Source organism: Leptidea sinapis, chromosome 31, assembly GCF_905404315.1.
Source record: "Leptidea sinapis chromosome 31, ilLepSina1.1, whole genome shotgun sequence".
NCBI classification, from domain to species: Eukaryota; Metazoa; Arthropoda; class Insecta; order Lepidoptera; family Pieridae; genus Leptidea; species Leptidea sinapis.
Window position 1 is genome coordinate 4,832,330 of NC_066295.1, and position 72,089 is coordinate 4,904,418.

At 36.7% G+C, this 72,089-nt stretch overlaps 2 protein-coding genes across 5 annotated transcripts; one reads left to right on the forward strand and one right to left on the reverse strand.

Moving 5' to 3' along the window:
- Positions 1-30,832: 30,832 nt before the first annotated feature.
- On the reverse strand, positions 30,833-42,345 carry LOC126973996 (carboxypeptidase B-like). The gene is made up of 7 exons (XM_050821348.1): positions 42,255-42,345; positions 36,354-36,566; positions 35,714-35,807; positions 35,168-35,269; positions 33,122-33,334; positions 31,865-32,290; positions 30,833-31,032 (listed from the first exon to the last, which is right to left on the reverse strand). Exons 1-7 carry the CDS (start codon positions 42,332-42,334, stop codon positions 30,868-30,870), a joined length of 1,293 nt encoding a protein of 430 aa, XP_050677305.1. The 5' UTR covers positions 42,335-42,345; the 3' UTR covers positions 30,833-30,867.
- A 926-nt stretch (positions 42,346-43,271) lies between these two features.
- LOC126973995 (spermine oxidase-like) lies at positions 43,272-55,839 on the forward strand. Of its 4 annotated transcripts, none has more exons than XM_050821344.1 (8): positions 43,272-43,288; positions 46,567-46,746; positions 47,364-47,579; positions 49,078-49,294; positions 51,547-51,725; positions 53,127-53,397; positions 54,127-54,230; positions 55,136-55,839. In XM_050821344.1, exons 2-8 carry the CDS (start codon positions 46,577-46,579, stop codon positions 55,371-55,373), a joined length of 1,395 nt encoding a protein of 464 aa, XP_050677301.1. In that variant the 5' UTR covers positions 43,272-43,288; positions 46,567-46,576; the 3' UTR covers positions 55,374-55,839. The 4 variants fall into 4 exon arrangements, with proteins under 4 accessions (XP_050677301.1, XP_050677302.1, XP_050677303.1 ...); XM_050821345.1 differs by having other exon boundaries at positions 43,275-43,404; XM_050821346.1 differs by having other exon boundaries at positions 43,288-43,428.
- Positions 55,840-72,089: the final 16,250 nt, after the last annotated feature.

The window sequence follows — 72,089 nt, forward strand, 5'->3', positions numbered from 1 at the left end:
TAGGCTCCTTGGTCTGTAATTTCGGGGTGCCAGCAGGTGCTGAACACGCTCCAGAGGTCTGTGTAGTCCCGGTGGATTTCTCCGCCGGGGAATTGGTTTGTTTTTGGGTTTTTTTGGATCTTGGGTTGTCCATACTTAACCGGGTAAAAACTTCGTTCCCCTTGCTCCCCACCCTCCACCGAGCCCGCAACTGGGGATGGTTAACTTAACCATCAGGGCTGCAAGGGGAATATAGGTCCAGCTGGTTGGCCTCTTGCGCGACATCGGGAGATGAGCGGCTGATGATTCTTATCCCGTCAGCATGGCTGAGCACCTCCCCTTGCGGGGACCAGCCGAACCTCGCCTGTGGCCCCGCCAAGGCGGGGACACTTGACCATTACCCTCGTGGCGGCTACTCACGGGGCTACCGTTTAGCTTGAAATCAGGACCGAAGGAAGCGTATTACGTTACAGGGGTAACTAAACCCCGACCCCTGTCCCGCTCAACCTCCCAGGACTCCGTCATCCCCGCGTACGGCGATCAACTGCGCAGGCCAAAGACGCAGGTGGATGCAGTAAAATCTTCCGGTTGGCACCCACTAACCGCCGGAAGAGTAGAGCAGATATTAGCCACTGGCCAGCAAAGGACTGCCATTACTCAGCGATTAGTGAAAATCGAGCGCAATAACTAATCTGTCACAGGCGCAATGTTTCTAGGGTGCACCGGGGAGGTAGGTGCCATTCTATTCAGAACGCCTAGGAAAGGTTTCATCGTGGATCGACACCACCGCCCACACGTGGAGGTTTCTGCTAAGCACTCCAATTAATCATATAACTGGAGAACGGCTGGACCGATTTTCATTATTTTTAATTTGTCGGATTTGTCTCCGTCCCGTAATAGCAAAAAAATAAAAACATTGAAATATAGGCGAAATTATAATACTTTCTAATAATGATAATCTATGGATCTAATAAACCGAATTTAAAATTTCTGTACTGTTATTATCACTTAATAGTAATTCTTCACAATATTAAGATTGTATAATGTTCAGAATGTAACATGAATATTATATTATATTCTTTTGGTTAATTTAGATTCATTTGTGTGCTTTGTGAGCATTAATTTTGTAATTTTTAGTTATCATGCGTAGGTATGCTATAACATGGTTCGTCATGCTCACTGAATCGTCGCTCACAGAATCACTGAAAAGTCGTGTCCCGGGTCCCCCAAATATGTGCGAAGGGAATGATAGCTGGTCCATGCGTCAATTTGTGAACGAGTGCAGCTTGTGGTGCCAGATCGACCAGATATGAATGACCAAATCAAAATCACTTTATCATGTAGGTCACGGAAATGAGACCTATGAATGTCAAAAAAATATTTTTCTTATTGAATCTACCGCTACTTCATAAAGGGTTGAGCTAATAAGAAGAAGTAACAAGAAACTCATTGCCACATCTTGTTTTAAAAGATTAAAACAAGATTTATAATTACATCGATTTACGAATCATTTCATTTACAATATAATGTGTAAAATGATTCAACAAACATACTCAAACGTCAAATAGTCAATGCCTTACACGAGAAAGTAAAAAAAGTAAATGTAAATTATTACAAAAGTTATTGAGTACAGTGGTTGCATCATCCACACACACCATAAATAAATAAAGGTGTTCTCTGAGCATTTTATAAGCGATTATAAATAAAAAAATATATAAAATAACTTTTAAGAATCTGAAACCGAGTCTCCGGCAACAGGATCATCCTGCCACCACGAGCAGCGCCCGTCCACGAGCATGACACATGAGCCAGCCATCGCCTCCCTCAACCATATTTTAGGGAAGGGGATGACCCGTCCCATGTCGCCGCCACAAGCAGTGACAATTAAGCGAGCATGACGAAATCTGTTACGAGAACTCAAACAAACAACAATAAAAGAATCCTAATCTACATATCATGCAATACTCACCAAATCCCTCTACTTACAATTTGACAATTCTGCTTAAACTTGTAATTAATATTATATTTTTACTAACAGTAATCAAAAGCTCAATTCTCTAGGGTAATCAAATCAAAATCACTTTATTCATGCAGGTCAAGGAAATGACTTTTCTTTTTATATCCACCGCCTTTGAGGGTTGAGCTTTAATAAGAAGAAGTAGCAAGAAACTCATTGTGACAAACACTCACTCACAAATCATTTCAGTAACAATATATGTAAAGTGATGCAACAATAATACTCAAAAAAATGTAAATTAATACGTAAAAATAGTCACTACAGACTACAGTCACGGCCGACTATTACCATATGAACAATAATAGTAGGCCATGGTACAGTAGATGCATCAATCCATACACACCGTAAATAAATAAAGGTATTTAGAGACCATTTTATTAGCAATTCTAAAAAATATAATTTTAAATTTTAAAACATACAAGCTACAAGATCATCCTGCCACCGCAAGTAGCGCCCGTTCACGAGCATGACGCATGGACCAGCCATCGCCTCCCTCGACCATATTTTAGGGAAGGGGACGACCCGTCCCACGTTGCCGCCACAAGCAGTGACATTTCAGCGAGTAAGATGAAAACTGTCCCAAGAACTCAACCAAATAACAAAAAACAAGAATGTTCATCTACAATATATTCAACAACACTCACTAAACACCTCTACCTACAATTTGACCATTTTACCTATAGTATAATTATTCATAATTATAAATACTATTATATTTAATTAAGGGTAATTAAAGCTCAAGCTCAGTGGGAGGACGATTTTAAAAGAATAGCAGGACCGGACTGGATGAGAGTAGCCAGAGACCGAATAAGGTGGAAGTCTTTAGAGGAGGCCTTTGTCGAGAGACAAATTACTAGTTAAGATAATTTAAGTTTTATTTATATGAAAAAAAAATTAAGTCACTAGTAATAATAAAGGCTATTTTATTTTATTTATTTAATTAAAGCTCAAATCTTTTATAGCAATTCATACCCAAGCTTTCTTATCATCTAAATAATCCTTTAAATTGTACCTGTTAATGAATCATTGTATTTGTTGGATACAATTACTAATTATGACAGTAACACGACCACCATGTTCACGAAGCCATCCTCCAATATACAATAATTTGTATTTATACATTTAATTATTTATTTCTTTTCAGTATTACAGCCATTGTAAAATACTCTAGTTGATTATGTTCTTCTCACAATTTTTACAGAAATATTTATAGTGATGATTTAGAACCGCTCAGTTTAAGCCTATTTGAATAAAGTTTCTTTGACTTTGACTGTTACCAAGAGAAAGCCACATTTTTGTGAGTGTAAGTATTAACCCGAAGATGAAGACTTTTTCGTTATAATCTGATTTAAAAAGTAAGTCGGAGAAAATTCGGTTGAACACTGACAATACTTTATATGGCAAAACAACGTTTGCCGGGTCAGCTAGTAATATTATAATAAGATCATCGAGTAGTATAATTTCTTACCCAGAAATTGTTACTATCTAAATCTGATGGTATCAAGGGATTCCTAGGGATAAAGATTGTGTCCCCTTGGTTGACGCCAGTAGAAATCGTGGCATCGATCACGTGTTTATGCAAGGTCTTGACCGGAAGTCTGGATTCATTGCAAAGTTTTGGAGGCCTTAGATTGCGCTTTAATTTAATTGGAGCGCCAACTTTGAGGATGTGAGGTGGTATTCCTGGTGGCTAAAGAGTGTGAAGAAACTCTACAAGATAATGCACAGCATCATCGACTCGATTTTATTTGAAATAACTAAAACATTATTAATACTGTTGCCTGAGTCGTTTCTTGGAGAAAGAATAGTTCTTTCTCTCAGCCATATAGCGCAATTTACTCCAGATTGAACAATATTAGCGTACATTCTGTCCGTTAAACTAGTCAGATCTCTCACAAAATTATCATGACTAAGATTACTGGGAATGTGTATTTTACATCCTTCCTCTAAAATCTTTCCATCACCAATGTCTAGCAACAAATTGGAGAACACCTCCGCCTTTGACTCATGTTGAAGATAGACACCCATATTTACTTTAAAGGATAACATATTAACTTAAGGCCATAGAATTGATGACTTAAGGCAAGCCTTCACTTCATCTGCACGTGTCCCTCGTGAGACAACAGGCAACGTCTGTCTGAAGTCACCAGCCAATAGTACCGTGACTCCGCCCATAAGTCGGTTACAATTCCTTATATCTTAGAGAGTCCTATTTAAAGCTTCAATGCCTTTATTATGTATATATTATAGTACATTCATTCCATACAATAATTTTGGCTTCTCGGTGCATTTGTGCCGTTTTCAGGTTCAAATGTAATTTGAATGCAGAATGAGCTGCCTTGCCTCCATCAAGCAATACCTCTTCTAAATTACTAAGTATATTTTTTTTATTTAATAATTTTATCATCGAAAGGCGTAGGCGTCAAAGGTATTTTAATTATATAGGTAGGTACCTATATATTATAGGATATCTACCTATATCCTACCTACGGTACCTATGTATAGGTATACAAAAATTATTTTACCATTAAAAGGGGATTTCCCAAAATTACTTACACAGATTTTTAATATATAAAGCTTATAACCTTAATGTCGATTTTCACGTCTCCAACTTAACGTCTTAACTAAACACAAGACATTCATACAACCCCCCCCCCTTTCTCACCTTAAGGGAGGAGTTTCTCAAAGCCGTTTCTTAGCTGATACCTATGTAATAGAAAGAACTTACCTTCCAAATTCCAAGTTTATAGGCTTTGTAGTTTCTAAGATTTCGTGATGAGTCAATTATCGGTGGAAATCTCTTATTGACTTGTTACCAGCCTTAAATACCATGACCTCGCTTTTCTTTCAATTGTATACGAGACCGTGTATACCCTATAAGACTCACAGACTTTAAGTTTTCTGAGCGCACTCACCGGGGGAGCTAGCAGCACCGTGTCATCCGCGTAGCTGATGTTATTGACGCATACCTTACCAACGTCACAAACAAGAAATATATATAACATAATATTTCACGTAGATTTTAATTTTATTATTGCTAGTTCATCAATTAATCTCAAAGCTATATTTTTGTCCAGTTGATTACGATATTTTTATTTATCACTACAGAGATACACATTTATACATATTTTCCATATTGTTTTATTTTAAATACAAATTTGTAATTTATATAGTTATTTTAGATTTAACTTTAGAAGAGCTTAAAGCATAGATTTCTGAAAACCGCAAATGAAATATGACCTGCGTTGAGCGTGAAGAGGATTAAGGGAAGTTTTAAATTAAAAAAGAGATTAGTTCCTGCTTGACATATTTCCTCAAATATTAAATATTTATTTTTTACGCTTAAGAAAATATATTATTGGATGTCAGACCTGAGTCATGTTGCTGACGAGAGACTTGTGAACGAGGTACCCGACACCACCCTGGGACAGTTGGTCGACCTCCCGGAAGTAGAGCAAAGCTTCAGTGGGGTCCACATATTGCCCAACTAGCAGATAGACTCAGCGCTGCGGTATATGCCGTTAGAAAGAGTAGAGAGTACACGAATGTTGCGACCGCTAGATTAGTGTACTTCATTTATTTTCACAGCATCATGACGTACGGTATTTTACTGTGGGGTCATGCTGCTGACATTGTTTGCTCTGAAAAGAGACCTATTCGTGCTATATATCAGCCTGGTTATAAACCGTCTCTCAAAGAAAACGAAAGAAATAAATATTATGACGGTTCATTGTCAGCACATTCATGGAAATTTAATACACATTCACAAAAATCGTCACCTTTTGCTCTTAATAGTGATTTTCATTATTATAACACTAGAAATAAGGGATTGCTCGTATAATTGTAGAGTATAAAATGCATTGTAAAAATAAATGCCTTTTAGAGCATGTGTCCGGAATTTAGGATTATCGAGTCCTCACCCGGTCTTCGGACCTCAGAAAACCCCACGACATCCCATCGTATAAAAAGGCATAAAAGGCATTTATTTTCTCAAAATTGATTCCTTTAGAATTCTTTTTGATGTCATTTCTAATATATTAAATACTGCTACCGCTTCGGAAACAAATGGCGCTGTGAGAGAGGAGAAGCGGCGCAAGGAACTCTCTCAGCATTCTTTTTTCATTCAGCGATCTTTATATGAAATATACATTATTGTACTGTCATTGCTATTGCTATGAAATAATCATAATGTAGTCCCAGGCTGTCCGATCAGTCAGATATTCAGCTTTGGAGTAGTAGGATTTACGACAGAGCCATTTTTTAATATAACATTTAAATTTATTTATAGATAATGCCTGAAGTGGCGGGGACCTTATTATAAAAGTGTATATGATACGGGCAACGTGGTTAACTGGGCATTATTAATAAGGACCGGTTATTATTAATAATGCCAAAGAGCGATGGGCGAAGTGATTCATTTATCACTTTGACCGGCCATTATTAAAAATGCCCGACAGCCCGTGGTCCATGTAATAAGTCAGTGTTTGAGATAGCTTGAATTTATTACTTGGACCGGGCAATGTGATAAAATGTTGGCGCGTTCGAGTAAGTATACGAGATGTAGATCAGGCCAAGTTGGATAGTCGTAATATACTTGCTGTTATTATATCTGTCGAGAAAGAAAATCTTTACAAAGTTGGAACTAAACACGGTATATTAAACCAACTGTAGGGGAGAGTGGGGGAATTGAGAACGGCGGGTAATTAGATAAGAAATAGTTCCCTAGGTACAAGATCATCCCAGATTTGTTTAACGGACGTATCCAGCGCCCTTCAGTGCGTATGCAATAGTGAGACTGAATGCCAGCACGCGCGCTCTCTCTGTGAGTCGAACAATATTTTAAGCGTTTCTTTTATAATATATTCGATTAGTTATATTCGATTTAACTCTTCCATTTATTAAAACAAAAGCACCATATACTGTTGCTACCATGCAAGTAATATCTGTTTTGAAACCTTACGCGATTTGAACTTCACAAAAAATACAATTCAAGATTGCGTTTATTTACATTTATACATCCTACTTCGGACAATTGGGAATGGCGTAAGGTGGGTAATTGGGAACGATCCTATTTACCCCTAGCGATCTAAATTACTTACCCCTAGTGTTTTGTGTTTTTTGTAAATGTTTCAACAACTTCTATGCGACGTAGTAAGAGACATTCTTAGGTTTTAATCAGCATACCAATAAAAAATAAAATCGAGGGAAAAAAGAAAAGACAAAGTGAGAGAAAATCTAATCAATATCGTTTTGTTTGGTCCCGTAACTGTTGTATTTTTTTACGGAAAAAGATTTCTAGTGATGTTATATTGGTGAAATCGAAGAAATTCCTAGCCTGTATTTTCCACGGGGCATAAAAAGAATAGGGGAGTCCCAGGCCCATGGGTGTCGTAAGAGGAGACTAAGGGCTTTTTATAAGTGGGAGAGTCACGCTGCCGTCTTTTGACGTCAGCACAATCGGGCCAGACTCGTCCGGGTTAATTACCACACTCGCACAGAATACCGGCGTGAAGTAGCGGCCTGGTGCCGCTATGTTTCGTATAGGTTAGTGTCGAGGACCGGAGGCCATTTTTGCAGCCTACCCTTGGAGCAGGGTTTGTTTCCCTTCAGATGATCCTAGTGCCTGCGCCGTTACAGTAGCCGATGTGATACTACAGGGCATGGATATTTTTATACCAAGCTCTGTAGTACCGATCGGTGGCAGATCACATCCCTGGTCCGATGAGTCAGTTAAGAGGAAATACAACCGTGCTTTCAGATTTTTTAAGCGGCAAATCGCCCGTGCAAATTCAAAACACGTCGTCAAAATCGGCGAGCAGCTTTCCAGTTACCCGACCGGAATATTCAAGTTCTGGTCGTTGTCGAAAGCTGCTCTTGGTAACTTCAACCAGCCGTCCATGCCGCCGTTGCACATGAGGAATGACACCCTGGCCCATACGGCAAGGGGAGCTCTGTTTTCGTTGGACATCAGGAAGTCGAGCGGGCCGGATGGCATTTCCCTTACGTGTGCCCCTGAGTTGACAGCGGTGCTAACTCGTTTATTCCGGCACTCTTATTCCAAAGGCGTAGTCCCTGACTCATGCAAGTCAGCCCTTGTCCATCCGATCCAAAAAAAAGGAGATAGTTCGGCTCCGGCAAACTACAGGCCTATTGCTATTACCTCCCTGGTCTCCATAATCATGGAGAGCATAATTAGCCGTCAGCTCTTGGTATACCTAGAGGGTCACCAGTTGATCAACGACCGACAATACGGCTTTCGCCATGATCGGTCGGCAGGTCTGGTATACCTAACACATAGATGGGCTGGGGCTATTGAAAGCAAGGGGGAAGGCCTGGCAGTTAGCCTGGATATAGCGAAGTCCTTTAATCGTGTATGGCACAAGGCGCTCCTCTCTAAACTTCCATCATTTGGGCTTCCCGAGAGCTTGTGCAAGTGGACCTCCAGCTTCCTCACTGGGCGCAGCATACAGGTCTTTGTCGACGGACATTGCTCGAACCCGAAGCCCGTGAATGCTGGAGTGCCAGAAGGCTGTGTGCTATCTCCTACGCTGTTTCTTCTGCATATCAATGATATGTGTCCAACATACCTCCATCATTCATTGCTATGCGGACGACAGCACTGGTGATGCCGTGCTGTCGTCCATGTCGGCCATGCAGGTCTGTCTCTGGAAATCGTCGACCAGTGCAAGGAGAAACTTGTGTCGTCTATCGAGTCCTCTCTTGAGAAGGTCGCGGAATGGGGTAAATTGAACCTTGTCCAATTTTACCCCCAGAAGACTCAAGTTTGCGCGTTTACCACTAAAAAACCCCATTTGTCGTATCACCGCTCTTCGACAACACTTCCCTAAAAGCCTCGCCTAGTATCGGAATACTGGGTCTCGAAATCTCGAGCGATTGCCAATTCCGTGGCCATCTGGAGGGCAAAGCCAAATTGGCTTCAAAGAAACTGGGCGTCATTAATAGAGCACGGCAATTCTTCAAGCCAGCCCACATTCTAGCGCTCTATAAAGCGCAGGGCCGGCCACACATGGAGTATTGCTGTCATCTCTGGTCTGGCGCAACTTAGTATCAGCTCGATCCATTTGACCGCGTGCAATGCAGAGCAGCTCGACGTGTCGGGGACCCAGTATTCTGTGAACGGCTGGATCACTTGGCGTTGCGTAGAGACGTCGCTTCATTGTGTGTCTTCTACCTATAGTGTTCCGAAAAGCTGTTTAACCTAACTCCTGCCGCCGAATTCCACCTTCGCACGACACGCCACAAGTTAGGATATCATCCTCACTATCTGGATGTGTGGCGGTCCTCCACAGTGCGGTTTACAAGGAGCTTTCTTCCACGCACTACAAAGCTGTGGAATGAACTTTCTTGTGCGGTGTTTCCGGGAAGATACAACACCTTCAGCGCGTACACCTTCCTTAAAGGCCGGCAACGCTCCTGTGATTCCTCTGGTGTTGCAAGAGAGTGTAGGCGGCGGTGATCACTTAACAACAGGTGACCCGTACGCTAGTATGTCCTCCTTTTCCATAAAAAAAAACACATTAACCTAAAGACATTATTATACACAAGATTATTTATAATCTATATCCCTGTGTCCATAATAATAACTCTATTATTTTTCATGGTAAAACATTTAAAACTATTCTATAAAAATGTAAGAGGAGTGCGTACAAAAACGAATGATATTTATCTTGCAATTCTTAACTCTGACTTTGACATCATAATATTTACTGAAACCTGGCACTACAATGGCGTTTCAAATCATAAGTTCATTGACGACAGGTATAATGTATTTCGTCGCGATCGTCACACCACCACTACAAGTAAATTGGATAGTGGAGGGGTTTTAATTGCGGTATTGAAAAAACATAAATGTTACAGAGTTCATTCTTGGGAAACTAAATTTGAAGATCTCTGGGTAAACTTAGTAGTAAACTCAAACACAATTTCTATATGTGCTGCATATATTCCCTCGCCACTTAAGTATGATACTCTTCTACGCTTTGTACAGAATGTCGAAACCATATTAGTAAACAAGCAACTACAAACTGTAGTAATTGGTGACTTTAATATACCATCAATTAAGTGGAATAGTGTAGAAGGTTGTCAAAAAAGAAATATTCAGATTAATATTGACCCAGCAGCTGTTCTTATAAATGATTTCATGGCATTGATTAATTTATCTCAATTTAATGGGATAAGTAATGCTTATGGAAAAATCCTAGATCTTGTTTTTAGTACATTAAACAACATTACAGTAGAAAATAGTGACTTTAGTGCTTGCTCTATAGATAAGTATCACCCACCACTTGAAATTAACATTGAAATTTATTATAAAGATTCATTGTTTATATCTAATGTAATAGTGAAACACAATTTTAGAAATGCTGAATATGAGGTTATTAATAGAGAGCTTGCTTAAATCAAATAGGAGAATCTTTTTAGTAGTTTTATATTTATGTATCTCTGTTTTTTGCATAAAATTGTAAATGGAGCTATTGATAGCCCGAACTTATTAAACGGAATAAGGTTAGCAGTTCCAAGACAAAATGCACGGTCACATATTAAAAATAAAATTACTTTTATGCCAAGAAATAACAAAGAGCAACCTAGGTAGGACCGCTCCTATTAACAGAATTGTAATGTCCTACAACAATATATTTAAAATAGCAGAATTGGACATATTTTGGAACTCTGTATCGATTTTCAAGCGCAAAATTAAAAATCATTTTATTAAATAATATCATAATTTTTTTTCGTATTTAATAATAGTTGCTATATTTTAAATTTAGTTTATATAAAATTTATATTTTTCTTTATTGATTAGAGTTTTAAGTTATTTATATTTTTGGGTAGGTAACTAATTTATAAAGTAATTTAGATAGTAAGTAAACGAGGAAATTTTCATATGTTAATAATGTTTTTAAGTACTTGTAATTTAATTAAGTAATTAATTGCATGTCGAGTTAGCCCGTAAATAGGGTATACGATGTTAAATAATATAAGTAATTAATGTGTAAATATACCATAAGGTAATACACTGTATACAACGTGGGCTTCCTATTAAATAAATAAATAAATAAAAATAAATATGTGTCAACCAAAACAACCGTAGTGTATTTATAAAGATTTTAATGTGCGTTTAATTTTAATTAGGAAATTACCCCATACCGTTCCCATTTACCCCTCGGGATGTTCTCAATTACCCCATAGGGTATCGGGTAAAAAGGAATGACAATATTTTTTGTTTTCATTCTAATTTCTAATTACCCGTTGATTTTTAAATTTTTAAATAAGCAAAGCTTAGGTTACAATAAAAGTTGATAATCTCATTGAATTTATTCTATTATTTTTGAGCGTTGGAAGTTAAGTGTTCCCAATTCCCCTACTTTCCCCTACTCCAGAAATCAGTTTATTGTGTGTAAAGAAAAGTTCATTTCGATCGACGATGTTCCAAAAGTTGATACTACTCTTCGAGATTGTGCTCGAAGAGACTCATTTTGATGGACAAGGCTTCCAGCATTGTAACTGTATTGGTGACTGTAATTCAAAACGTTGTAAATGCAAGAAATCAAACATACTTTGCAATTCCAAATGTCACAAAAGCTCATCTTGCTAGAATAAAATATAATTCTAAACTTATTAACTTTCTTGCACAGTCCTTAATTATTAGATATTTTTGTTGATTTTTCTCAGTTTACTAATTTTTAAACTATTGTTCTTAAGTAATATTTTGTCCAAATAAAAGTAGGTAACTAATGATGTTATTACATTTTTAAATGTTTATTTTTTAACTACTATGTTCAATAGGTTATTTTTTGTTAACTTTCATGATAATTTTATGAGTTTAATTTCATTTATTAAACAAAAACACTACAGTTCACCTATTTTATTACTTTGCCCAAGATAGGGTGGGCATTATTCATACTGGCCGTGAATAATCATGCTGTTTTAATCACATTGTCCAATTGAGTCGGGCATTATGAATACAGACCGGCCATTATAATATTGTGCCCGGACTTATCAAATTTCCCGTAACATATACTTACATTTAGCCTTAAAGCTTGTAATGTATCTTATGAAACCTACTAGAATTAGTTACAAGAAATCCCATATTTCTAGTGTTATAATAATGAAAATCACTATTAAGAGCAAAAAGGTGACGATTTTTGTGAACGTATATTAAATTTTCATAAATACACTGACAATGAACAGTCATAATATTTATATCTTTAAAAATTTTCTTTGAGAGACTGTCTTAATGTAATGTAATCTGCTACCTCCAGTTCCTTCAACTTCTCGTCGGTCCGTAGTGTCTTGACATTATTATATGTTGCCAGGGCCAATGGTCTTCGTTGGTGGTAGCGTTGCCGAACCCGGAGATTCACATCCATATGATAAATATGTTATATGAGTGTAAATTATACTTTATACAAATAGAATATAAAAATCTTTATTTAGAAACAGGAAAATAAATCATATAAAGGTAGGCCAACCTGTAACGCGGGTTTACTAAACTTAATTTACAAACACGATTGCACCGATGAACTGTTGAGAGGTGTGCGTTATTTTTAATTACAAGTTTTTAAAAGAAAATATAGAAGAATAAAGACATAATTTAAATTGAAAATAGTTGTATAATATTAATAAGTTATTGAATACTTTTATAAAACTATAAGCGATATGTATTTATGTGTATTGTATGTTATGGTATGTTTGTGAGATTATATTATATGGATTCGTTACTATTATAATGGAGAGTATGCAATAAGGATGTTACATTATTTTCGGCTTCAGTTGAGTTTAAATTTTTTATAGAAAAGCAAAATCACTAAAGCGACGAGCGAAATTTGTAGTTGTTTGTGAAATTACAATTCTTAATCTGGGTGAGTTTTGACACGATGTACGTCTATCTGAGTTGATAAAGAATTTATAGTGTGTTATTACAGATCGAAGGATATACCTGCGGTCCTATTTTCTTTATATGAGCTATGCGTTGGATGTCGAAATTTTTGTCGGCCTTTAAGACTGTTCTCTGTGCTCTTTCGGTGAATACAATTTAACTTTTAGCAAAACCCCCCGAAGCTTTACGAGGGGCACACGGGAACTATTGTATTAGTTGACCGTCATGTGACATACGAGCACATTCAGGCTGTTATTAGTATCGGAATGAGTGCAATTCAGTCGATATTACATAACGAACTTTGTGTAAGAAAGTTAGTTTCCAATTGGGTACCCCACAATTTGTCTGAAGAGCAAAAGGCGGCTCGTGTAGATTGGTGCCGGAATACTCTGCAACGCTTCAACGGAGGGAAGTCAAATGCCGTTTATAATATCGTCTCATGTGACTAATCATCGATTTATTCATACAAACTTGAAAGAAAACATCAGTCAGAAGTTTAGGTCTTCGAAGACGAGGTCTAACCAACGAAAGTGGTTCGCTCCCGCAGCGTGTCAAAGAAAATGTTCGCTACGTTTGTCTCGAAAAAGGGGCATGTTGCTACAATTCCTTTACAGGGTAGCAGAACGGCTACCGCTGAGTGGTTTATCACGGTTTCTTTGCCAGAAATGATAGAATAAACTCCGAAAAAATAACCCGAAACGTCGCATCATCTTACATCACGAAAATGCGAGCCATACGGCTCGGAGACAAATGATTTTTTGAAGCAGGAAAATGTTGAGCTGATGGGCCATCCTCCGTATAGTCCTGACCTGAGCTCAAACGATTTCTTTACATTCGCTAGAATGAAAGATTTATTACGCGGTCAACGGTTTGAAGACCCCGAAGAAGCTGTGGAAGCGTACAAATCAGCCATTTTGTCAATATCAACTTCAGACTGGAATTACTGTTTTAACGATTGATTTGCACGAATGGAAAAGTGCATTAAGTTGAACGGAGAATGCTTCGAAAAACAATAAAATACAATATACCGTGCATGTGGTTTTTCTTATTCCCGATCATTTCAGTGTGCCCCTCGTACCCCGTATAATATTATTAACTGAAATATAAACAAATAATAAAATCCCAGAGTAATCTGGGATTCCAAATTTCAATGGGGCCCCCATATTGGAAGGATTGGCGAACAGATTTAGCTCTGCAGCATACGCGGTTAAAAAGATTAGACAATTAACTGACCTAGAGACGGCGCGACTAGTTAAAACTTTAGTTATTGCCATAGTGTTATGTCCTATGGTATATTGCTATGGCGCAACGCTGCCGATATTAATACAATATTTGTGCTGCAGAAGAGGGCTATTCGCGCTATTTATAACCTAGGTCCTAAAGAATCATTGAGAGCAAAATTAAAAGAAATTAACATCTTGACTGTTGCTTCTCAATATAATATTCTTGATAATGTAATGTATGTTTATAGGCACATAAGTGAATTTGCTAGACTGTCATAAACATAATGTTAACACCAGAAACAGACAAAAAGTTATAATGCCTACTACTCGGCTACTTCGAGTTAGTAAGTCTTCTGTGAGGCGATGTATATGCTTTTACAACAAGATCCCAGAAAATGTTCAAAACAAAAGTTTTACGTTATTCAAATACTATAACATAAATGACTTTCTTAATGATACCACAGATTGGGAATGAAGCTACCGCCCTCAGGCTATATTTATGAATTAAATAATAAGTTTAATTCTACAATATTACTTTGCATACATATTTTTTCGATGAAAAAAAAGCCCGCTGAGTTTGTTGCCCGTTCCTCTCAGGTGTGAGGCATTTGGAATGGGTGGTAGTTTTTGACTTTCAATAAGTGATGTCACATCCTATTTTGAATAAAAATATTGGAATTTGAATTTATAATCATTTCCCAAGCCGCAATACTCAAAGAAATTGATGGCCTTATTTCCGTCACCGCCAGTTACATGAAAATCTATATGATGTTTTATTTTTATTTGAAATTGAATCCCCTGTTCAAATCATTGATCCCGATGGCCATTGGCCAGCTTATGGCAAAAATTAAGTTAGTAATTACTATATTAATTTAATTTTGACGAATGAGAAAAACCAAGGCTGCAAATGAAGTTACCTGAAGTTATGCAGAACTATAACAAGCCCTTTAGATTGCGATTTATTACAAGAAGATCTCAATGCAATATACAAATGGTGTACTAGTAATAAAATGACATTGAACACAAGTAAATGTTACTCTATCACATTCACTAGCAACCGCGATATACTCAGAACTCAATATAGCATTAATGGTTTAATTCTAGAGGATAAATCTGATATTAGAGACTTAGGGGTTTTTTTTGATAACAAATTAACGTTTCTGCCTCATATTGATAATGTTATTAATAAATCTTCAAAAATGCTAGGCTTCATCATCCGTAGCTGTAAAAAATTCCGCAATCCAACAATTAAAATAACCCTGTATAATGCTTATGTGTGCAGTAATCTAGAATACTGTAGCATCGTTTGGTCTCCTCAATACAACATTCACCAATTACCACCAGTTGAACGCATTCAAAAACGGTTCTTATGGCACCTTGCTTTTTCTTGTGGGGTACATAAGCAATTGCCATCGTACTGCGATAAGTTGAGACACTTTAACTTGAAAAGTCTTTCTGTTCGACGACAAATGCTAGATCTCATATTTTTATACAAAATAATTAGAAATCAGTTCGACAGTCACTGCATCAGCTTACGAGTTCCCCGCCGAGTACCAAGGCGTGCGCAGGTCGGAGCTGGCCTGTTCCATCAGCCATTTGCCAAAACTAACCTTAAGCAATTTTCTCCCATACCACGTCTATCAAGAACTTATAACTCCATCTGTGGTGAAGTAGATATTTTTAAAGATTCTTTACCTGCTTTTAAAAAAAATATTACGAGATTGTTAGGCGCCAAAATATGATTAATATTCTTCTTCTTCTTTTTTTCCCTTCTTTTCAAATTCGTATCTTGATTTTATAATTTTTGCTTTTTTTTTATATAATTGTTTTCTTGGTGTCACGGAAGCAAACGCTGTGCATGTTGTGACACCTTAATTTGTTGTACATTCAACTCATTATTTGTTAATATTTGATATATTTTAAGCATATTAGAATGTAACAACTACTGGTTGTCCTATAAATAAATAAATAAATAAATAAATGGGCATTCTCCTAACATCTACTAATATTGACCTAGTATTTAAATGGCATGGGCCATGTTAACAGTACACGCTATAGTAGGCGAGGTTCTTGGGGGAAACCTTTTATTTGGCGCGTTGGGCATATTTTGTTGAGATGGGAAAAAACTATTGAACTCACGACACCGTGTTACCGATACCAACACCTCTGTATATAAGTATGTACATATATTGTGTATATAAATACATAGATACACAATATATAAATAATATGATACTTTTACAACATTTCACTTAATAGTTTTTCTTGTACATTAATATATTGTTTGATATTGTATATGTTGTATAGCTCTAGGATGATCCGTTGGCCGAAATAGCTGCCCGCGTTTTGGTCCTCAGTAGTCTTATTGAGGTGCGTAGGTTTTTTTTTTTTTTTTTTTGAGAGGAGGAAATACTGATACGTATTTACGCCCCGGAACGGGGCGTAATATGTCGGACTCGAGTGTCCGCGTAAGCGGACGCCCCATACCGACTAAAACCTCCTCTGTGCTGTTAGCAGCCCTGGCTTTCACAGCGAAGTAGGACGTGGGCCGTGGAAGCCGCAAAGACTACGCAACAACAGTCGCGGGGCGTCTCCTAAGGAGACTCGAACCTCAGACCGGCTGTGTGCTTGTGGGAGGTGAGGCGCGTAGGTGAGGTGAGTACTACAGGTAGTACTAAAATGGGAACTATATTTTACTAATGAAAGTGTAGTTCATAATCTGAGTTAAATTCAACTGAATATATACCGGTCATTCTCTTTGTTTGATCAAAGTTACAAGCTGTGTAATTATGAGCCCGTTTAGAACTGGTTTAAACTAATAAAACTGGTTTGAGTTGAAACGATCTGGTTATTAAGTTTTATTCAAATAATGCAAGCAGAGGAAATGTAAATATGTATTATGTTAGCTTTTTAAAACGAAATAATGTACGTTTCTTTAAATAATATCTTAGATGCATATTCTCGACGAAAAATCTATATTATGTCATAGTCGAATATGATGATCAATGGAACTCCTTAACGATTTACAGTAAGGGTGCGATCTGTGGCAGAATTTCTAACTGTCTGTAATCAAATTGCAATGCGCTTACGTTCATTGCTGCATAGCAAAATTTAGTAGATCTACACATATTAGGACAAATTATTAATTTGTGTACTTCCGATTCACAAAAAAAAACTACGTTGAAAAAAAACCCGACTTCAAATACTTAAAAGTATAAAGTAACTTAATACAGATTTAATTTAATACACCTCTTATATGTAAGCTTTAATATTAATACAATACTATTATTTGTATATGCTACCTATCGATAGGGTTAAAGTCGGTGCCTGCCCGTATGGGTTGTTTGGTTCTACACCAAGCTAAAAGCTCCCGCTCAAAGTCCTGCATACCTACATTTGGCTTGGCACTGACTTCAAATCTATCAATAGGCAGCACATATAAATTGTGTTAGCGCGTACGTAGGCAAACATATGAAAATAAAATTGCAAATCGGTTATGGCTAAACAATAGGCCGACATAGTAATACACATTCCGTCAGGTTACACGCGAAGGTAGGGCACCGGAATATATAATCTAGGAAATAAGATAAAAAGGGTTTTTTTATAACAATTGATAAATTTTAATATCACCAAGTAACAATTCACAAACAAGCTAACATCTAAACAATTAACTTTTAAATTAAATAGATCAATTTGTTAACTAATATTCGCAAATTCGACAGAGTAACGTCCTAACTCGTCAACGTTTGCAGCGGAAGTGTGTCGAAGCTTTTTTTTTAAAGAGGAGGAAAATACATTTACGTATTTAAGCCCCGAAACGGGGCCCATATGTCGGACTCAAGTGACCTACAAACCTCCTCTATGCTGTTAGTCCTGAAGGCAGCTTTTTAGGCAGCGGCATAGGACGTGGGCCGTGGAGGCTGCAAAGACTACGCAACAAGAGTCGCGGGGCGTCTCCTAAGGAGACTCGAACCTCGGACCGGCTGTGTGCTTGTGGGAGGAGTCGACACTAGGGAGACAGCGCCTTTTATAGACGTCTTCACCCTGTCTACCTGTCCCTTTCCTGACAGAAGGCCATCCTCGGGCTCCTTAGTCTTCTAACTCTGGAGATCCATTTTCAGAGTTGGCAACGACGATCTCCGTGTTCCAGACACGCTGGGTTGTGGCTCCACCACATCAGGCAGCTCCACAGTAGAAGGTTGGACGACACTCGGAGTGGTAGACTCTTTATCCTGATTGTTTATTCAAACAGATAAGGAAAATTTAAAAAAATATTTTTTCATTAATATGTGACAGTCCCGTAAGAAAAGCTCACTTAACATCCTAAGCACAAGGTTACAAAATAATCTCATATCTATAATAAAATCGGTTCCAGATAAAAGCGTATTCCAACCGAAAGTACCACGAAAACAGCCAACCCATGTGGCATTATCATAACTCCACCCAAAGCATGTCCATATAACCGGATCAAAAGAGAAGTCCAAGCCAGCATCCAACACTAACCCCACTTGGAAGTGTGTCCGTTAACCATGTCAGTTAACAATGCGTATCATGTGAGTACGAGCTTATCCTGGCCACAAGACCAATCTTCCTTTTGTGGAACCAAACTTCCTTCCTTTTCCAAACCAATTCTCAAATAAAACTGGCAGATGCCTCAGCTCATTTTACTAGAGTTGTTTGAGTGCCACATAATTTGTAACTACATTCACTCGCCATGTAAAAATCAGCACATATCGCGCCAAGCGTGGCACCACGTCTCCTCCAGAGATGGTGCACCTCACGCCAGGTGAACCAGCTAATGCAGGTGCCGCCGCTTTGTAGCACCACGAGCTCGTGACACACCCGTTAGATGCATTACACATGAAAATAACAAAAATTCATTAAAACTCATAAAATGTAATCACATCCTAAGCACCATTCATTAAATTAATGTTCATAATTAACAATCAATTATAAAAATTAATTCAATGAAATTTAAATAACCAATTACTACATCTTTTAAATTCCATCAACTAGGCTCCGTAAAATTGCTAAATATTTTAAAGTGGATTGAGTTATATTTTATAATAAACTCCCAAATGATATTAAAATATTACCTATTAAAATTTTTTAATGTATCGTAAAAAATAAATTAACATCTAAGTCCTATTATAATGTGAAAGATTATTTGAATGATAAAGATACATAGTTGGAATTAATGTTCTAAATTTTGTTAATGAATATTGTTATACTCATTTGAATGCTATTGTAACTTTTGTACTTCCCTAAATCTATTCCCTATCCTGACGTTTTTTTTAATTTCGTTTATTTAAGGTCGCTTTTTAACAACAAGGTCATTAGCGACCACGGTATTTTACAAATATTTATTAAATCTATAATTTTTAAAAATTCTACTGTTCTTATACATCCATCTTGATTTAAACTATCTTTTATACTATTCGGAAGATTACATTTAATTTTTACATTAAAATAAGAATTACACTCAACTAACAGGTGTAACACAGTTAAGTCTAGTCCACATTTGTTACATTTGTTCCTTTCAGATTTCGTAATTAAATGACAGGTCGATTCAGGCAGGCAACGCGAGCACACGTGCCGCGTTACCTGTCCTCCTTCGAATACTTATTACCTGCGTTATCGCACTATCTGCTCAGGCCACCTGGGCCAGCTATTGTTATCACGCGCTATTGTTCGGGACTCTTTGAGTCTCGCATCTGCTACGTTCCTTCGCAGAACGAAGCTTAGTTATTATCAGTGTTAATTACCCGGTTTGCGATCGTGTAAGTTAGCACCTGTGCTGTGTTTCGCGATTCTGCACGCTAATCGTGTATGTTTGTGAGTTGCAGTTCGTGCCGCGTGTGTCTTCTCCGCGGGGGCCTGCACAGCGTGCATCGGGGTTCCGGCCCAGCCAGTCTACATCGAGTAAAGCTAAGTCTTAGGCTTAATTACCATTATTAATTTCTTTAAATTTTGCTATATTATATTATTATTAATATTATTTTATTAATGTACAAGTGTCCAACTCAACTATAGTTGTCCACTTAATCATTATATTCCCCCTCTGCCTGACTCGGGCAGCGGGGGTTACCTTTAAATTAACATAAACCAATATTATATGAACCATGGCTTCACCAATGGTTCTTGACGAGGGTTCCCTCAAGGCCCTCATGGCTCAACTGGCACCACTCATAGCGGATCAGATAAATAAGGTGGCAGCCGCCACCAAAACCAAAAATTACGCCTCGGCATCCGATAAGTCGTCGGATGACGAATCAAAAATGGAAGTCGGAAGCATTTCTGACGCGAGCTCCGCGGCCTCGGTTAAACCGAGGAAAATGATTTTAAGGTCAGCTCGTCCGCCTGTTCTACAGGCATATTTTAACGCCCAGGCGACCCCTAAGGTCCCGGTAGGTACTCTGGACCGCACGGAAGCCCCTCAGGCCTCCAGTGCTTCACCGGCCCAGCCGGATACCGCTCTTCCGTCGAGAGCAGAGAGTGTCGCGTCGGACACGGATGGCTTCACCACCGTGAGCCGTAAAAAGAAGCGGACAAAGGAAGCGTCTAGCGCTCCTTCCTCCCCGCCGCCCGCAAAACGCGCTCCGCCCGACCATCCGCAAGCCGTGCGGCCCCCGCCTCTTTTCATAAGCGACAGGGCCCAGTGGCTTGCAGTACGCAGAGCGATACCCTCATCGCTTCAATACACGGCCAAGGCCTATACCAGCTCTATTAAGATAGAGCTGAAGACAATTGCGGACCACCGCTCTTTAACATCTATACTCAGGGAGCTACGTGGTGGCTTCCACACGTACGCCCTCCCTGAGGACAAAAAACTGCGGGTCATTCTTAGGAACATCCCAAAGGAACTCGACATTAAAGAGATCCACGCCGACCTCAAAGAGCAGGGCTACCCTGTGAATGAAGTCCATCGCATGCACAAACGAATTGATAGGTCGCCGCTGAACCTGGTGCTGGTCGTTCTCAACCTCACTAAGGAGGGCAAGGTGATATTCAATCTGAAGGCCGTGTGCTCTCTACACGGAATGAAAGTGGAGGCTCCGCACAAAAGCGGCGGTCCAGGGCAGTGCCATCGCTGCCAGTTATACGGCCACTCTGCCCGCAACTGCGAGGAAAAACCTCGCTGCGTCAAGTGTCTTGGCAACCATGGAACTCCTGAGTGCACCCGCCCTACAGTGTGCGCGGAGCCTCCGGCATGCGTGCTCTGTGGTGCCGAAGGACACCCTGCAAACTACCGCGGGTGTCCCAAGGCACCCAAACCGAAGCGCAAGGGTCCGTCTAGGCTGCGTCAGGCCCAGGGGCCGAACAAGAAGCCAGAGGCCTTCATTCCGGCCCCACCGCCCAAGGCAAACGCCTGGGAAAAGTCTCCTATCAAGGAGACAGCACCAGCGCCTACCACGGCCCCCGCGCCCCTCCGGCCACCGCTAGCGTCCCGCCCGGCGGCGTCGCTACCGCGACCGAGGCCACCGGCGCCCGCGTCCGCGGCAACAGGTAACAAAGGCGGCAGCACCTTTGCCTTCATGATCTAACTGTCAGAGCTGTTCGACAATGATGAAATCACAGCCCTGGCCAGCAGGCTCGATGCTCTCTGGGACGACCCTCCGTCGCTCCTGCAAGTTATGGCAGACAACGGCAAAATATTCCGTGCCCTCACCGATATAGGGCGAAAGTATAAAAACATTCGCGATGCCTAATTACGTAAGCGGACGGGTTAAGCCACATACGCTCCGTATAGCGTATTTTAACGCCCAAGGCCTTAAGCCTCAACTAGACTTGGTGAAGGAGTTCGCTCACGAACATCAATTAGACCTATTCTTAGTGCAAGAGACATTTCTTAAACCACGTATACGCGATCCGCGTATCGCTAATTATAACTTAGTCAGGAATGATCGCACCACCCGTATGGGCGGCACCCTCATTTATTTTAAAAGGTCTCTACACTGTATACCTATAGATCCTCCGGTCCTCACTAACATCGAGGCCTCTGCCATCCGGGTCAGTATGGCGAATCACCAGCCGATCACTGTTATTTCAGCTTATCTTCCGCCCAACAAAAAAGTATTATACACAGATATAGAAGCATTACTCGGCCACGGGGCTGCAGTCATAGTGGGTGGCGATCTTAACACTAAACACTCCAGCTGGAACAGTAGAGCCACAAATAGAAACGGAATCTTATAAGATTCGCTGACAGACACGCTGAACTTTTCAGTAATAGCACCCGACGAACCAACACATTATCCGGATAAGTCGCGCACCGACCCGACATACTAGACGTTGCGTTACTTAAGAACGTAACGCTCAATGTAAATTCAATCGAGGTTTTTCACGAATTAGAGTCAGACCACCGGCCCGTCGTCCTAAATCTAGGCCCACCGGTTAACTTTCAACCACCGACGAAAACAGTGATCGACTGGCAACGGCTGGAAAAGGATCTCGAGTCTATCAAGTCCGACGACCTTGACCTTATACCGGACGTCATCAACTCGGTCGACACGGCTCACAGTGCTATCTCTCATGTGACGTCACATATACAGAATAGGATCAAGGCCTGCTCCAGGCAGGTTCCGACGTTGCAACCGCATCGCCTAAACCTGCCTCCAGAGGTCAGGAACTTACTCACACAGAAGCACAGAGCCACTAGACTTTACGATAGGTATCCGTCGGTCGAGAATAGGCGCCACCTCCGCTACCTACAGCGGGTGGTGCGGGAACGTATCGCGGAACTCCGAGGCGAACGTTGGGACCGCTTGCTCGGCAACCTTAAGCCATCACATGTGGCTTTCTGGAAGCTGCCTCGCGCGTTCAAACAGGAGCCGCCCACTGTCATGCCTCCTTTGGACAGACCGGGACTGCAGCCGGCGCTCGATGACGATGAGAAGGCTGAATGCCTCGCCGATAGTCTCGAGAGTCAGTGCTCTCCAAATGCAGCAGCCGACCCGACACACGTTGACGAAGTTGATCGTGAAGTTGAACGTCGCTCCGCTCTGAGCCCTTCAGGCGATGTAATAAAACCCACCTCTTACGAAGAGGTGAAGCTAATCATTAAGGAGCTTCACTCCAAGAAGGCCCCGGGGCCCGACACTATAAACAATAGGGTTCTTAAAATCCTACCCTCGACTCTTATTACTTTATTGGTTACCATTTTTAATATTATATTGTCTAATGGCGCGTTCCCCGAACAATGGAAGGATTCCATTGTTATCGGTATCCCAAAACCCAATAAACCTAAAGCTAATCCGAGTAGCTATAGGCCTATTAGCTTAATTAACTCGATCGGGAAACTTTACGAAAGATTAATTCTCTTAATCATTACATCGCGGAGCTCAACCTGATACCCGACATACAGTTCGGATTCAGAACCGCTCACTCGTGTCCCCAGCAGGCTCACCGACTCACCGAGTACATTCTCGTACGGCGTCAACTTCACGCTACCACGGCAGCCGTGTTTTTCGATGTCGCGAAGGCATTCAACAAGGTATGGCACAACGGCTTAGTATTCAAGCTGTATCAACTGGGAGTGCCAGACAGGCTCGTGCGCATCATACGAGCCTACCTTAGTGATCGCTCCTTCCGATATCGAGTAGAGGGCACCCTATCCTCACCCAGACCCATCAGGTCTGGCGTGCCACAGGGTTCAGTCCTCTCTCCCACTCTTTTCTTGCCCTTCACGAGCGACATTCCCAAGTTTCCGAGTGTCCAGCTCGCTCAGTACGCTGACGATACGGCACTCTACTTTGGCTCCGCTCTATTGAACCGCTCAACCTTGAGCAGGAACATTAAAGTACTTCAAGCCGCCGTCGATGAACTAGGCAACTGGTTCAGAAAACGGCGGATTGAAGTGAACCCCACCAAGAGTGCAGCGGTACTCTTCGGTAACGCGAATAGCATCCGCGCTAAAAAACGACCGACCGACGTCATTAAATTGTATGAAACACCCATACCGTGGGTGAAGGATTACAAATACTTAGGAGTCACGTTCAACAGCAATATGAAGTTCAAGAAACATATTGATACGGTATGCAATAGAGCCCAATTTGTCCTCAGTCGCCTTTATCCACTTGTGTGTGGGCGAAGCAAACTTCCGCTCAAACACAAAGTGACGCTGTACAAAACCATCGTACGGCCCATACTGTCATACGCAAGCGTCGTTTTCGCGCACACCCGACCGAGCTACTTACGTCGTTTCCAAGTAGTTCAAAATAAATTCACGCGCATGGCAACCGGAGCCCCGTGGTTCATCCGAAACGTTGACCTTCACCGCGACCTAGAGCTTCCGACGATAGCTCAACACTTTAAAGAGATCTCGCGACGCTTCTTTGACAAGGCGCCTAACCATCCCAACATCTTGGTTAGGAAGGCATGCGGGTACACCCCCCTTCACCATAGTCTCAGCCCAATAAGACGTCCCAGACACGTAACGGTAGACCCGGATGACGACATCACCATCGCGAACGCGACACCCACACAAACACCGACACAGACACGCACACACCGCCTTCGCAGGCGTAGGCGCGGTCAACCACCGCAAACCACTGGCACTCGTCACTCTGACGATGGCCAGCGGCCCGCACCCTAGATACACCACACATTGTTTTGATACCCGACGAGACGTTAGTCCTCGTCCTGTAATCGTTTCACTACACTCTCTAACACACGGACTGACTGACGGACTGACATACACCACTTACACAACCACAAACATACTCCACAAACAGACACAAACACAAACATACATGCACACTAACATTTACACTACTTACACACATACAAACATACAAACATACATACATACAATCATAAACACATACATACACACTTACATACATTACACTAAACATCACCACACTCGCCGGCGAGTGTGTTCTTATCACCTTTTCATATTTCATCTTCATTTTCATTCTCTCTCCTTCCCACAAGCACACAGCCGGTCTGAGGTTCGAGTCTCCTTAGGAGACGCCCCGCGACTGTTGTTGCGTAGTCTTTGCGGCCTCCACGGCCCACGTCCTACTTCGCTGTGAAAGCCAGGGCTGCTAACAGCACAGAGGAGGTTTTAGTCGGTATGGGGCGTCCGCTTACGCGGACACTCGAGTCCGACATATTACGCCCCGTTCCGGGGCGTAAATACGTAACAGTATTTCCTCCTCTCAAAAAAAAAAAAAAAGTCATTAAATTGTATGAAACACCCATACCGTGGGTGAAGGATTACAAATACTTAGGAGTCACGTTCAACAGCAATATGAACTTCAAGAAACATATTGATACGGTATGCAATAGAGGCCGATTTGTCCTCAGTCGCCCTTATCCACTTGTGTGTGGGCGAAGCAAACTTCCGCTCAAACACAAAGTGACGCTGTACAAAACCATCGTACGGCCCATACTGTCATACGCAAGCGTCGTTTTCGCGCACACCCGACCGAGCTACTTCCGTCGTTTGCAAGTAGTTCAAAATAAATTCACGCGCATGGCAACCGGAGCCCCGTGGTTCATCCGAAACGTTGACCTTCACCGCGACCTAGAGCTTCCGACGATAGCTCAACACTTTAAAGAGATCTCGCGACGCTTCTTTGACAAGGCGCCTAACCATCCCAACATCTTGGTTAGGAAGGCATGCGGGTACACCCCCCTTCACCATAGTCTCAACCCAATAAGACGTCCCAGACACGTAACGGTAGACCCGGATGACGACATCACCATCGCGAACGCGACACCAACACAAACACCGACACAGACACGCACACACCGCCTTCGCAGGCGTAGGCGCGGTTAACCACCGCAAACCACTGGCACTCGTCGCTCTGACGATGGCCAGCGGCCCGCACCCTAGATACACCACACATTGTTTTGATACCCGACGAGACGTTAGTCCTCGTCCTGTAATCGCTTCACTTCACTCACTCACAAACGGACTGACTGACGGACTGACATACACCACTTACACAATCACAAACACACTCCACAAACAGACACAAACATACATGCACACAAACATTTACACTACGTACATACATACAAACACACATACATACAATCATAAACACATACATACACACTTACATACATTACACAAAACATCACCACACTCGCCGGCGAGTGTGTTCTTATCACCTTTTCATATTTCATCTTCATTTTCATTCTCTCTCCTTCCCACAAGCACACAGCCGGTCTGAGGTTCGAGTCTCCTTAGGAGACGCCCCGCGACTGTTGTTGCGTAGTCTTTGCGGCCTCCACGGCCCACGTCCTACTTCGCTGTGAAAGCCAGGGCTGCTAACAGCGCAGAGGAGGTTTTAGTCGGTATGGGGTGTCCGCTTACGCGGACACTCGAGTCCCGCATATTACGCCCCGTTCCGGGGCGTAAATACGCAATCGTATTTCCTCCTCTCAAAAAAAAAAAAGTAATTAAATGAATGTGAGTTAAATTTGTATGTCCAATACGGAGTGTAGTAATGGCCACTTGGTCATTTCTAGATGGGAAGGCAGTAGGTGGTTTTTCAAAAATAGAATTTCGTATCTGCATGAGATTGCTTGTCTTTTCTGAGTTTTTCCAATAAATATCCCAAAGTTTTCTAACTTCTAATTTGAAGAAACTTTTAATTTCAGATTGACTTGCTTTATCTGATTGATCAATTTGACTAATACTAGTTGCGATTTTAGCTTAACTATCTGCCTTTTCATTTCCGAATATCCCTCGGTGGCTAGGAATCCAAATCAATTCAATTTGAAAGTTATTTTTAATTAGGTTAAGCAGTTTTTGTTTAATTTCTATAATAAGTGGTTCTATGTTATTAATATTTTGTAAAGCTGTTAAACATGATTTAGAATCAGTATAAATTACTATTTTATTTCAATTTGGTACATTTTGGATTAATTCAAAGGTTTTGAGTATAGCAATGGCTTCACAACTAAAGATCGTGTGGCAGTCTAAAAGTCTGTATCGGTGACATTCATCTCCAGATACAATGACACAGCCTGACCTACCTTTTATGATTGAGCCATCTGTATAATAAATCTTTACTTTCTTTAAGTATTCGCCTACAATTAGCTCTCTTTTTTTATAGTTGATTTTTAAATTTGAATTTTGATCATTTCCTGCATATTTTCTGTACGTTCTAAAAGCTTTCTTTGTTTCTTTAACTGCTATGCTACATTCTTCATTCCACCATGGTAGGTTTTTCTTTTTATAATTACTGGATGTTTTAGGTATTGAGCTATTGGCTGCTTGCGTAATAATTTCAGTAAACTGGTTTACAATATTAATGATAGAAATATCTTCGTTAGTTTTTAAATCTGCTAAACTACATATTTTTATATCAACCTCACTTTGAAATCTTGCCCAGTCAGCGTTGTGAAACTTCCATTTCTGCGGGAACCTAATATCTTCTGAAGGAGATTCCAGAATTTGTGATTGAATCAAAATTGGAAAGTGATCACTGTCATACAAATCTTCTAGTGCGTTCCAATCAAAATAAGAAACTATATTTTCTGAAGCAATAGTTAGATCTATACCACTTGTACGTCCCGTAATGAATGAATGAAATGTGTTGGTTATCCGTAATTTAATGAAATCATGTCGTTGTTGTCATCCAACTAATCTCCCTCTAGTGTCACATTTTTCGGAACCCCAATAGAAGTGATGACTATTAAAGTCTCCCATAATAATGAAAGGTGTCTGGAATTGAGAGATCAAGTCATTTAAATTTTTTATGTGTAAGGGACTACTATTAGGGAGGTAAATATTGCATATTGTAATATTTATTGGGAATTTTAATTGAGTTGCTACTGCCTCTAGTTGTGTGTTTAATTGTACTTGACATGGGATTGTACTTGGTTTTATAAAAATTGCTGCTCCACCACTAGCTTTACTACTTAAAGTTCGATTTTTATAAAATACATCATAACCCTTTAAGGATGCACAATGGCTAGAAGTGAAATTAGTTTCTTGTAAACAAATGCAGACTGGAGTTACCTGGTTAATCAATAATTTGATATTATCTAATCTTTTGTAAAATCCGTTTACATTCCATTGTAAAAAATTCATAAGAATTCAATCAAAAAAAGTATGAGAACAGAAAAACCAAATATATATATAGAAACAGTTTGTCACTTAGTTAAGAGCTTACAGGGTCATTTGATATTTCATGAAGTTTTCTGGACAGTCTATTTTTATTTTTGTCTAAAATGCATCTATTTTTCAGGCTTTTATTAATTTTAACATACAACTTGTTGCACATAGCAATAAGATCTTTAATATTATTAGTGTATAAAGAAACCACTTTTTTCACATTTTGTTTTCCTTTTATGTTATCCATTAAACTTATGAACTGGTCCAAGTCTAAGGGAAAACTTTCATTATCTAAATCTGTTAATTCCTTTTGTATATCTTTCCAGACCTCTTCTTCGTCTCTAGAATCATTTTTTTTTAATTTTTTCTTAGCTCTTGTTCTATTCTCTATATCTTCTAGTGAAATGTTGCTGGCTGACGCGTCAGTTTCAAAATCATCTATATAAAATTCGTCTTCCTTCGAGCACTGTTCTTTTGGTTTTATGAAGTTAACTGCTGAAGATTCAGTTGTAGTAGGTGAGTGGATACGTTTTATTCCTTTTGCATTAACTTTCTGTGATTGTAATACGGTTTCTGGTACAAGAGTTGTTGACGTTTCTTGAGTAATAATTTTGATTAAGTCATCGTTTCTTTGAAATGTATTATTAATCTCTTCCAATTGAGATTCTTCAAATTGAGAGTTAATTTTTGAGTTAGCAGTAACATTTTGCGGGCAATTTTTCGCCAAATGGCCCACATTATTGCAAGAAAAGCATTTAAGTGTGTCAGTGGAAATATAGATCCATTAATTTGTATCCTCAAAGGTTACCTGGAATGATTCTGGCAGACGCTTTTCGTCTTCAGGTGATACATATAATTGTTTTCTGAAACTCAATATGTGAGAAAAGCCCGGGTCTGTTACTCCAATTTTCATAAAGGTAATTAAAGACATTATTTTAACATTAAGTTCTTCGAATTTCTTTTCAATTACATATGTGGGATGACAGGGCAAACATTGGACAAAACAATTCTTTTGTTTCTTGTAATTAATGGTTAAATTTCTAGAGCTTTACTTTGGCTAGTAATAGTTTTGTGTCCATATAGACACATATGCGAGATATAAAACGAATTGCTGTCGTAGGTATTACAGACGATAACGCAAGTATGTACTCCCTGAGCGTAACTCCATCGATTGAATCTAAAATAATGGCTTGTTCTTTCTTTGGAAAACATGTTGTCGAAGTAATGTTGGCATAACTTGTAGTTTTTGACGTTGTTTGTTGTAAGTTAGGGATTTGTTGAGACGTTGGGTTTATTGGATACATTTTAGTAGGGGCTCCTGATTAACAGGAGTTCCCCTTATACTTTATACAAATAGTCAAGATTGTAATTGTATAATCACGCACAAACACAATAATACGATACTCGCAATAATATAACACGACCCACGCGAGGCGGAAGGAACGCGCGTCCGCAGTGGTTACCGGCGTGAGACTGCTATCCTGACTTGTACTAAATAGCTTATAAAGTTTTACAGTGAATAAATATTTTTTTTTGACTTTGACTTTGAAACGCTATATACTAACGTGGCTTGGCCAAAGTTTGGCCGCTTGGCCAAACTGACCAAGAGTCGTGCTGCTAGACAACCGATGAAAACAGGCCAGGTTTACACCCACGACCCGTATGTCACCCCGTGTCAGTGCACGTGCCATGCCCAAAATAGGGGTCAACAGTTAACCTCAATTATTTTTCTACAATTTCACAACTATCACAGTACATCTGAGATATAAAGCTTCCCACAAGCTAAGTTGTTATAATGCAAGATAGGAGCAAAATTCAAACCTAATAAAATTTTCTTAACGTAAGTTCATAGGTGTTACTTCCCATCTGCTCAATTACCCATCACAAACAATGAGACTTATTAATCGTCACATCCGAAAAACTTAAAATTGGTTATATCTCATTGAATTTACATACGAAAAAATTCTACTTTACAGTTAATTCTTAATAAATTTTTATTTCTCAGGTGTTGTAACTGTGGTAATGTACGTGTTGGTAAGGATGATTGCTACCTATCATCTGGTATGAAAGTTAACCATTGATATTGACTCTGAGCGGCACTACAGTTGCCCTCATCTCCTTCAGACATAAGATGTTTATTCTCGTTTGCCCAGTAATGTCACTAGCTACGGCACCTTTCAGACCGAAACACAACAATGCTCACATATTACTGCTTCACGGCAGGAAAAGGTGCCATTGTGGTACTCATGATCTAGCCGGCATCCTGTGCAAAGCAGCGTCCCACTGATAAATGCCCTCTTACGACAAGACCGTGAACTACATGGGTCACACTAACGAACTAACTTTACAAAGTAGCGGTAGATTCAATAAGATTTTTTTTTGACATTCATAAGTGTCATTTCCGTAACATACGTGAATAAACTGATTTTGATTTGATTTGATAAAAACAATTGACAAATGATTTCCCGCCAATTGTTTTTTTAATTACTAAGAAGGTTGCAACGTTTCAAAAAATATAACACTCGAAATTCAAATAGTTCCGATTACCTAGAAGTGCAAAACTTTATGTGTGCACCATGTAATAAGTCTTGCCTTATACATATTTTTATATAAGTAAAGAAATAAAACAAAATACATTCCTTTAGAACCTGTTATTTTTCTATAATCATTTTTAGTTCTGATTTCTTGCATTGTAGAAAAGTTTTGCTAATCTTGCCGAGTCTACGATGCCTGGCCAAGTCTCTATGTTGATCTGTTCAATATAGTCCGGTGGAACCAAAAATCCATATTCATAGCCAGGAAGTTCTAAAGTGTAGGAAAATGGTACACCCACAGCCTGAAATCATTTTAGTTAAGTTAAAAAAGGAGGTTATTAAGTCATGTGTGATATTCTCCGCTTGGGGATGGATTTAGACGTTTTTCAGTTACTTTTAGATTTGTACTACGATACAAAAACAGTCTGATGGTGGACTTCCTGAGTAATTGAGTGTATGTAAGTATTGAGTCGGCAGGTATGTAACAATACAATGGTGTAATAGTTACTTTGCAGGTTCTGATTTATTAATAAAGCCTTTCATCTTGAAATATTCAATGTCAGAGTTCATCAGAATACAAAATCTCAAGTATTTAAAAGTTTAATTTATAATTTTCTCCTTCAAGAAAAATTTGAAATGAGAAATGAGAATAATAAGAGTTACATCTCACGGGGTACATCAATAAATGATGTACCCCGAGCCCGCTCACCTAGTCTTCTTCTATCTATATATATAAAAGAGAATGTATGTTTGAATGTTCCCTAATAACTCCTAAACTATTCGACCGATCTCAATGAAATCTTTTGTAATAGATTCGGTGATGCTCAAGGAAGGTTTACATATATAATTTATACGGTAAAACAACGTTTGCCATGTCAGCTAGTTGTATGAATAATAGTCACATGTAATTAAATGTCGTGCACTGAATTATTTGTATTGCGAATATATACGTATTTATTAAGTAAAAAATGTAGATTTAGGAGAAGTAATTACTGACATATACTAGAACCTTCACTTAAAGATGTTGTTTTTTATGGTATAAGTATTATTCCAATCGGTTCAGTAGTTTTCGCAGTATAACCGAAGGGAAAACAGCTATCTATTAGTACATATAGATATTCAATTCAATATTACCTGACCATAATCTTGCGCGCTACCAGAACTCTGGTATAAAACCAAATTACTGTTTCCAACTAAATAATACGTTGCTTTAGATAGTTTCTTGGAATCAATAACTGCTCCCATTGATGCACCAACATGATGAAGAGAAACTGCATTAGTTGGCAAAGAAGCATTACCGAAACCATACAAAACGTAATTTCCGTAGCTGTGAATATCTAAGAAAATCTGTATACGATCTATATATTCCAACAGTACGTCTCTAACATATCCTGTTTCTGGTTCTGAAAATGCCTCTGGTCCAGGGTATGTATTAGAGCAGTGATCGGGTGAAACACCAACGGTGTTAAAGTTAACGTCAAAGTTTCTATTTCCATCGACACCGTAACATGTCTCGTTTATTTCTGGACGATAAGATCTAGTTCGCCGCCACAACCGTTCCTAAAATATAACAAAATATTTTTATCTTCATGCTCCAGTCATAATTAATTTATGTACTGGGAGTATGCTGGTTTATTATTCGGTTTTTCCGGATCTGGAATCAAAGTCTGTGAATACCGCTTGGTATTACATGTTTATGTAGATAAGGTGCCATCATCTTTGGCAAATATTATGGCACCTTTCTTACTTCAAGTGCTACATTAAGTGGTGCAGGTCATGTCACTTGCCGTCAGGAGAAGCAGCAGCTGTAGTCTCGTCACTTGTAATCATAAGTAAAATAATTTTGTAAATAAAGATAAAAAATTCAAGGAAGAAGTTATTATAAATTCTTAAAAAAAACGAATGTGCTTTAAACCATAGTGAAGCAAAAAAACTTATAAATTTATTGTTTTTTCAAGAATGAAATGAAATTATGTAATAATCGACATGTGTCTTGGGGTGTTATTAGTAGAAGTGATACTTCAACGGAAACACTTTATATACAATTATTTGAAAGATTCCCATTAATATTTAAAAACAAATATTTCAAAGAATTAATTTTAAAAAAGTATTCCAAAAAATATTTAAAAATAAATCCACAAAATAAATTCAAAAATATAAGTACCTAATAAAAAATATTCAAAAAAATATTTTAAAATTGATATATTATTTCAAAAAAAAAACAAACTTCCGTTCGCCTCACCCAATCACACTTTTCGTAACGCTTTGGTCACGTATTTACCAGCTTACTCCCCAAGTAAAGCGTCCATTATGAAGTTTTACTTCATAAATTCTTTCTAACACACACCGAATTATAATTAAAATTGAAATTGATTTAATTATATAACTTGCATCAGTATGAGAGTATTCATATCCATCAGGATTGACAAGAGGGAAGATGATCCAATCAATATCAAGTAAATCTCTCTCAGAATCCCTCAGATCCTCTACCAGTCTGTGTATCGTGTAGAGAGCGACAGGTGGAGTGACCCACTCTCTGGCGTGAATAGCAGCATCCATGAAGTAAATGGGCTTGGATGGGTCCATAAAATTCGTTGTTGATATCTGAAAAAAAAAAATGTAAATAAGATTTTGGTGACAACACTTTTGCTGTTAATACAGTCTTTTAAATAAAATTCGGAGTGACTATTAAACTTTAATATTTTTTTTGTCAAGTCCAGAACTCAACTTACAAGAAAAAAACTAAGGGATAAATTTGAGGAACGTGATCATGACTCATGAGGAAATGAACCATGAAAATGATTATTTACTTGTGTAATGAATCTAATGTATTTCATCATAATTGCCAAATATACAGATAAGTGCAGTACTGAATTAGTACCAGGGTCTTCTACCACATCTCAAAATGATGTACGATCTTCTGTCCCTGCCTCTTCACGAGGTCAGCATATCTATCGAGCCAAGATCTACGTTACCTATGTTGTACTGCCAACTGCCTACAATACCCAAGTCTTCGCTGCCATTCGCAAGCAGTGCCCACATTGTTGGACTCTTTTTGTATACTAATTGTGTTGCTGGACCACAGCTATTTACAGCTTGACATGAGCAATATTAGGAGTTATAGCATGAAATTGCCGATTTATACTGAATAATTGAAATTCGTTTTTTTTTAAATTTAACTTATTATTTAATCAAAGTAATTACCATTATTATCTATACATTATATTATAATAAGAAGGTCATTTGTATGGGCGATAGAACTGTGGTGATCTAGATTCGATAAGCTGTTTGAAAGCATATTGTACTGCCTCCTGAGAAGAAAACTTTTTATCACGTAGAAAATTCCAAAAGTCTAAATCACGAAATAAATGATAGTCGATAGAGCCATTTTTTAATAAAACATTTAAATTTATTCATAGATAACGCCTGAACAGTGGCTGGGACTTTATTATAAAAGTGTATATATTTACCCATAAAGCTTTTCTAGTGTTATAATAGTGAAAATCACTATTTAGAGCAAAAAGGTGACGATTTTTGTGAACGTATATTACATTTTCATAAATGTACTGACAATGGACAGTAGGTATACTGTTATTCAACGAAAAACGAAGTTTCGATTGAAGTTTCGGGTGTTTCCTACTACGGTTCCATTCGTTTCAAAGGTTCGTCCCGAACGTAACTTTTTGACATTTCCAATTGCTCAACCTACTCTAAGTTTCATCTTTGTTATTATTTAAAGAACTAAATTTATTTTCATGTTATTATAACAGGAAAACTTACAGTTATCTAAGAGTAGGCACTCAGAAATTTAATTAAAAAGTATAGATAGCTTCAACATCGTATAGAATGTGGATGGTAGGTATTGAGTAGCAGCTATATTTTTAGTGAAAAAAAAAAAACAACTAAATATATACCTGATATTTACTTGAAATTTTCTGATAAAATTAGTATCGGAATTTCGAGACGTGTTAAAAGGCACTTTAAAAGATTATTTATTAGCACCAATATTGAGAACTATTTTTAGAAAACTTTTTAAGGAATTCAAACAAAAAGTCTGAAGTATTAAGTTGACATGTTTACATTACGTGTGTAATACAGATATTTATGGTTGTCGTTAGTTACTTCCTAAGGTTACTTCCCACCATTATTGGCATGAAATACTACTCTTCGAACTAGTCAGATCAAAATAACATTCATTTAAATCGTTCACCAATCGTTCACGAATATTGTCTATGCATCCGAACTTCGTCAATGTGTCCGAAAACAAAATAGAGTAGGGTCTATCGAAAATTCGTTTTGATTTCATTCGTTTACGATGTTTCGTTTCGAAGAAAGAGAGTAGAACCCCAGAGTGTCATGACATTTCGAATATATGTGACGAAAAAAAAACATTATCCTTTCTTATGTTTCTCCCACTGCAAACTTCAAAATACTTACCTTCAAGTATTTAATAGGCCGACCTTCAAAACTGTTCCCTGCATCTACTAAAGTTGCAATATTCGGATAATCTGTTGCAATTCTTTCCAAATACTCGTTCACCTGAAATATTCGTTTATATAATACATAATACTCAAGTTTTGGGTGACTTAGAACAAATTATTTAGATCTAGGTACATACTGAAAATTTATTTTGTTCATTTGTATATTTGAAAATATACCAAGTAATTAATGGACTGGTAAAGTTGCCCAGTTCTATATATTAATATTATAATCAGCATTAGCCCCAGGGTCGTCGGATTTCAGTTACAGTGTATGAAATTTATAAAAAAAACTACAGAGAAATGTTTAATTAATTAAAATTTATGGTGTTTTTGTTACAATTATCTTGAATTTTATAACATTTGTTTAGCACATCTGGAATAAAATTGTGAAAGCCAATATAACAATACTCTACAAATCTTTGAACTGAATACTTTAGGCTGTACTCAAAAGATTTTTTTATTTTTTATTTAAATTTTGCTATCTAGTAACTAATAGTCTTACCTGTGCAAATCTGGGGTAGTCGTTATAAGGCACGGCTTCACCATTTCTGGATATTTTACGCGCAATAATATCCTCTTCGTGTTGTTCAAGAGCTCTGGAGCAAGGATATTACAATTAAAAGAAAATTTTTGAAGCTATCCTTGGATCAGAATAACTGATTGTTGACATGCTGAAGTGTGATAAGTTCAAATTGAAATAATTTTATTCAAAATAAGATTTAAAATCACGTATTGAACGTCAAAAAACTACCACACATTCGAAATACTATGCGTCAACCTGAGAAGAATGGGCGCAATAAACTCAGCCAACTTTTTATAAAAATATGGATCATCCAGAAAATCATTTATAATATAAAAGTAACCTTTACCACACATACGTTTTATACCTAACAATTATTTTAAATTTCGTAACACGTTTGTTTTGAACATTTTCTGGGATCATGTTGTAACAGCATATACAGCTAATAAAAGACTTACCAACTCCACTTAACTGAAAAATTATTATCATTCAAGATTTAATAAAATGATGTTTTTGTGGTGTGTTTGAAAATATATGAAATAAATGGTCAGTTATAATACAATAGTCGTTTTGATAAGATTTCATTTCAAGCAATTGTACAATTAGCAAAGTAATTACTCACGTTACCACATCAGCTATGTAAACATAATGCTGCAAGCCATACAGATCTAACTTCCATAAAAAAGTTTGCTTATTCTCCTTTGAAACCATAACATGCGCGTGTCTTCGTCCGACAGAGCCATAGTGCCACACATCTAGATCAAGTTCAGCTTCTAGATGCTGCAGTTTGGTGACGTCATCGTATTCTTCTATTACTACTGCTTCAACTGTGTACCTATATTATTAATTGTAAAATAAATTAAAATTTAAAACATTCCTTTAAAAATCATGCGAATGCTACGTGTTGTATCAAAATCGTTAGGGCGATGTAGTGCAGATTGTACGTTTCGGCCAAATTAGTTTCTTTCAAACTTTTTCTAGGCTAAATTTCTAGTGACAAAAGGGGACCATAATATTATGCTGTTTAACGTTATGTTTTATATCATTTCGAGGAAGACTTCAGTGAAAATTGAAAGCAGGTATTAAAATTATTTTGATTCCGAGCAAAATTTACCGCAGTAATATATGTATAATTTTTTTTTATGGAATAGGTGGACAAACAAGTGTACGGGTCACTTGGTGTTAAGTGATCACCACCGCCCACATTCTCTTACAACACCAGAGGAATCACAAGAGCGTTGCCAGCCTTTAAGGAAGGTGTACGCGCTTTTTTTTAAGGTACCCATGTCGTATCGTCCCGGAAACACCGCACAAGGAAACTCATTCCAAAGCTTTGTAGTACGAGGAAGAAAGCTCCTTGAAAACCACACTGTGGAGGACCGCCACACATCCAAAAGGTGGGGATGATATCCTAACGTGTGGCGTATCATGCGAAGGTGGAATTCGGCGGCAGGAATCAGGTTAAAAAGCTCTTCGTAACACTCCCAATGATAAATGCGGTAGAAGACAATGAAGCGACGTCTCTACGCAACGCCAAGTGATCCAGCCGTTCACAGAGCACTGGGTCCCCGAACTATGGACATAATATACTACCGTATAGACGACCAGACAGCCTGATAATACGAGATAATGTTTGATTTGTCAGTATGAGCGTCAGCTAGTGGCCTAATTTTCAAATTATTAAGTAGCTTAAACCAGCGTGGCATAATATTTACGACTTGCCAATCCAAATCACTTACAGTAACAATGTTTTGCTTACCTTTCCTATCATGTTATATTTCCGTTACCGATGTTCTTCTCTGTTGCACGCTTTATTTGCTAAACGCCAGTTTATTGTTAGTTTTGTTCACAATTATAATCATATGTGTTACAAATGTTATAACTTTATGAATGTAAAACAGAACATTTACCACCTTCTAGCGACATACGCGGTGCTAGTCTTGTGACTTCATAATTGTTGACGTTCACTTCCGATACTATCTCTTCTTTCTTCGATTCTTGTTCTCCTATCATTACCCTACTCATTACGTTAACTGAACTGGAGACGCGCGTAAACGATATTGGAACGAAAACCTTGTACCAATATTGTTCTATTAAAACTAAAATACTACTACTTCTATTAAAAGTGATATCTATGTTATGTTATGTTGTCAATACAGTCACAATAAACATCGCCCAACAATTGACAACAATCTTACTAAATACAACTTCTCTAATTTGGAATATAATTTCATAACCGTCGTAACAAAAACGAACGAATAAGAAATTGATCTTTTTGACATACATTTGCCTCGATCCTATGGTCGCTTTGTCACGTGATAGTGCTTAAGGACGAAACCGGTAGGGACTCTGATTTAAGTTCTATTTATTATTATTATGATACACTATTGATCTTACACTACGCATTTATAACTAATAATTATTCATAACTTATAAGTATGGTTCGAAGTGTAACATCTATTAAAGTGTATACAGCATTCACAAAACAAAAACAACAACACGTTAGTAAAAACAAAAAATATTGAAAATTAAATAAAAAAATAAAACATTATTACAACGCTAGTTTATTACATCAGTTTTTGTAGTTCATTTATAAACTTGGACCCTTTATTATATCGGAAGATATGGATAGTGCTATTAATTAGCTTGCAGTTTGTTATATTATGATCGGTTCATTCTGTTGAGGGGCGAATCTAAACCTAGGTGTGATAGATAGAAGGAGTTATGAATGGGTTGTCTAGGAATGATGTGAGGTACATATAGAATAATATTTGATCATGATTGACATCTATTATGTTTCGTCGACTTTCGAGTGACTGGAGTTTGTTTTAAATGTTTGTGCCTTGAATCATAGGCAGCACGGTATGGACAACTCCGATCCTTAAAAGCCAAAAATCGAGTAAGGTTACGTTGAATACGTACAAGTCTATTTATATGTACCTTGTATTGGGGGTTTCATGTAACAGTCGTGTATTCTAATTTACTGCGAATGAAAGCTTTATACGATTATTGACTTAGTTTAACAAAATCTTTACACGTCCGCTTCAATCATAGGAGTTGCCATAACTTTTGGTGGTTGATGGTTTTTATATATTTTGTAATTTCTTAGAATTTTATCCCTTTCTTTTATAATACCTATGAGATTTCGTGAAAACCAAGTGGGATACTTTGCGTTACGGGCTTAAGCTTTAGGTATAGTGAGATCAATAATACTTCTTAACAGCTCATAAAATTTGTCAATAGCCCTGTTAATATCCTCCGACGATGAAAGTTCCCTTTGCAAAAAATAAATTGGACTTGTAATTAATATTATGAATTTTTATATTTTGGATACCACACCCCTATACAGTGATGGTTTTCTAGTTTTTAAGTTTACTTTTAATTAGAATAAGGAATTAATGTTATGTATGGGACGTTATTGGCCTGAAATAAAAGAATTATTATTATTATTTGCCAGTCGATTTTATTTAGCTCATCATTAACTATGAAATAATCAGCCTTATAAAAATTATGAGTGGCATTCGGGTTCTTATTAGCGATAGAATATTTATTTACTTTATTATTGATACTTATTTCAATAGCTGGATGATGTTTATCAAGTTTACATGAGGGGTCTATCCATTCTTCTACAACAACGTCCTTAAAATTACAAAGTATTAAGTCTAGGATGTGATGAATAGCATTTTATAAATGGTTATACTGAGACATATTATTAAGTTGCATAAAATTGACAAACATATATCCTAAGTTGGAATTATGGTTTACAGGCGTCAGATTTCGTTCATTCTCTCTATGAAGCCAGTTTAAAAACGGTAAATTGAAATCGCCTATTATCATGACGTTATTACGATAAGTCTCTAATACATTATTACACTTATCTACAAAGGTTTTTAAATTATTGCTAGAAATGGGGGGTGGAAGATAAACAGCGCACAATAACAAAGTATGGTTATTGCAACTTGGATTATTTTTTACCAAGACCCAAAGATACTCCGATGGACTTTCAAAGTGACTTATCCTGTTTGAGGAGAGATTTTTATTTACTGCAATGAAAACACCTCCTCCCCTAATTTTGGAACCAAATAGCTAGAGAAACGATCCCTTCTGTACAAATTGAACCTAAGTTGGAAGTAACACGCACAAGTTTAAGTATTTTCCTTGGATCATTTATACGTTTAGATAGAATATAATAGAGCAGCTGTAAAAACGTCGAAAAAATTGAGCTTAGAACCAATCTCTATTTTGAGCAATGCACGCACACTAACACAAACTGTCGTACAAGTCGCGAGTGTAAGACGTAGTTTGTCACGCACACTAAAGTGTCAAACCCTTTTTTTATCACTTTTCTAACAGCAAGATGCTCTATCTACACGTATAAATGATGTAAGGTATTTCTTTATTACTTTTTAAAACGTACGTTGATGTAGGTACATCACACTTTGGAAATGTTACCTATATAATGTATAGGTTACTCGTTCTAATTCCGCGTCATTATTTTAAATTAAATTGTAATTGGCTACGTACCCAGCGTGACAATGTCAATGTTCGTAATGTGTATAAGTATTTTATATCAATTATAAATGACTATATTGATCAACTTTTAGTATGTTATAGGAAATGATACACAAATACTTCGTGTTAATTTAATGAAAGATAATAAAATTATTTTGAGGCATTTCTTATATTTTATTTTATTTTAATAAGGGACGAGATGAGCAGGACATTCAGCTGATGATACCCACCCGTTACAATGCAGTGATAGAGGATACTTGAAAAATTCATAAATTCTGAGCCGCACTACAATTGCGCTCGTCGCCTTGAGGCATAAGATGTTAAGTCTCATTTGCCCAGTAATTTCACTAGCTACGGCGCCCGTTGTGGCACCCTTAATCTAGCCGGCATCCTGTGTAAAGGAGCCTCCTACTGGTTTACATTGGCTTGCAATGCAATAATCAGCATTTAGTAATTATAAGCAAAAATATTCCCTGGAAAAGTATGTTATCTTTGTATTATCAGTAAGATAGTCTTTTTAACACAATATACAGTGATATCTGCAGTACCTACACTGGTCGTCTTTGATAAAATAATATAAATTTTGCATGTCTTTTTTTATAATAATTTTGCAATATTTATACCTTAGGTCCTAAATAATAATTGAGATCAAAAGTCAAAGAAATAAACATCTTGACTGTTGCTTCTCAATATATTCTTGATAATGTAATGTATGTTAATAGGCACATAAATGAATTTGCTAGAAATTGTCATAACTATAATGCTAACACCAGGAACAGACATAAGCATATAATGCCTGCTACTCGGCTAAGTCGAGTTGGTAAGTCTTTTGTGAGGCGATGTATATACCTTTACAACAAGTTCCCAGAAAATGTTCAAAACAAATTTATTACGAAATTAGAAAAAAAATATTTAAAAAACGCTTGTTCGATAAAGGTGAAATTAATTTATTAATAATACCGCAGATTGGGAATGGAGGGACCGCTCTCGGGCTATTAAATTATAAGTGTTATTGTACGATTTCTAAGATTCCCAAAATTAAGAAATTCCTTGAAAAAAAGAAATTAAATTAAGAAATATTAGGCACCTTTAACACACAAATGCTTTTGAACATTTGTATTGAATTTCGTAGCACATTTTTGTACATTTTCTTTGATCACGTTGAAAAAGCATAAACATCGTCCAATAAAAGACTTACTAACTCGACATGACCGAGTAGTAGGCATAACAACTTTACATTTGTTCCTGGTGTTAACATTACGATTATCACAGTTTTTAGAAAATTTGCTACTTTGAGTATGTATATACATTAATAATATATTATATTAAACTATAAATGATATATTGAGAGGCTACAGCTAGAGGTTATTTGTCCCTTTACGAATTTTTAGGACTTTGGTTATTTGGGACCTAATAGTAATCTAGAAATATTTTGGCTGCAGAAATATGTTTGAAAAATGTCTTTGTAAATCTCCCCGTGATCAATCTGTTACGACCTGACAATACATAGGCAACGTATGTTTGCAAGCAAAGAATAAAATAGTATTTCTTTTGCACTTAATATTATATTCATATTACATTTATAGCAACAAAAGCAAACGAGTAAACATTGAGACAACTGAAGTAACTTTTTATACTTAATACATCTGCCATTGTTGGCACGTTCACCACATTTCCAATGTAACTCTATAAGAAATGTTACTACTTGAATAGAACTGAATATGAACCGATCACCTTAAAACCCAAACTTAACGATTTCACGATAAAAATCTTGAAAAAAGCTCATTTATTTAAAACTAGATATTTATATCATTAGAATCGGTTCTAAAATTTTCGATTTCACCGCATAATAGACATTATTTTAAAAACTGTATCCCCAAGACATACCTAGTGTTATACAAGTAGGTATTCTAAGACCTACATAATATAAGGCTCAATGCAAATGCTTTCATTGTATTTTTTTAATTTTTTTTATAAGTCTCACAAAAATATTTGTTTAATAAAACCTTACCCATTGTAAATATCATGTTTCCCAGATAATGTTACTTGAAGTAAAGCACTTAAATATAATAATAATATATAAACAACCATCTTTGGTAAAGGTGGCGATGAATTTAATCGCAACTTATAAATTTGATTGTAACATTTTATAACCTAGTATTAAATGCTATCATTATCTCTTGATATTACAAAATTAATTTATATGTGATTATAAATATGTTTTTTTTAAAGAAGAGGAGGAGAAATTAGCACACATACGAGTCACCTCAAAACATTATTATTTATTCCGAATAATATATATAAATGACAATATGGCCCAATATGGCCATCAGCTGCGCGAGTGCGCTCGCCTGCGTTCGTCAAAGTTTCGTTCATCCTCAAACGGAACCAATATACAATATTAACTATTAAATATATATTATATATTATTGTTTTGTACAAAAGCCAGGTATCTTATATGTTCTTGCATAGAAATATATATACTTACTGACCCAGCAAACATTGTTTTGCCATATAAATTATTTTCTGCAATTTCTTAAAGCCGACTAGCACCAAAAAGCCTTTTCATTTTTCATTTGTTAATATAATGATGGTATGACATATTATATTATATGACTATGATTATTTGTTACTTTAAAAGGGGCTACGAGGTAAATTAAAACATCCTCCTTTATCTTACAAAATTACTAGTTTTTTAAATTTTCACATTAACACCTTCCTACCTATACAACCAAGACATTTAAAAATAAACTTGACGTTCGACTTGAAATTAATTTATACTTAATATTATTAATAACTAAGAAGTTTAGGTCTTCTGACTGCTAGCTATGTAATATTATAATTGTTTTACTTTGACGTTAGATTTGTCTAAACATGAGCTACTTGTGGCCACAGCTATAATATTAGTAAATACGTTATCTGTTAGCAAAACATAAACATAATTGACATTTCAATAGAAGCGCTGTGAACGTATTTAATGTGTTGTGTCGGTGTGTCGTCCTTACTTATTAGTTATTCAGTTCACTTCGTAGTTAGTATTGTAATGTAAGTGTGTGTTGACTTGTTGAGTGTTCAGTTCTTATCTGTAGTCATTTATTTGAGCTGTGTATCACGTGTGCGCTATGCGTGTTTTGTGTCTATAAAATGAACAAACATTATTAGTACGTATCGATTTTTAAGCAGTTGTAAGTTTTATTATATACTTATAAACGGCTTAAGATATCAACTTTAAACGCGTGTGTTTATCTATTAATCAATAAATTTGTGAATAGTACAAACGCATATATAAATTACACAACTAATTTGAAAGTTTGAGCATTTAACTTGGTCTCTTCATTTTTTCTTCATGACTTTGTCAGCCATTTTTTTCTCATAGTCAACCTTTCTTAACAAATTTCGCTCTAATGAGTCAAAGCGAGTAGAATCATATTATTACCGTCGCGTCGGTATCATTTCCTTTTTGAGATCTCATTCGGTGTCAAGTACCTTACCGGTCAATAAATGTGCTACATTCCTTGCAAGTTCTTAACCATTTTTTCATACGTATAATATACTAGCTGACCCGGCAAACGTCGTTTTGCCATTTAAATTATTTTGAGAGTTAGGCCGTTTCTTGGACATTGCTTTATTTTTCTTAAATAAACGTAGCCTAAGTTACTCCTTATTACATCAGCTGCCAATTACAATACCTGCCAATAAAAGTCGCCGGATTAGACGGAACAAATAGACAGACAGACAGACAAAAATTATAAAAAATATTATTTTGGTGTATATGAATTCATAATATACATTTAGTAAAAAACGGTTATTTCAATATTACAAACAGACACTCCAATTTTATTTCAATGTATAGATAAATCACACAATATTTTTACAAATTATAGCCTATATGTTATTCTGGTGTGTAAGCTACGACGATATATACTCCGGGACGATACGACATGGGTACCTTCAAAAAAGCGCGTACACCTTCCTTAAAGGCCGGCAACGCTCTTGTGATTCCTCTGGTGTTGCAAGAGAATGTGGGCGGCGGTGATCACTTAACACCAGGTTACCCGTACGCTCGTTTGTCCTCCTATTCCATAAAAAAAAGCTATATTATTGCAAAGTTTCATCAAAATCCATTTAGTAGTATTTGAGTTAAAGAAGTTCAAACATTCATCCAGACATACAAACTTTCACATTTATAATATTAATAGGATTATTATTGTTAATTATTCATTCCACAATCTCACGCTACCCTACAATACTACTCATAATATCATGATACATCCCCGCCATCTGGATACCTGGCGTTCCTCTAGAGTATGGCTGTCAAGGAACGAGTACACGCTCACTGATGGTGATCACTTACAATTAAGTGATCCTTGTTTGTTCTCTTGTTACACAAGAAAAATTTTGTGTTTTGTAAAATTTGCAGTAAATTTATTTTAATACTACATATTATGATTAAAAGATCGTTGATAAAATTTTCGATTTAGTTATTATAACATTGTATATTATATTATCATAATATTATCTCTAGTGTCTTATCTGATAATTAAAGGAATACATTATATACTTATGAATATTAAATTGATTACAACAGTACCTTTATGTCATGCTGTTGATAATAATCCTGTCCATAGTTTCCTGTCTGTGGCTACCATACAACATATTAGAGACATTGCATTTACTTTTAGTTAATTTTCTATATTGGTTCCTATATAATATATCTGCTCCGAGCTGTACGAAACTCGGAGCAGCAGACTCAGCGAGCTCACTGACCCCAACTGATGCTCCCTTCGCTCATTTGTATATTTGGTTGGTCATAATAATAAAGTTTTACACAAATTATATGCAGAACCCGTATAATTCAATAAATGCACCGATTTATTCAAAATAAAACGCTTATCGAAGGTATAACCCTATTTTAGGTAAAACTTATTATAGCCTATCTAACGTTTGATAAAATCATTTATTCATAATCTTTTTTACTTCCTATAGAAAATATGCCTCTATCATATACAAATTTCGGAGAACAAAACATATTTATATTCTATTTATCGAGGTTTTGTCTCTGAAAAAAGACAAATTATAACGTGAGAAAGCTGTCAAACAGATAAATTGTCAAAAATGTAAATAAGGCAATGAATTTAAATTTACGCAGGAAACTTCAAAAAAAGTAGTCTGTGGTAGAGTAAATAGATTTGTTTATGCCCTGAGGCGCCTACGAAAAATTACAGATTTAGGTACCACATTGTCAGCTTACCACGCTCATGTTGCATCTATCTTGAGATACGGTCTTATAAATATAATGGCGTAAACATCCAAAAATAATTTATAGCACAAAAAAATGTATCCGTGCGACTTTTGGGGTTAATACCTCTGTTTAATTAACTAAAATTGTTAACCTTGCCTGTATATTTACGAAATTAGTATTTTTGTAAAGAGACATTTTTAATTTATTACAAAGATAATACAATTTTCTCAGCATAACGTATTGTGTACAATTTATAAATTTTGGTACAATTTTTTTCTTGATTATTAAGATGTGTCAAACTGTAAAAGTTGGGGTATTTTAGTGTTTTTTTTTCTTACTGTCTATAAAAAATAGAAATATCAAGAAAAATAATTTTCTTCTAATTTTTAGAAGATACATAATTGATTTTTTGTGAATGTATAAGCTTTATATAAACCGTCAAGGAATGGTTCCAATTATGCGCCATTTTGGCGATTTTTTGGATTAGCAGCCATGAAATTTTTATTTCTTTAAGTTTTACTATCAATGATAATTGAGGACAGTTAATGCCTTATATAGTTTATTTAATTAATAATCAGTATTTACATTTTCATTAAATATGTATTCACTAGTAATTTAATGACTCTTATTTGAAAATTGAACATTGAATAAACTGAATTTATCATTATCCTATAGGATTTAAAAGTGAACGTGAAATGAAAATGTGTCCGTCGCAAACTAGAGTATAATATAAATAGAGCCCATTAAATAAAGATATTTTTTTAAATCTAATTTTAAACATAATTATAAGGACATAATATCATTCGCAGTCTGATATCGGAACAGAAAACTGTGTCACTGTCCGAATCGCGTACTAAATTCAACATATTATTACGTAAACTAACCTGAATAAATTATTTCATTGCTGCTTATTGACCTTGAATATTTAAACAACTAGAGTAAATGCGGCAATGTATAGATAAAGTAGTCGTCGCTCATTATGGTATAATTAGTGGCTTTGTTTTAATACGACGTGATTTGTCTATATTTGTGTAGAACGCCACTGATAATTGGATATAAATAATTTATAATTCTTCGACAGTTTAACAAAAATGAATTACGACACCGTAGTAGTGGGCCTGGGAGCTGCTGGAGTCACAGCTGCTGTCACATTAGCTAAAGCTGGAAAGAAAGTGTTGGCTCTAGAAGCATCTGACAGGATTGGAGGTCGAGTGAAGACCGTCCAGCTCGGAGATGGTGTTGTCGAGGAAGGCGCTGAATGGTGAGACCAAATTATATAAATTGTCATTTGACTTCTAATGTTATGGAATATCACTTGTGAATTTGAACGTCGAGTTCCGTCAGTTATGAATCTCTAATAGGCACTGTTATACCTATAATAAAAACAAACTCAGTGAATCTATGAAGGGTATTTTAATTATTACCTAATAAAGGTATATCCTACTATATAAATGTGTATATTAACAGAGTAGGCTAGAATACTCTTTTCACAAAAAATACGTTTTTAGCACACATCAGTTATGTCTATCTCAAAATAAATACAAAAAAGAAACACTTTATTTTCTAAATAACATACTGGTTGCTACACAAAGCCATAAAAATCGGTGTAACTGAACGCAGTCACAATCATTGTATAGCATATTGTCGTTGTTACAAGTTCTAAATGTAAAAAATACATAATTAATAAATTATACTCTTCTTTATTTAAATGTACTCTATATAATCCTCTGTGAAATCAGACGTCCCTAATACACTACTTCTTTGAGTAAAAGTAGCAACCCTAAAGAATGCTCGTTGTACAAGCTAAGCCACGCATCAGCATTGACCATATAAATAGGTACCTACTGAATAGTAAATAATATTTATTTCATTTATTAGGATACACGGAACTGTTAAGAACTGCATCTACGAGACGGCCGTTAAGAATAACATCACTGTGCTAGCTCATAACATAGACATGGACATATTCAGATCAGATGGAAGCAAAGCTGATGGCGAGATAATCAAAGATTTAATTTCATTTTGTTTGGATTGTAGAACGAATAGTGCGCCAGGAGATACAGAGCTAAGTCTGGGTGACTTCATAATAATGAGGTGAGACTGATGTATGATAATAATTTGTATATTACTGATGATGTGACGGAGGGAGGCCGTCACACGCTCAGGATCTTCGAGGTACTCCATTATTGTAGGCTTTTAACACGACAGCAAGAAAAAACAGTCTTATAATAACCAGCAAAAAACATTACAATCATAAAAGTAGGAACACTTCACAATTAACACAGCAATTACGATTACCTAATAAGAACGTGGTGTTCCCGACATGCGCGTGCGACTGACTACTACTACTACTACTCGGAGCTCGTCTGGCACCCGCTCTCGCATTAGTAATATTATATTATTACACTTCATTATGTCTGGAATGAACAAGAACGACTCCACCACGCGAGACGATATTATTTAGTTGAATGTATAAATAAGTACACGGGACACACTAAAAGTTTTGCACTTCTAGTTAATCGGAACTATTTGAATTTCGAAATTTATTTTTTTTTGAAACGTTCCAACCTTCTTAGTAATAAAAAAAAACATTTTGCGGGAAATCATTTGTCAATTGTTTTTTATCACACATCAAAGCTCTACATACCCGAAAACCCGCGGGTTACCTATGAGACAATTCCAACAATATTGGGGATTGTTATGAGCCAAATTCAGAAAATTTTACACGAATAATTGAAAGTTCGGAAACTTTGTCGTTGGATCCCTCATGAACTGACAGCGGAGCAGAAGCGGGATCACGTGGAATGATGCTCACAGATGCTAATGAAGTCACGGATATTCTAATGCTGTTGATGATGACATTGTTACAGGAGAAGAAACGTGGATTTATTGTTTTGAACCCGAAAAAAAAACAGTAATCTTGTGAATGGGTGTTTGAAAATGAGAACAGTCCAACAAAAGTGAGGCAGGCGAGAAAAGTTGAAACGAAAAAAAATTATCGCATTTTTTTTCTCAGTACGGGTCCCATCTGCACAATTCCACTTGAAGATCAAAAAAGTGTTAATGCCGAGTGGTATTGTACCATTTGTTTACCCAGGATGTTAAAAAAAGTTCGTGAAAGGAGACCAGAAAGCCACGTTCTCTTACATCATGACAATGCTTCTTCACACACGACCAACAAAACTAAGTCATTTTTAGCTTCTGAAAAAGTAGAACTCATCACCCATCCTGCACATAGACCCGACCTAGCACACTGTGATTTCTGTATTTTCCCCAAAATCAAAGATTTGATGAGAGGTTTCACTTTTACCAATTCCGAAGAGGCAGTGATAGCGTTAAATCAGCACGTAGAAAACATGCCTTCTGTGGTCCTCGTGTTTTAAAAAATGGTTCGATCGCATGAAAAAATGTTTAAAATGTAAGGGAGAGTATTTTGAAATGCAATAAACATAATATTTTGGTTATAACATGTTGTTTTTTTAAGTAACGCACAACTTTTAGTGTGAGTTCCTTCTATACATACGTCATTGATTATTATTACAAGTAATATGTTTATATTATGTTAACAGTAGCACAAGGGCATATGTTTTAGACTGACACAATATTTGGAAGGAAAATACCCTCGTTTAACAACTGACAGAACTTTTATAAATGATTTTCTGGATTTCATGAACTTAGTAATAAATAACTATGAAGCAGCGAATGATTGGAAAGAGGTCAGCATTCAAAGTTCCTACGAAGCCTGTCCTGGAGAGCAACATATGAGTTGGCACAAATACGGTTACAAAACTTACTTTGAACTTTTGCTGGTAATAATTTATAGTATTTATATAGGTATAGTATAATGTTAAATAGTATGTTGTTCTTGGTACATTACACAGCATGTTTTTTTTCCTTGTGGGTATAATATTACGCTTATTAGATGTATTGAGGACTTTTGCTTCGCCGCATGTGTCCTACAGTGGTGCCTTTTTCTGTCGTCAAGGCTCTATATTATGTCTTTCGCTTTGAAAAGTGGCGTGGCTTTATGAATCTATGAAGCTTGACGATCTTAGACCACGACCTACTTTGTACGTTCTTGTCGGACACGATCCACCTTTTCTCTTCAAAAACGGAGCCTAGCGAAATACTCTAAGAAAAAAGCGATTCCAAGTGAATCGTATGAATCGTACAGTGATCGATAGATTGACAGATGACGGCTTTAATCTTGTAAAAAAAGTTCAAACGTGGCCGGATTATACTTCGTCGTCCAATTGTAATTACTATTTCAAACTTATGTCAAACCTCTCTGCACGTTTCATACCTACTAAACTAAATTTCAATTTTTTCTTAGGCCTCTTATCGTTGTATATTTACATCCACTTTGAAATACGGTTCAGTTTAATGACGTCTCAATAAAGACTCGCAAGTCAATAAATGCTTCATTTCGTTTCTTTGTGGTCAATTTCCAGTTCTTCAGCTATGTGGTGACCAATTTTAAAAAGAATAATGTTACCTTTTTAATAATATCCAAGTCAGTCAGATACAAATAGCACAGACAAAGAGATTTTATTACAAGCTTAATACATACTAAATGCAAAAAAAAAACATTTTCAAGAACCTATTAATGTGTGAAATGTCCAAAATGAAATGCCCTACTTTTAAGTGACCTCATTGTTTCATAAAATAAATTTCATCCAAAATGCCCATTGGAGGAGAAAATTCAAACGCACGAATACCGATAGATTTAAATAAGTAATAGTAAAGGGTGTTTTTTTAAGCCCGATATAACTTGAAATTGTAAAAAATAACACAAAAAATTAAATTGTAATCAAAATTTTTTTTTATTCGAAAGATCAATACGTGACATTAACATTTGAAAATGATTTCGGGCATATGGGCACCGCGGCTGTTCTTGACGAAGCGCATTCTGGACGTCCAATTTTGGGCCACTTTTTCGAGCACTGCTGGCCGTATGTCACGAATAACACGAACAATGCTGGCCTCCAAGGCGTCAATTGTTGCTGGTTTATCAGCATAAACCAGTGACTTCACGTAGCCCCACAGGAAATAATCGAGAGGTGTCAAATCGCACGACCTTGGAGGTCAATTGACAGGTCCATTTCTCGAAATCAAGTTATCGCCAAATTTTGATTTCAATAAGTCGATGGTTGCGTTCGCCGTATGGCACGTAGCGCCATCCTGTTGAAACCACATCTTCTCCGGATCAATGTCATCCATATTTTCAAACAAAAAATCATTGATCATGGTGCGGTAACGATCTCCATTGACCGTAACGCGAGCTCCGGCCTCATTTTTGAAGAAATAAGGTCCGATGATGCCACCAGCGTGAAAACCGCACCAAACGGTGCATTTTTCTGGATGTAATGGAGTCTGTATGGTCTCTTGTGGATTGGTCTCACTCCATATGCGGCAATTTTGCTTATTAACAAACCCGTTAAGCCAAAAATGCGCCTCATCGCTGAACACAATTTTGCGATAAAACAACGGGTCAGTTGCCAACTGCTCTAGAGCCCAATCGGCGAAAGAACGACGCATACAATGGTCTCGTGGCTTCAATTCCTGCACCAGCTGGATCTTATACGGGTGTAGGCCGAGATCTTTGCGCAAAATTTTCCATGTAGTGGACGGACAGAGCCCCAATTGCTGCGACCGACGACGAATCGATAAATTTGGATCTTCTTCCACACTTTCGTTTACAGCGGCGATATTCTCTTCACTACGCACATTCCTTCAACGTGTTGGTGTTATTGCATCCTCTAGAGAGTATGTGGTACGAAATCTATCCACAGTTCGACGAATGGCTTGTTCAGATGGACGATTATGTACGCCATAAAAATGACGAAGTCGTCTATAAGTTGCGCGAATCGACGACTGATTTTCAAAGTAAATTTGGATAATTTCGTAGCGTTGTTCAAGCGTGAGTCTATTCATGATGATTTGTCAGAGTATACTGAAACAAATAAAAAAAAATTTTTTATCAAAATTTAATTTTTTGTGTTACTTTTTAGAATTTAAAGTTCTATCTAGGTTAAAAAAACACCCTCTATTATATTTTCAGAATACTTACAATAACGGACCCGGTCTACCAAACCTTGACATAAAACTGAACTCTGAGGTAGAGGAAATAAAATGGCCTCACGATAGCAGAGCTAATGTCGAAATTACCATTAATGATGGCAGTATTTTTAGATCTGACAATGTAATAGTGACGGTCTCATTGGGAGTTCTAAAAGAAAGGTGAGAAAAAGTATTGTGTCAATGACATAAATATGGTAATAATAAATATCTTAAAAGATAAGATTAACTAGCGGAAAATTCAACAGTTGAGTGCCTAGAGTAAACCACACTGCAAAATATATTTATCACTGCATCTTCAATAACACTGCATCTTCAAGACACGTGCCTGGCTCAAGCTCAAACTCAAAATTTATTTGTTCATGCAGGTCAAAAAATTACACTAACTAATGTTAATTTTTTACATGTAAGATCGTTTGGGAAAAATTGAGATTTAATGATTGACAAGAAATCTACTTCTAATACTATAGATCAATTTAAAGTTAACATTTTATAAATATTTTATTAGATAAATGAAAGCAATACACACAAGCTATAGATAACTTATTATTTCAGGAAAAAATAATAAAAAAGTTAAGTTACTCATAAAACCCTCAAGCTATGTACATTGGATACATTAATTCATACATACTCGTACTGTGAATAAAAATAGTATATTTCACTTATAGGGTATATAAGTTTGACATTCTTGTAAATTGCATAATGCTTTCAAAGTTATGCCCATTTGGTGTAAGTACCTATACTATTGAAGTAAAAAAGTCTGTAGCGGCGTTGAACACTTTTCTTAGGATGGGTATAAGATCGTTGAAATTATGGAGGAAGTTTATTTTTCTGGGAAAAAAACTTTTAAATGTAAAATAATTGTAATATTTCTGAAGTATTGAATTTTTTATGTGATATAAATTGTAATTTTTGAGTAAGATAGCGCAGTATATGAATATTGTATTTAACCACACAAAATGCTAGTACTTTTTTACTGATAAATAAAGCAATTCGTGCGAAATTATTCCCTAACCATTCCAAAATATTCAAAAATGCACATCGTTAATGTTCAAGTTTTCACTTCTGCCGGCACTCCGGGACTGCAACCCGTTATTTTTTTCTTATATTACATTACAATTATTCAAATTGATCTTAAGAATTATCATTTATTTCGACCGACGATGGATCATAATTTGTTAGTAAAATATAAAATTGACCTTATGTGTCGCTGTATAGCTATGTAATGTTAAAGGATAAGTTTACTACTTATCCTATACCAGAGTTACGATTTTTGTTTTCTATTTAAAAGTTCCTGACAGGTCCAACTTGTCAACACATGAACCATACAACAACAGCACAGTTACTGACATTCAAACCCTTCAACAAAAGATCTCAGGAGGCCGTTGGAACTAAACCCAACCCTGAGCACCAGGGATGTGCATCGTTTTCACATAGTTGTATAGCAACAATCTGTATGCGGGTCGCTAAACAAACCTGATGCATTGCACGATCAGCATCCTGAATACTTGTTATTTAAAATGAATGGTAGTTTCTCAATGTATTTCTAATAATTTGTTATAGATATACAACATTATTTAACCCAACACTAGCCGGGGAAAAGATATCAGCAATTAATAATATTTCAATGGGCGTCATGGATAAAATTATACTAAAGTTTGACAAACCATGGTGCCCTCATGCGCCATCCTTTAAAGCATTATTTTGGAATAAAGGAGATAAAGATAAGGTCCCTGAAGATGATGTTTGGATAACTAAGGTATTTGCTGCAAGTAACCCGTTGGGATCTTCAAATGCTCTGACATTGTGGACCAGTGGCGATGTAGCCAAGCTGGTAAGGATTTGTTTAAATAATAACAATGATAAAAGAAAGCCTTCACAGCTTATTCCCTTCGGGGTAGTCACAGACAACAAAACGCCACGTGCTTCTATCCTTACAAACCTCACGGGATTCCTCTACATTCATAACTCTTTTCTGAATGCTTGTGGGTTCCGGTCTCCAGATCCTACGAACCTTTCCTTTTTGCAAAATGTCCGCAATTTGGTCAACGAAATATGTGTTACGCGGTCTCTCGCGGTCTCCCGCGACCACCTTTACCAACACACACTTTCTTTATATATTTGATTTATTTATTCTTTCTTCACTCATTCGAGTACACTGACATAATCAAATATGCAGTAACTTTCATACATTCTGCGTCCTCTTCCTGTTTGTCCTTCGACAACGGCCTCCTCCAAGGTGTTCCGTTCTCTAAAAGTGCGCGTTATTCTAGATCATGTGATCCTTTTATTTATTTTAATTCATTCGTCCATCGTATGAACTGTCTTCCTCTATTCCTCTCCTTCTAGGGTAGCATTCATTATTACTCTTGTCCATTTTGGTGTTTGATCTCGCACAAACTGGCTATGTATTATATTTCTATTTTCATTTTGTTTTCTCTATACTTTTGAACTTGTTTTTATTTTTTAATTTTCCAATCTAACTTTGTCTTAGTGCTGTACCTCTGCCATACTTCGTTCTGTTTCTTGATAGTTATATAAAATCGATTGTACTTCATTACAGGTTGAAATCTTGCCGGAAGACGTCGTGAAAAGTAAATTGGTAGAGTTGCTTCAGAAATTTATGGGAACATATTATGTCATTCCAGAACCAACTGCAATTATAAGGTAAGATAGCAATAGTATTAGTGCAGATATATATAATAACGAGCACGTGTTAGGGAGTTATTAATTCATTTAACTTATGTTTTTTGTAAGCCGATTCAATTGAAACAACTAAATATTATGGAGAACTTGCCGGAATACATTTAATGGTATAATAAATTGGTTAAAGGTCAACTTACACATATAAATAAATCACCAAACAGACCGATTTTTATGTATATTTAATGGTATAGATGAAGAGCCTTAGGCTACGTTGATGTTCGGTAGGCCCTAGCACATTTCTGAAACTGAGATAAAAGCACTTGAAAATCTTATCAATTACACATAGTTCCAATTCTCATAGTTAAGTAAATATAAAAATAAAAATAACGCAATTAAAAAGTAAAATCAATGTGACTGGATTATAATATGTGAGACATTTGTTTTTTTATTTCTTATTCTCTTATCTTCCAATGTAGGTAACTAGCTGCCCGGACAGACTTCGTTCAGTCAAAATTTTAATGTAAAAATAAATATATGTGATGTATTTCCGATTTTTTCCGTTATTTATATCCCAACAAGAGAAAAAAACGTAGTTTTAGAGATCTAATCATACATAGGGACCTATAGAGGGAAGCGACTTTGTTTTATACCATGTAGTGATATTGGTAAATATTTTTATTTAAGTCCATGATCATGAAATAACTTAAAAAACCATTTAAAAAACAATTTATTTCATAAAATTTTTAAATGTATTTATAGATTAGTTGTTGCTTGCAACATCATCTGTGTTAGAAATAAATTTATAAGTATAGGATGCGACAATAATATTTTATGTTAACATTCTAAGTCTGCGGTCAGCACACTACCGTTGGGCAGCAGAATAAAGCAGTACCCATGTAACTTTAACCTTGATTATCAATTTTTAGATCTACTTGGTATTTAAACCCACTGACACGCGGCAGTTACTCATACGACAACATGCTAACACCACTGTATCCAGATCTTCGGTCAGTTCTCGCAGCCCCATTACTTGACACATCCGGCCGACCTCGGGTGTTGTTCGCTGGCGAAGCGACTAATACAAAGCATTTCTCTACAGTACATGGTGCAAGTGAAACAGGCTTAAGAGAAGCTAAACGACTTCTTCCTAACAGCAAAATATAAACTATTTCTTGTGAATATTAAATAGACAAAGTATAGATAAGTCTGCTGAATCAACTAAATATTATGCAATATGATGAAGCTATAAATCCTGATATAAAAAGTGGCAATGAGTTTTTTCATATCAATTAAATTAAATTTAAATGTTTTCAATATGTGACTTTGAAATCTCTGCAATTTGTTGAATAAATGAATTTATGATTGTTGATAAGTCAATCCTTTACCCATATTTTTATTGAATGAGCAACACTTTAATCAAATTTGCAGCTGTGTTTATGAGTGAATTATATTATACAATGAAAAATAATCTGTGAATGATTCAGCCTGGATACATTTTAAAAATATAACAATATAGGAAAATGAAACGATTTTGCCTCAAATTATTGATTTTGCGTGTATCAATAATTTATTTACTTACACTTTACAACTCATAAAAAACTGCTAAATGTAAACAATAAAAGTTCAAACTTTAAAGTTTAAAGTAAAAATGAAATAGTTAGCTACTTAGTTTCATTTCAGTCACTTTAGCTAAATAATACTATTCTTATTGGCTATTCAATTCCAACAAATAACTATTTTATACTCTTTATTATTTTACGCCTCTCATTACAATGAAAGATCATAACAAATAAAAACTATTAAACAATATTTCTAAACATTTCTTAGGTTTGCGATGGTCGTCTTTTCCGTCATGATTCAGGCTTCAGCTCCTTGGAATAAGACACACAATATCATTTTCATTTCATGTATTATATTTGTTTGCCTTGTAGGATTACATTTTAAAGCATTTGTATCATCTGAATAAATTACTATTCGCCCTTAAACTGAATATTTATCATTCACTCCGTAATCATGACGTAAGATATAACGTCGAATGATCGACAAACTTCATATACAAGTTTAATACACGGTTCATGACAACTACACTATATTTTTTTAAAAGAACCTATTTAAGTATTTTTAACAAGGGGAGACGATCAAAACGGTTACTTGATGGTAGTGATCATGTGGTAGTATTCGCCCTGCTCAATAAAGCACTGCAATGCTCCATTGGGCAGAGCAAATAGCAGCGCCACCGGATTCAACTCTGAGCACTATCAAAATTGCGCTCGTCACAAGAGCTCAGCCCACTCAATCTCGTCATGAAAATTATTTTACCTCGCGGCATAATGAGCAAAGACACCTCGCATTAGTTAAATTATCTATAACTCTATATTAGCCCTACAGTGGTCGCGCTTATAATCATGCCCATTAGAGGTCGCGTGGATGACAGGTGTCATCCATTTACTTAGAACTATTAATAATAATATTATCAGTATTCAGTTTGTATTTATTTATTGGATATAACAAAAATTTAATAACTTACATGACAGAAGAAAAAAGTAATAATAAAAGACGTGTGGCACTCGGGGACTGCCGCGGTAAAGCTATTTCATAGAATTTTTTATCAATTTATGCAATTATAATTATTTATTTATTTTATTTATGCAGTATTTTTTTTATAAAATTAGTTTAAAAAGAAGAAAACGGGTAGTGAGTAAAATTTAACTTGCAAGATTTGATTACAGACAGACAACGGGACAGGTGGACAAAAATTAAAAAAAACGTGATAAAAAAAATAAAGATATTAAAAAAAATCAAGATGTACCCCAGGCCTGAACCTGGGACCTTCTGCACAAAAAGCATACGTGTTAACCGCTGGTCCACGGCAACTGTAATGACTGTTGCGAAATATCTATATATACATCTAGTAAGTAAGTGTTACCTCCACGCTCAAGGCCCGCGATAGAAGCTATGCAATAGCTTAATAAAAATCGCACAAAATCCAGGGACCACGCGCGCCTTCACGACGGGTACTTACTACTTCTCGTGGTTGTTCTTCTAACGTTCATTTTCAAAAAACTCATTGCTGTAATATTTACGTTGTTCAATCGGTATGCGCTTATTTGTAGAATTAGTAATCATAGTACCTATATTGAGAAAGAGAGACATACAATCCATTGGTGTAGTTTTTTATTTTGCTTTTTGTAGAGAATATAATGTTGACACATGAAAAACTGAAAGCGATGTTGTTCTTTTAGCCATTTAGTATTATCAACACCTTGATAATACTTGATGGCAAAATTGGTATATAATCATCATCAGAAACATCATGTATGGGACTTGCATATCCGTCAAAATTATGATTGACATCATCTTCTATGTCCGAATTTTTGAACTAAACTTCAACGTGATCAAAATTCGTCATCTGATCATGGAGAACCCTCTAACACGTTTTCATCTTACTCCAACAGCCATAATTCCATTCACCGATTTTGGTGCCATTATCGGGTCTAAAATAGAAAAAAATAACAATTACATAGCATAGAAGTATGAACAATAGGTTATTTGTTTAAGTTGAATAACATTTATTTCTAAGGATCCTATAAATATACTATAGAACAAGAATAATATTTTAAACCTGTAGTAAAAATACTCACGTCAGTAGTCGCGCGGATGACATGCGTCCTCCACCCACAATTTCGAACTACTCCTGACTCATCCAAGCGACTCCAGCATATGGCCGTTACTGATATCACGAAGCGTATCAAAGGCATTACTAAGCTCACCGCCAGCTAGTTTTTGCCGTATAAAAAAAAATCTGCAAGTTTAATCAGCCTGGATGACATATGTCATCCGCACGACCACTCTTGGGTTAGGGAGCTGTATATCATTCCATATCCTTAGTAATAAAGACACGGTGGATCACTACCACACATCGCGATATCTTCTACATCTGAGAATTGACCGGCCCGAAAGACACGCTCATTCGCGGGTTTATTAATACTACCCAATATTTAAAGCGATAGAGTACGGCCATTTCGAATACATGACGGATGACTCATATCACAGGTGTGCGCCGAGAACATCACAACCCTATGAAATAAATACACGTCCACATATGTCGCTGTTGTTTATTCCTGTCTCGAGTCTCGACCCCCGACCCCGTGTCGAACAAACAACTACAAGCACCCGGCTCACAACGCTACGCCCTGTGTTACGCCACGTGTGCTACAAGGTATCACTCCATACTGCGTTCCTCAGACCTCCAGGCCTTAGAGAAACTGACCTACCCAATCCCATTGCACTTGGGCTTTCCCAAGGGTGACGGTTTGCAGCTATAACCATTTTAATGTATTGACTCATCACAACATCGCTGGAACCATGAGGCGTATAGACTTGGAATTTGGTACGAATGTTCCTTTCACAGTATAGAGGTCAGATAAGTTCCACTCGCAGGAGATTTTTTGTATTATGAATAGAGCAACGTGTGTCGGGTCAGATAGTATTTATAATATATAAATCTGACTATACTATATTTTATTAAATTGAGCGCGCTAACGTCTATCTAAGAACCATTTAGGTAGCAATAGAGCAATGCGTATATTTTTTATTTTATTTCTTAGGGACAACAAACAGTTCACACAATACATTTTACAATTTCATATTAAAGTAGATATTAAATTAATTTTAGTGAGAACCCACACCGTTATCCACAGGTTAATTTTATAGTTACTGGTATCTTACATGATGAATAACAAAGTTTAACATTAATTAAAGAAATATGTACAAACATAAAGAGGAAAGAAATATAAAATTAGATGTCTTAAAACTAAGTTATTTACAAAATTTACTTTATATTTAAACAAAAGAGTTACCTAATGAGATTTTATATATATAAAAATATATAGTAGATGTTTTATAAATATCTGCATGAATAATATTTTTTATTATAAGGACAGATATTCCATTAAATTGATGCAGTTTGAATGACACACTTGTGTCGCGTGATAGTGAAACTGGCATCTGAATACAAGTTAGCACGCCTTGAATACTAATGTGAACAAACTATATGGCATGGTTGTGTAGAAGCCGTTATGTTGGCTTATCTATACAGGATCAGAGTAATTATACCTGAGTGGAATAATTAAGTTGAACAAGTAATTTGGATCAAGTTCCAAAGCATAGGTGATTCAAATTTGATAGGGAATTATTAAATAGAGCTAACTCTCTACTATCTTCCAAGTCCAAGTGCTAGTCGTATCTTAAGGGTGATCGCTACCAGGCCCGACTGCCTCATACAACACCACTGTTTTTTTAATGAAAATAAGGGACATGACGAGCAGGACGTACAGCTGATAGTAATTGATACGCCATGCCCATTAAATTGCACTCAATATTCTTGAAAAATCAAAAATTTCTGAGCGGCACTACATTTGCCCTCGTCACTTTAAGACATAAGATGTTAAGTCTCATTTGCCCAGTAATTTCACTAGCTACGGCGCCCTTCAGACTGAACCACAATAATGTTTAAATATTACTGCTTCACGGCAGAAAAAGGCGCCGTTGTGGTACCCATGATGTAGCCCGCATCCTGTGCAAAGGAGCCTCCCACTGTGTGGAGGAGGGTATTATAACTGGGTATAAGCTAACAACAGTAACTTAGTCATTGTTGTGTATTTAAGGTATGTCGTTCAAAATTTTGCATCCACCTCTGGATGACTCCTGGTCTTATTAGGTGCTCCAAACAAAGAGATAAACTCCACCAAATATCAAAAAAATTTCCTCATGATGAAACTAAAAAACTAATCTGTTCAAGATATCGTAACTTCTACATTAAACTCTTAAGAAATATCAAAGCTGAACACGAAAAAAAGGAACTAGTTAGCTCACAAAAAATATCCAAGAAAGCTCTGGCAAACAATCAATAAAATAACAGCTCCTCCGGCGCAAGATTTAAAATACATAAGAAACAATGAGACAGAGGCCTTAAACATTTGTAATGAGTATTTTACTTCAGCTGGTCAAAACCTTGCAAATACAATACTTGGTCAAGAAAATGAAACCGAAGAATCGCTTGCAGCCAAGGTCAAAATTAACTCATCAGCACTAAGCTCAATATTTATAGCGCCTACAGATAAACATGAAGTTCTCGGTCTCATTCAGAATTTAGACCCTTATAGCTCCCCAGGTCTTGATTACTTGAATAATAAAGTTCTAAAGTCAATTGGTCCTGCAATTGCTGAACCGCTAGCGGCGATTTTTAATCAAAGCATTGAAAGTGGTACATTCCCTAAGGCATGGAAAGTTGCGGCAGTCGTACCGATCCATAAAGGTCAATCAAAGATGGAACCCAGTAATTACAGGCCGATATCACTATTAGGGTCTGTCTCAAAACTATTGGAGCGCATTGTGAACAAAAGAATAGTCGCTTACCTTAAATCTAACTCCCTTATAGCGAATCGGCAGTTTGGATTTAGAAGGGGCAAGTCAACAGAAGATGCAGTGACTCTTCTCACAGAAGTAGTTGCTGCCCATTTAGACGAAGGAAGGGCCTGTGTAGGAGTTTTCCTAGATTTATCGAAAGCCTTTGATACAGTTTCAATTCCCATCCTACTGCGAAAACTCGAAGCATACGGGTTCCGAGGAATTATACTGGATTGGTTTACCAGCTATTTGACGGATAGAAGCCAATGTGTTAAAGTTGGTGATAAACTTAGTGACCTGAGACCAATATCCTTCGGCGTACCACAGGGCAGCATTTTAGGTCCTACCCTGTTTTTATTATATATTAATGACATAATGTTTATCCCCTTACAAAATGCTGAGATCCTGTGTTACGCTGATGGCACAGCTATTGTTTTTCACGGACTCTCTTGGGATACCGTTTACGAATATGTCGAGCAAGGTATGTAACTGGTATCATACTGGCTGAAACAAAATATTCTAACTTTAAATTCTTCTAAAACTAGATTTCAATGTTTTTATAAGACTTCTGCTTCATCACCAAGCCAACAGCAAAATCTTAAAATTCACAGTACAAACTGTACAAGACGTCCAGCTCAAAAGTGCACTTGTGACCACATTAAAAGAGTTAACGCAATGTGATATTTTGGAATAGTCGTAGAGGAAACATTAAGTTTCAGAGATCACGTTTCTGCTCTCTCAACTCGTTTACGGAAATTGGTATACACCATTAAATTGCTTCGAGAGTCCGCTGAGCTTTCATTATTAAAAATCAATCATAAATTACTGCATTCTAGCCTGGGGAGGTACAAATTCCACCAACCTCATAAAATTGGAAAGAGCGCAAAGAGCTGTGTCTTTGAGGATACCGATTAGATACCCAACGAATGGTTTGTACAGCGACGCTCAGGTACTCAGTGTTCGAAAGCTATACCTGATAAGAGTGGCGATGCATGTCCACAAAACAGCTCTGAACTCAAAAGAATACAACACATTGCTTAAAAACCGAGTTTACAAATTGCCTGTTACTAATGTCAAAACTGCATTTGCATGTCGCTTTCCAACGTTTTTGTTTCCCCGGATTTATAATAAACTGGTCCAGCTAATACAACTATCCTATATGGAAACTGAAAATCTTCTTAAGGTACAATCCAAAAAAATACACACAACACATATACACAATACACACACTTTCATACACACAACACATATACACATAAACACACAATTAATACTTGTATAGTTATTACTGTTAGTTTATTTCTTTATATAATTAGTAAAATTTTAGTAATCAGCTTGTTGTCACTAGCCGCTTGTATATCTTTATTTTCTGTTAATTCTACTATTTCCCCCACGAGACAGGCAACGCCTAGTGTGGGGGTCAGTATAAAATGTTAATTTGTATATGAAAAGTGCGAAATAAATGATTTTGATTTTGATTTTTTTAATTTTTTTCATTTCAACTAGCGCTGGTAAATCTATATAAATATTTATTTAAAAAGAACTGTACTCAATGTGCAAAATCGGAACAAAGATAAAATAGTGACCACTAACCTTAAATTTCCTCGCCTCTTCCTGCCTCGGATCCAGCACTTTAACTTCCAGCTCGATGCACGGCACTCGTAGCCCATTCGAAGTTCGTCACGGACGTTAAAAGAAGACTTACGAATCGAAACCGTTATGTAAGACGCACCAATAGAACAAGAGGGTTGTCAAAGTACAAAGTGGCAGCACCTCTTCTTTGCAGTGGTCGGATGCGGACTCTCGACTCGTGTCCGTCGTTCGCACAAGCCGGTGTGCGTTGACAACTGCCACTTCGACAAGATGAAAATATATAACTTTAGCGGTCACTTCTATCCCCAACCGTCATTTGCAATCTGCACAAGAAAATAATAATAATAACTTAAAAAAAATAAAAAAAATATTAAAAATAAATTTCTACTTGAGATAAGGTAATGGACACAGCTTATTACCTGGTCGCTTTACGCTATTGTTCTCTGTTCGAATCGTTACGCAGCGCACGATACTTTCATCCCCGGAATGAACAACCACAACTTGAGCTAGAGGCAACTTGAATGCTGCCACGTGGTCTGTCTTAATCAGTACTAATTCATCAACGTTAATATTTGCGTCGGAAGTATACCGCGCTGCTGCAAAGTATATATATATTCCATCCTCCAACGCTTCCAAAATATTTGGGAGCACTTTTGAATATATTGCCGACGCGGACGTGTTAATCGATTCAAATTTCCTTCTTTTCAAATTCATATCTTGATTTTATAATTTTTGCTTTATTTTTATATAATTGTTTTCTGTGCATGTTGTGACACCTTAATTTGTTGTACATTCAACTCATTATTTGTTAATATTTGATATATTTTAAGCATATTAGAATGAAACAACTACTGGTTGTCCTATAAATAAATAAATAAATAAATTCAAATTCAAATATTTTTATTCAAAATAGGATTTAAAATCACTTATTGAACGTCAAATCTACCAAGCTACATTCAACAAATCTACCAATTGATTGGTACTTCTCTAGATATTATATTCGGGCACGGATAGCAGACTCTTGCCTATTAAAATATGTCCGGCAGTTAGAACATTACATTCGTCCGGATTGTCGCTTGCTGGTAACGGACACAGCGGCCTTGAATTTAAAATTGCTTTAATCTTGCAGAAGACTATGGAGAGTTCCTCGAATGTCAAGGATTATTCCCCCACTGCTCTGACCATGATATTGCATGATATTACTGCATGCATGATATTTGGTTGATTTAATCCCTGCCTCCCATAGTCCCCCCATGTTTGGTGCGCTAGGAGGATTAAATCGCCATACTATTGCCCTGCTACTATATCCGTCTAGAATTATATTATTGTTTCGTTGGATATTAAAAAAATTATAAATCTCATTTAAATTTTTACTGCTGGCTACAAAGTTCTTAGCACAGTCGGAATAAATAAATGAGCATATTCCTATCTAACGCTGCCAAAAAACAATCTGCTGATAGCGAAGACAGGGCTTCTGAATGTACCGCTTTTGTTGAAAAACATACAAATAAGGCGAGGTAGGCACGGTCTTCCTTAGCGTTTCGACGTAAATTCTTAATTCTGAAGAATGGACCGCCTAAATCCACTCCAACTCGCGGCGGCCGATTTGCAGGTAATGACGCCATTTTAGTTTCTATAATATTGGGCTTATTTTTATAGCACACGTGGCATTTGGCCAACATGGACCGTATAAGATGACAAGCATGTAAAATTCAAAAATTTGTGTAAATATTTTCCATGAAAATGCAATATTAATAATTATGTAAATCTACTATGTCTAGGTTAAAGGCTTGGATGTCTCACATTATATGGTAATTCAGCATGAGTGAGCCGACCCCCCACCCTGAGGAACCTCCGATAATCTAGGAAGGAAGACAGTTTCCTTAACGAAGGAATATACTCTTGACCCTTACCTAAATTATTAATTTCAACTTTGCGCCCCTGAATCAATAACAGCGCGACAGCGTTGATATTCGTCGCATGCGTCATTAACGTGGAACGGCGCTGTACCTAATATGAGTAATACATACTACGCCGTATGACTCGATTGGCTCAATCTCATTCCCACCACAACGTGTGTCGGTTCCTATCTCGATCACGGAACGAGCACAACTTGTTGCGTGTGCGTAATAGACGCCACATCTCTGTGTAATACTTTTTACAAATTTGGGGCAGCACACACATAGTACTTTTACAACAGGTATTATCATGATCAGGTTTACAACAGGTATTATCATGATTAGGTTGGTACATAATTTTAAAGAATCGACTCGGTCAACCATTACTTCGGGTGATAGTTCACGAAACTGATCACACCGATAAATTAATTTAATTAATAAAAGAATTCTAAAGGAATCAAATAAAATTTTGAGCAAATAAATGCCTTTTATGCCTTTCATGATTTTTCATGCCTTTTAAATGATTTTGATTGCAATGTGAGCAAGAAAATTTTGTAGATAAACCTTGTTTGGATTTTAAGTTATTTATTTTTGTGTTCTCGTTAATACTGCATTGAGACGTCGATGCTGTAAATACATCTTTTGTTAGGTGTGTGCCAACGCGCGGTTTTTGTAAATATTCGATTTTTTTGAAGAGTTTTACGTTCCGTTGACATAACAACTGATGCGTTTGAATACGTATGTTCTAAAACATTTACTTGTTTATTAACGAATTCAATAAGTTCCGAAAAGGTTGGTAGTGACGTAGGACAAAATAAATATTTGCCTAAATCTGCAATATTTAATGCTTCTATTGCCTTCCAGGAGTTATCGAAGGTCTCGACAAATAAACTTAAATTACCTCCCGTACATTTAGTCATAGATGTAAAGTTTAAGATTTTGTCTAAATACCTATTTATCAAACCCGTTTATAATTTACATTTCAGGAATAGTTATTTATGCAACTATTGTGTAATAAGGGGTATTAAAACACGAGTGTGGGTTTACAATGATAATTATATCTTATGAGTGTTTTAATACCTAATTATCAACAGTTGCATACAAGATTTTATTTACACCCATAATGTGAATCCTCTAAAAGAATCTGAAACAGTTAGCATACTTCTAACATTATAACAGCCAGTCCTAGTAGTAACCTAATATCATCCATTACTGATTGATAATATACAAATAAACTAAGTATTATTGAAAGAATTGTTGATTTTAGTAGTTATTGACATTTTGTATAGTGCAAATTGTTATAATTCACTTGAATATTATAATCTTGCAGCGTTTCAAATATCTGGCGGTGTGCTGTCAAAGCGGTCAAATTTCTTAAAGAAAACAATAAAAATATCGAAACAAAATGGCGGGCATTCGAATAACCTACTGTTTTTTTTGCGGTGCGCGACGTTGTGGTAGTGTGGAACGCGTGTAAACGAAAATGTTCTTTTTTTCAATGAAATTAATATCACGCAATACGATACCACGCATCGAGCAATAAGAATGTGGCTGTCTGTTGAAACTTTGCGCAGAAAGGGATAGAAAAAAACAAAATAGTGTTATTATGAAATTCAGTACAACATTACATCATCCGTTTGGATGGTGAAATGGTTATTAGGACATTGGTTGTTATAATAGAAGCTTTATCTTCCTATAAACCTAGTGACAGCCGATTAGATCCAAATTAACATGAAAAAAAATTATAATGGCTTCCAATATATCATTTTCAATTACTGACAATCATGATATTTGCAGACAACACTAATATATTTTTGTTAGAATAATATATGACAGAACGTTTTATATATAATTAAATTTCTCACTACCCTCATCTTGTCGAGTTGACAGCCGTCGAAGACTAACGAGCGTCGAGTAGAGTTTGCAAGAAAGGAAAATCTCAATTACGATCGTAAAACCTCAGTTTCAATGCAACTCTACGGGAAATGTGTGATTCTGAAAAGCTTTTGGTCTCCATTACCTAGAAATTTTAACGCTTTCCGTCTGTACATGATTGCTGATTGTAGTTGCTGAGCAATAAAATATATACCTATATATAATGATAATTTTTAATGTTTGTGCTGAATAGTTAATTATAAGGGATCACTTTGTTTTTATTTTAATTACATGGTTTAGTAGTTGTTATTTTATATTTATATAATAAATGACATAGATTTGTATTTGATTTTCTTTTTGTAACATATGAATGCGAAAGTTTGTGAGTGTGTGTGTATGTTTGTTACGTCTTTACGCACAATTTACTGAATGGATTTTAATGAAACTTTACAATAATATCGCTTACTCTAAAATCCTACTAGTATAATAAATAGGAATGTTTGTGAGTGTGTGTGTTTATTACTTCTTCACGCAAACATATTTGCCGCGTAAAGCCCATAGCAGTTACAAAAATACACATATTATAATGTATATCGGCGCAAATAGTACAACACATCTATTATAAAAATGAAAATAATAAGATTAATAATTATACTATAAAATTAAATAATAAATCATCATTTCATTACATTGTGATGTACAAATTTTTTTTTTAAAGAATTAATCCAAAAAACATGCACGTGCGCCACTGGTAAACGAGATGACCGTGAGCCACAACAAGAAGGAATATGTCGCAGCCGTACTGCTAGATATGGAGAAGGCCTTCGATCGCGTATGGCACGAGGGGTTGCTGTACAAGATGATCAAAACTGAGATGCCAGTGCAAATAATCAAAATATTAGCTGCATTTATCACAAACAGAAAATTCCTTGTCTGTGTGGAGGATTGCCAATCGAGTGTTAGGCCAGTGAGAGCCGGAGTACCTCAAGTAAGCTGTCTCTCTCCGCACTGCTATGCCTGGTATACTGACGATATCCCGGTCGTTGGGCAGGCTAAGCTAGCACTATACGCGGATGATGCAGCTTTCTACGCATCCTCCTACAGACCTGAGTTTACAGTGAAAAGACTCCAACCAACACTAGAAGCGCTACCAGAATGGTTGAAGAAATGGCGATTAGTTGTGAACGTAACGAAAACGCAGGCGGTCATCACCGGAAATACAAAACTACCCTCACCCTTGAAGCTGATGTCGGAGGAACTCCCATGGAGGCCGGACGTCAAACACCTGGGAGTTACCATTGACCGGAGACTCAGATTCAAGAAGCACATTGACAACACCATCGGGATGGCGAGGGGTGCTCGCGCCAAGCTCCAGCCCATCCTGCGGTCCAAGCTACCACTAGAAACCAAATTGATGATATACAAAACATACATACGGTCCAGACTGACCTATGCAGCAGCAGCTTGGTACCCGTATCTCACAGCGTGGAACCGGGATCGCCTGCAAGCACAAGAATACCTCGCGTTGCGTGCCATAGTGGGGGCACCGCGATACGTACGAAACGCAACAATCTCCAAAGACTTGAAAATTGAAAATTTAGACGCCTTCGTAAGAAGGACTACAACAGACATGTCCCGGCTAACAGACGCCTCGTCACACCCTCATCTGGTGGGAATTGCCCCGCTACATGCAAGACCCCCAGACGAGGAGGGTAGACGAAAAATGAAGGCGTACTCAAGGGACTGCGTAAATGAAGAGGAGGATGAAAACTCCACAAGACCCCGGAAAAGGCGAAAACTGACAGACTGACCGACTAAGCTACGAGCTAAGGCACAAAAAAAAACAATAAAAAAAAAATAAATAAAAAAAAAATTGTTGTGCCCCAAGCAAGTAGCGACGACTCCAACTATAACCAACTGACTCTCCCAACGTCTTGGGAGAAGAAGTGCCAGGGTATAGGGCCCCGCCCTGACACCCTCCTTCCGCCCTCACACAGGGGGTGAGAAGAAAACTCGACGACGATGCTCAAGGCATTCGTGCTCGGGCTGTCGTAGGGTACGGGCCTCTCTGGGTCGTCATAAATTTACTTGTAGAATATACAAAGGTGGCCAAATACTCTTGCAGTTTTCTTTCAATGATTCAATTATGAGTGAACACCAGCAAGTTGACAATTAAGACGTCACCTTTAAAGAACAATAAGGCGGCTCTTTCATCGTCATTGAAGGTGGGAAATAAAGGCGGTAAATTCAAATTAACTCAATTTGGTTTTACCGATTATTCGATGTTATTTTTGAAGGTAATTTTTAAAACAACTAAAGAGTTTCATAGCAACTGTTTACAAAGCCGTGTGACAGTGAAAAAATTTATAATATTTTTCGCCAACCTCAATACGTACAAATTGAATTAAGTGTTTGAATTTATATGAAATTCATTTATGGGAAAATAAGTTCACGTTACCGTCAATATTTAAGACTTAGCTTTTGCGGTAGTAATTAAAGGGAGTTGCAGTTTTGTGATTTTATTTTCTGTAAATCGTAGTAGCATATTTACTAATGCGTTAAGGCAATAGGCCTTAAGACATGCCATAACCACGGACGAGTAAAAAAAAGAAGGACTCCGCGCCGTGATATTCACACCTTTATGCTAGTGTGTGTGCGGTTACGGGGGATAGCAGTTACACAATTTTTTCTCCCTTAAATAATCATACATGGCCACAAATAATTTTATATTTAGTGCCATAACTTGTGAGTTTTCCGAAAGTGTCGAGTAATAAGTCCCATAATGCTGAGCACGAGAGAAACTTTAATTATGATGTTTACAGTTGTACTTTGTAACGAATTTTGGTAACATACAGGAACGATGAAGATCAAAGTAGTTGTAGTTGGGCTTAGTCCGACAGCGCTATGTTTTGAGGTCAAAATATTGAAGTTGTTTGTGTTTTGCGTATAGTATCGGGACCATTAATTGGTCAACCTAATATTTTAGTTTTTATCACTCTTGGTACTCTAATATGAAATTATGTAGTTAAAAATTGAGGTATTGCATAGCACATTAAATTTAATTAATTATTCATCGTTCATCGTCGCCGTTGTGTCAAAACTATAAATAGTACTTTTTGCAAAAAAATAACTTTATCGGTTATTCCTAAAGTCGAAATTACGCTCGATTTTTTGGTATCGTTGAAGTTGCAATCATTTCGAAATTCACAAAAATAATCACGTTTTACAATATTTATGATATAAATAAATAGCACTATGATACTAAATCATTTGCGTGGCAAAACTTAATAACGTATGAAATAAATCAATATCTAAATGAATGAATGAATGAATGAATGAAAACTTTATTAATAACAAACACAAACCACACAGAATAATACAACTAAAAAAGACTTAGAGGTAAAAAAATAATAATTAAAAACTTATAGCATAAAAATATACAAATGATAAAAAAAATGAAACAAATGTATGCATAATATTATAGTGATTATCTTAATTTAAAAGTACTGTGTAGCAGTTATTGTTATCAAAAGGAACTGACTCGGAATTGGAATAATACCAACACAGCGCTGATTTTCAGCAGCCCCCAGGTGACCCATTGAGTAACTACTATTGTTAAAAAATAAATTTAGTTTTATTAAAGGTTCCATAATAGTAGTTTAAAAAAATTACCACCGCAAAAACAAATGGAATCGCTATTATGTACGAGTTTGAAATGTATGTGGCTGGACCTGCGCTTTGTAGAGCGCTAGAATGTGGGCCGGCTTGAAGTATTGACATGCTATATTTATGACGCCCAGTTTTTTCGAAGCCAATTTGGCATTCCTCTCCAGATGACCGCGAAATTTGCAATCGCTCGAGTTAGAGCACAGTTAAAGAGATTTCGGCAGTTCCTCAATGTCCGGGGAAATTGCAAATAAAATATGAATTCGATGATGAGACACCAATAATTGTAGACACAAATAGAAGCGGAAGAGTTATGTGAAAAAAAAGCTGCAAACAGCGAGCCTTCTGAAACACATCAGGCATTCGTGCAATTATAGGATGCACCGCTACCGATATCTGAAAAATTATACAAAAACTTGATGAGTCTATGTAAAGATAATCACATACCACCACACTATCAGACGTTTTATAAGAACTTAAGTACTCAATCTGCTGACACCGAGTCCGATTCCGAAGTTGAGGATAATGAAGGTTAATAAAAATAGTGAAAATATCACTATTTTGAACATGTCTTGATAAAGCTGGAAAAGTTTTGGATGCGATAAACATTTCTTTACTTTTTAACTTCTTTTTTAAACTTTTCTTTCTTTCTGAAAATAATAAAAATTTCATATGTTTGTTTTCATTTTCTCTAAATTAATTTGTCCCTATATTTAGAGTTTTGACTTACATACACGCACATAATAGACTATTTACTGTAAGATGTAGGTATTGCATGATACAAATTAAATATTCGGTTACTTTCCGCATTATAAAATCTATTTTTATAAATAGGTACGGTACACTAACTAGACTAAAATAAATAGCTCCCTAGAAATACGTAACTCTATGTACAAAAAAGGATTTTCCGTTAAATAACAACGAGATTATACTAACAACTTTAGATTATAATGAAATATAAGAGAGTATAAAGCCGTAAGTAGACTTAAATTAGTTCATATATTTCAAAAAACAATACGAATAAGCAATAATTGTAGTTACCCCTGCAAATATTCTTTGTGTTTCGTGAAATACAGAAGAAACCGTGTTTTTTTAGATAACTAGAAGTACATTAAGCTGTTCCTAAATTAAATAACACGTGTAGTTTAAAACAACTGTGATCTACGATTTTCTCTTTGAAACTTAGTTATTGAACTCATAATAAAATATAGGCCAATTTTTTTAAGTTCCTGAAAAGTTGGTGAAAATCATTTACTTCCTTTTTCCAGGAATAGTGCGATATGTATTTGGAACATTTGTAGCTTCAAAAACAACATTAATCTCAATCCATATAATTTTCAAACTTATGAACTCAAACTAGATATTACATACTACAACCGGTGTGCTTAACATTCAAAACTAATATATTTTCCTACAAATTGTAAGTAGGTCTAATATTTAGTAGGTAATAACGATATAAATTCGATTTGTTTTACGGTGTTCTTCATGTTGTTACTTGTAGGTATTGTAAAGGAATAGCAATTGATCAAAATTTTCACCATCAAAGATATCTCAAGTAATATTAATTTGAATTGGACTACATATTGACAGAAACAATTTTTATTTTTGTTCGAATGCAAACTGTGTAACATAACTGGCACACTCTAATTTCTCTATTATAATTGAATAACCTAATAGGTACCTATTTTTAACACACAGCAACTTCATTTATTTTATTTCATTGTACAAACAGTAAACACAAAATGAAAACATTGAGCAATTAAAGTAAAAAACCTGTTTTGCCCTGTACTTTCCCCGGGGCGTAAAAAGAATAGGGGAGTCCCAGGCCCATGGGTGTCGTAAGAGGCGACTAAGGGCTTTTTAGAAGTGGGTGAGTCACACTGCCGTCTTTTGACGTCAGCACAATGGGGCTAGACTCGTCCGGGCTAATTACCTCACTCGCACCGAATACCGGCGTGAAGTAGCGGAACTGAAAGAGATTTTTTTACCCCAGGAGGGTACCGGCTCTACCAGAGTCGGAGAATCCCTCCCCGAGCATTCTTGCTCGGGCTGCCCGTCGTATTCAGGGGAGGGCACAGAACCACGCATAACCGAGGACAAACGAGGCAGTAACACCACGGCACCCCGCTCCACGCTCAACGTAGACTTTTGCAATATCAGGGGAATTCACTCCAATTTAAACGCCGTCCACCACCACCTTGAGACGGGGCAGCTGGCCTTGTGTTTCCTTACGGAGAAGATATCTTGACCTAGCGATATGTCATATTTAATGTACCCCGGGTACACAATTGAGCACAATTTTTTGCCTCATGCCGGGGTATGTGTGTACGTTAGGGAGGATATCTGCTGTCGCCGTCTCGGCAATTTTGAGGGTAGGGACCTGTCCACTCTCTGGCTCCGCGTAGATTTAGAGGACCGCGTCCGCATCTATGCGTGTGTC

What these genes read in the sequence shown, in the direction of transcription:
- LOC126973996 (XM_050821348.1), bottom strand. Translation starts at nt 42,334, where the DNA reads ATGGTTGTTTATATATTATTATTATATTTAAGTGCTTTACTTCAAGTA. An exon ending in TACATAGCTGATGTGGTAAC is followed by an intron (nt 35,808 to 36,353) that starts GTGAGTAATTAC and finishes TCCTTGCTCCAG; the next exon opens with AGCTCTTGAACAACACGAAG. An exon ending in ACTACCCCAGATTTGCACAG is followed by an intron (nt 35,270 to 35,713) that starts GTAAGACTATTA and finishes CGAATATTTCAG; the next exon opens with GTGAACGAGTATTTGGAAAG.
- LOC126973995 (XM_050821345.1), top strand. An exon ending in GTCGAGGAAGGCGCTGAATG is followed by an intron (nt 46,747 to 47,363) that starts GTGAGACCAAAT and finishes TTCATTTATTAG; the next exon opens with GATACACGGAACTGTTAAGA. An exon ending in TTGGGAGTTCTAAAAGAAAG is followed by an intron (nt 51,726 to 53,126) that starts GTGAGAAAAAGT and finishes AATTTGTTATAG; the next exon opens with ATATACAACATTATTTAACC.